Genomic DNA, 65,728 nt, shown 5'->3' on the forward strand with positions numbered 1-65,728 from the left:
CACAAGTGTGCTCAATGTATTGTCAAGAAACGGTTTAACTATTCCAGGCCACTGTAACCTTGACCTTTGACTTACTGACGTCAAAATCAATAGAGGTCATCTGCTGGTCATGACCAACCTGCCTATCAACTTTGATGATCCTAGGCCCAGTTGTTCTCAAGTTATCGTCCGGAAACGATTTAAATTTTCTGGGTCACTGTGACCTTGACCTTTGTCCTACTGACCTCAAAATCAATAGGGTTCATCTCCTGGTCGTGACCAAGCTCCCTATTAACTTTCATGACCCTAGGCCCAAGCGTTCTTGAGTTATCATCCGGAAACCGTTTAACTGTCATACTGACCACAAAATCAATAGGGTTCATCTGCTGGTCATGACCAAGCTCCCTATCACCTTTCATGACCCTATGCCCAAGCGTTCTTGAGTTATCATCTGGAAACCGTTTAACTGTTCCGGGTCACTGTGACCTTGACCTTTGACCTACTAACCTCAAAACAATACGGGTCATCTGCTGGTCATGACCAACCTCCCTATCAACTTTCATGATCCTAGGTCCAAGCGTTCTTGACTTGTCATCCAGAAACAGATTGGTCTACGGATCGACAGAAAGACAGACATATGCGAACAGTATACCCCACCTTCTTCGAAGGGGGCATAACTAGAAGATGCTTTTGTAAAAAAGCGCGTGTCTCCCCCAATGCATAGTCGTATATGCAAGAAGTCAATAGGGGACAAGGCGAAAGTCAAAGAGACACTGATGGTTGGCTGCAATAGGGATCACCTACTGGGCATGTCCAATCATCCCACTAAGTTTCAACATTCTGGGCCTAGTGGTTCTCAAGTTATGAATTGGATATGGTTCTCCATGTTCGGGCTCCCGTGACCTTGACTTTTGATCAAGTGACCCCAAAATCATTAGGGGTCATCTACTCTGCATGTTATCCTATTACGTTTCAACATTCTGGGTCAAGTGGTTCTCAAGTTATTGATTGGAAAGAGTTTTCTATGTTCACACCCCTGTGACCTTGACCTTTGACGGAGTGATCCCCCCACCACTTCCCTAAAAAAAAACAATAGAGGTCACCTACTTTGTAATTCCTATCTCCCTATGAAGTTCGAAGATTCTAGGTCAAATGGTTCTCAAGTTATAAACCGGAAATGGATTTCCATATTCTATCCGCTGCGACCTTGGTCTTTAATAAAGTGACCTCAAAATCAATAGGGGTCATCTACTCTGCATGTCCATTCGCCCTATGTAGTTTCAACATTCTGGGTCAAGGGGTTCTCAAGTTACTGACCAGAAACGGTTTTCGATGTTCAGGCCCCTGTGACCCTGACCTTTAATAGAGTGACCCCAAAATCGATAGGGGTCTTCTCCTCTGCATGACCAATCATCCTGTGAAGTTTCAACATTCTGGGTCAAGTGGTTCTCAAGTTACTGACTGGAAATTGTTCAGGCCCATGTGACCTTGAACTTTGATCAAGTGACCCCAAAATCAATAGGGGTCTTCTACTCTGCATGTCCAATCATCCTATGAAGTTTCAACATTTTGGGTCAAGTGGTTCTCAAGTTATTCATTGGAAATGGTTTTCCATGTTCAGGCCCCTGTGACCTTGACCGTTGATGAATTGACCCCAAAAGCAATAGGAGTCGTCTACTCCATAAGCCCTGCCACCCTATGAAGTTTGAAGATTCTAGGTCATATGGTTCTCCAGTTATTGATCGGGAATGAAACGTGACATACGGAAGGACGGACAGCTGGGGGGGGGGGGGGGGGGGGAGACATAATAACTGACCTAAAATGACATTCTTATCAGAAAAAAGTCAGGCACTCAGTCGAATTTGAATCACAGCCCATTAATTCCACAGAACAAAAGGTAGCTTTGGCCCAATGCTCTAGGTGGAATTTTCTAAGTATGCACATTAAATCAGTTATACTGACCTTGAACCTGACCCCACTCACTCCGATATGCAATCCCAGCCTTGGTTTTTCTATAAGTTATTTATATGCAAAGTTTAATTTCAATCCATCATTCGAAACTAAAGTTATTGAGCAGTAACTGTGGGTTTTTTCTCTCATTTTAGTAACTGTGACCTCGACTCCAGATTCAATCCCAATCTTTGTCTTACTATAAGATACCTATTGGCCAAGTTTCATTTCAATATATCTATCCGAACTGAAGTTATTGAACATAAACGGAATCTTGACCCACCCATCCATCTGCCAAACAACATCGCTAATTAGTTTTCAACTTTGAAAAACCTGGTTAATTACATACCAGCCTTACTGAATGGCTTGCCGGTCACTAGTTAAACTATTGCCAGAGGTTCTATTGACTATTGACTGACAAACAGGCAAGGCATTAAGTAAGTGTATCAGAAATAAATTTTCACCAGTTGTTAACTACAAAAGCTATTGACAGCTGTCAGGTAATTTATATGTGGAGTCATGTATCTTACAAATGTGACCTTGACCTTTAAGCGGGTGCTGCACATGACACATTATGGGGAACATTTGTGCCAAGCAATTTTAAAATCCTTTACTGGATGGCAGAGTTATCCAGAGACAAAAATGTGGATACTATTGAAATGATGTAAAGAAAAGTGCAGGCTTGTAGTCCAAAGAACCAGTCTTCAGAATGGTAGGGGACTAAAACAAACTAGGGCAAATACATTTTAGAAGGAAAACTTTTTACTTTCATAATCATTATATGTAACAAACATGATATATATATATCAAACATTCAATCAAAATAAATACACTACACATGTTGTTTAAAAGGTGGTCAGTCACTTTAAAGCAACATTTTGACATATTTATTTTTTTGCACATTCTTCTATTAGCGATTTAAAGGAATAAAAGAGCCATTCATATAGTTAAACCCCTATTAGAAATGTCCATTTTATTTTTTATAAAATTTTATAACCCCCTTTAATATATGAGTAATTAAAGGCATATCTGGCAGGGTTTTTTTTGTTCTTCTTCGTCAATTGTATTTGTTTTGTTTTCTGGGAAATGTTATTATTTTCACATGAAATGCTTGAAAATAGATTAAACATTAAAATTCTTATGAACAAGCGATTGTAAAGTGTATTTTGTCAAATTCTGAAGGTCAAAAACCCATTTTTGTTTTTGGCAATTTTAGCTTTTTAGTTCTCAGAAAATGTATTTTTTCTTCGAAATAAGAACTGTGACCTATGACTCTTTCAAATATTTTTAAAGAATGCAATGTTCTGGATCTATGAATTTATTTTGTAAAAATTGGAATTAAATCATTTTCAACTTATTGTTTTGACCTTTCACTGTGTCTTATCTTTAGTACCGAGAGATCATTTGTTTTTTGGTTTAACACCATTTTTCAACAGTATTTCACTCATTTCATTTATTTAACACTGGTCAAGTAGCATTACTAGTGTTCCTGGATTCTGTACAAGTACCAACTGTTCTCCGCAAGTAACTGCCCATTTCCCCATATGAATCAAAGGTGGAGGACAAATGATTTCAGACACAATGTCTTTATCAAATTGTCACAGAGAACATATGCCCTGCCAGGGGACTGAACTCACAACCCCGTGATCCGCAGACCAACGCTCTTACCTACTGAGCTAAGCGGGCGGGTGGAGGACGAATGATTTCAGACACAATGTCTTGATCAAATTGTAACAGAGAACATAATTATGCCCTGCCAGGGGAATGAACTCACAACCCCATGATCCACAGATCTGCACGCTCCCTACTGAGTTTAGTAGAACTGAGATGAATTCTGTTAGCATCTTATAGAAAATCAAGACTAAATTTCAAAATATGATAAAAAAAATCAGAGCATTTTTGCATATTTTGTTGTTTTGCATTTGTCAAATACTGAACATGCAATTGATTTAAAGGTCCATTACTAAGGGAAAGTGAGTTGGCAATTTTTTTCATAGCCAGTGCATAGACTTCTGCAAGACACTAAATAATGAAGATTGGCAGGTCAAAATTTACAGAAGGTCTTTGGCACTCAAAGAAATGTATGTGTATTATGTTGAAATTTCAATGAATCGACAGAATGACCCCCCAGGTCTTTTTAACTTTCTTCATACTTCATAGAAAAATAATTGTACATATACTGCGATTTATTTCGAATTTCTACATACCAACTTTCATTTTCCAATAAAATGAAATAGTTTCTGTGCTTTTTAAAAGAAATTAAAATGTTCACTTTCCTTAGTATTGGACCTTTAAATACAACACCCTGACTTTTAATGGCTAATTTTAATTTATTTGTTGAAGTCAACAAATGAGCAAAACTTTAGAAAACTCTGTCTCTTAGAAGGAAACTGTCAGATGTGTCTTCAAGAAACTGAGTATTTCTTTCGATTTCAATATAACTTCTAGTTTGATAAGATGAACAAAAGTGTTAAAACTGTAGCTTTAGAATTATTGTTTTTCCAATCTATCTTAGTTTAGTCAACCAAGGTAGGCAAATGGAGGTAGTAATAATTTTACAAACCAACATTTCTAATGAATTTCAACTAAATATAACAATTGTTTAAAAGTCTTTTTACGAAGTAAGAAGCACTGCTGTAATACTGCCTCACCAATTCTCAAACAGTGCCACAATACACATTTTTTAAATTCATAACTTTATCATGACATCACAGTACATTAGGGGTTCTAACTGACCAATCAGAGAGCTGCATTTTCAAGTACCTGCCAGTTTCCACTTGGGTATAACAAAGTATTTGCAATGAAAATATAGTGACTTTAGAAATAAACATCACATTACTTTAGAAATCAAATTAAGATTTTTCACTGCACATGCCCCAGATGATGTTACAAACAACAAACTTAGAAGTTTCATTGAAATATTATATCAATGTAATACCTTTATTTATTTTAGTTGTAAATTTGAGATTTTACACAGGGAGTCTATGATAAAGTCCGAGTAAAATGTAATCAATACCCAAGTGAAATAAGTATCATTCCGCAATGTTTTGGACATGTTAAAATTATGAATAGAGAAATGTTTTTACACTATCAAGATCCCCTGAGATCAAACACACATGACATACTGACAGAGCCAGTGCACACAATTTAGTAACTGCGAGCCTTTCTAATTAGACTCTGATTCACTGTGTGCCTACATGATCAATGCATACTTTCATTATCAATAAATCTAAAAACAAAATACAAATACACGTCAATCTGTTTTTATACCCATTGACTGATACATGTAGTACCCTGTATGAGCAAAAATATATAACGAACAGGAGATCTTTATTACAGCAACAAAAGGTTCTTGCCAAGTTAGTGTTGAAAATAATCTTAACCAGTGATCAAATTTGGTACCAAAACAATATTTCTTTATAAATGATAACAACAACAAATTAGAACAAACAAACAGAGCTATGACAGCAGACGCAACAAACATCACTTAGGTCTAAAACATCTGTAACAGCAGCTTTTTCTAACAAAATGTCATTCTTTATAAAAAACATATTTTTTTCACAAACACACACAAAATTTTCCTTCGATCAAGAAATAAATCAGGGTTTAGTAGTCCACATTTGGGTATGAAAAACACGAATGTCTTTAAAGCTAGTGGAGGTGTCAGTGGAAGAATAACGCAAGTTTACCATGAGTAACATTTGGAAAATTTAATCATCTCCCAAGAAAACTTCATATATGTAAACAACTTTAAATCATCAAGCTTTGCAATAAGAATTGTTTCCCCTTTAAGCAACGTAATTGCCTCTGGAGTTCATTATATGTTATAAACACACAGATCATGTAAGTATACTACTGTGTATGCAGAAGAGATGTAAACATTGGAGGGTAAGAGGATAAGTGACAATGATTTGGACCGATAAGTTAAAATTTGGAAGTACATGGAAGGAATGTTAATATATTTACCTATGATGAAAAATGGCCCCAGAATGTTTCAATAATTCAATGAACAGCGAAAAATGTTGAGATTCAACTTTGCCTGATAATGCATGATTAACACAACATGAAAATATAGGACGTAAAATAACTCGGCGATAGAAAATGATCACATTTAAAGGAGCTGTTTCAACACATTTATTCTTCAAAATTATGACTAATCTCACAACATATATATCAAGCACTTTAATGCAAACAAAAATTAATGAAAAAGAACACAATTACATACGTATGTATAAATCTAGCACTACAATGACAATTTGAAATACAACAACTGTCTTACAGAACGTACTCGAGTGGAAACAACTAAGATGTAATGCCCATTTCTACCAGTATTCTTCACTTTAAAATGAACACATCAACTAAACTCTTTGACTAAAGCCAGACAGAAGTAAAAAATGTTTTATAAATACAGCTCCTGAAATTAAAATGAATAGTGACAATAACTGATATCTCAACTCAGTACAGTCATATGGTCACTGTCAACATAATGACCAATACAACTAAAACAAATTAATCTTCTATATATCTGTATTTCTCATTCATCAAACGGTAATGTATACTGATCACCTAACTCATCCCGCCCCCCCCCCCCCCCCCCCCCCCCAACAAGGATGCTAAAGAATTCATATGAAAGTTACACGAAAAATTAATATGTTAGTTGCTAGGCAACATTTCAGAATACTAAATATACATAACATAAATCAAACTATTATTTGAAGAATTAAATTCTACATAAAACTTAGTTCTGACTAGCATAACTTAACTGACGTCATTTCTATTTTCTGATGGTCACTTCCGTTAAGCGATGGTATAGCCCTGAAGTGTTTACCTAACAATTCTAATATGCTTGTCTCTGTTAAAACACTTTTACGCTAGGATGACGTCAGGTTAACATGCAGTGACGTCAAAGTAATAAGTTTCTATATTTTATCTACTGTTTTAAATTAAGGGCATATTAGAATCGAAATAATTTATAGCAAAACCATGTTTTAACACTATTTATACACTTGGGACATTCAATTATAGATATCAGAACTTTCAACAAATTTTATATAATCATACCATACTAGTTTTAAAAGCATAGATTTCCACACAAAAAAATGCTAACTCGGGACATTCACAATATTTCACAAATTTTAAAGTGAATATTGCCTAGTACCTGGACCACTGGCCAGGCCCCATGTTCACAAAACAGTTTCAGTCTCAGCTGAGATTAATAATGAAACTTTATTTGTTATTTGTATCTAATTGGTATGTTTAAATTAAAATTTTAGGATAATCGCTATTTCTGTGTGACAATTTAGTATAGATGGTCAGTCTCATTTGGATTTTAACCTTGCAGTTTTAGTAAAATTGTTATCAAAAATTCAAACTCAGACTCAGCTGAGACCGAAAAATGTTTTGTGAACACGGGGCCAGGTGACAATTACAATGGCGGGAAAATAATACAAACAGCAGTGTTCATTTGAAATTTCTATATCAAACTCATTTCAAATTTGTGTTTTTTGTTTACTTTTATATCAGATGAAAAAAAAAAGAGAAAAAAATTATGTCAAAATGAATGAGGACAGTATGTAACATATAAAAGGATACAAGTTATAACAGGATAAATTTATGATTAGGTTTCAAAACAGGATCTATTTTCACTTCGAGATTCAAATCTCTGAAGCTTGAAGTTTTTCTGCTAGGTAATAGCTATGTATTACTATGTATTGCAAAAAAACCCCAATGTAAAATGTGTTTAACTATGCATGTTAATTTTATGCAAAAATACAAGCAGAAACAACAACATTTCACAAGAAATAGTCTGACAGCATGGAAAAGAGCTATATTGTCATTTCCAAAATGATTAATTCTGTCTTTATGAAGAAATATTAAATATCAATCAACAAAAGAAGCAGACTGCAGTAAAGAAATATAGGGACAACACCAAATAACATATAAGGGAATCTTTCATTTTCAATGCAATAAAATAACCTAAAATCTTTTGCACCAAGCAAGATCACGAGATCGTTCCTTGAACTATATACTGTAAAAGCACATATTTTCGCACGGTAAAAATTTCTCGATTTTGCAATTCTGAGTACGTTCGCCAAGATTAAAATTTGCGAAATCGTAAAAAAAGGTCTCCAACTTGAATTTAAATAATACTAATAGTGAATATTTATGTGGGGATTAATTTTCACAAGATACAGGGCCTCTTGAATATAGCAAAAATTAAACCCTTGCGAAAATTTCTGCTTTTACAGTAGTGTAAGTAAGGAAACCTTTTACAAAACAGACTTTTCTAACTATAGAAGAGAGGCACTATTTCATTACACTGATAAGAATAATTTCACTGTTTTCAGGCATTTTGATTTTGTGTAGTTTCTATATAACTATGGCACTGACATGAAATTGAAGTTTAGGAAATGATTTCCAAAACAACATATCAAGCCATAACAAAATGGAACAACATTCAACACTATGTCTTATTTTTCATCAATCATTTTTCCCTTTAATTTCATGGGTAGCGCCAACTGCCATTGACTTATCCTTATCTATTTTAACTTTCTCTACAAATTTTGTCAGTTCTTCATCAGAGCAGTCACTTTCACTGTAGGACATATGGGGAGATTTCCGGAATCCTCGATTCACAAAACCTTGTAATTTACCACAAGATGCAAGAAGGAAACCAAAGTAAGGAGGCGACGGCTTCATGGGACGAGAGATGTATTCTGGGTGATACTGTACACCAACAAAGAATGGATGACCTGCAATGTGAAATAAAAAGAAGCTTAACCCTTACCCTGCTAAATTTCTGTAATGAACTTGTCCATCTTTCAATTTGGACGGTACCATTAACTGTTAAAAGGGGTGCTTACCAAAAAGATACTGACTGAATGGCAAACAGTGCAGACCATGATCAGACTGCATGGATGTACAGGCTGATCTTGGTCTGCACTGGTTGCATAGGCAGAACCACTTGTCGACAGCAGGCTAAAGGTTAAAACTTTTGTCTGAATGTGAAAACAAGCAAACTTAAATTGTATAAAATAAACTTCATAAAGTTTTGTAATACTGTGGTTCATTCTTGAGATTTCAAGACTGATACAAACATGATTTTCCTGGCAGTTTTTGTCTTTAGATGTCAATATTCTAACATCCCCAATGCCATAATTTTGCATACAGATATGGTATGTATCATATGTGTAGGAGTTTCATAATTTATTCAAAGAAGCATCAAGCGTAAAAATTCACTATCTATCAATGAAATTCCATTGAAGTTTAGCCATACATGTTTATAGCAAGCTTTGTAGTTTTAAAGATTATCTTATAAATTTGTTTTCAAGGAGACACTTGATCCGTGCGACAATTTTCATTGGTAGAAATTGTAAACATGTTGACATATCAACAACTACTATCTCAAATATAACAGTAACTAGAGCTGCTTTTGAGAAAAGCGCATGTCTCCCACAACTGCCTTATCATCTGAATAGTAGTATATGAGTCAACCATGCACCAAGACCTCAACAGCCTTGTCAGACATTCAGTGCTTTGATTATCAAAGGCCATAATTCCAGTGCCTGGGCTGATTTGGCTAGTTATCGAACTTGGCCGAGGACTTATTGGCAAACACATTCTGTTGAAGATTGGTGAAGATCGGATGAGAAATGTTCGACTTAAGAGTGCGGACAAGACTTGTGACAGACACACACACACACAGACAGGAGTAAATCAGTATGTCTCTGTGGTGGGAGACATAATAATATATATACTAACCCTGTAGTTCCATGATTTCCATTCGTTCTCCGTCTTCACTGCGCCCCACAAACTTCATACCCTTATCTTCAAACTGTTCAACTAATGCTGGATTTACCTAAATATTGTATGAAAAGTTACATTTCTGCCACAGAATGTCTGATTTACCAAAAACACATTCTTCAAAATACAACTTATTGTACAGTTTACAATAACTACTCTTAAGCGGGACGCACATGTTTTGCCAACAACAGCTGTCCATCAGACAGCACGCTTGACTATTCCACAACTTCTCAAATAAACATTACAAAGGCAATGACAAGTTGCATGCAAAACTTCAACCCAAGTTTCTCAGTCAAATAAGGGCCATAATTTGTACTAAATTCAACCAAGAGTGCTCAAACTTGGGCATGTAATTATGTTTAATGAAAAGAATGTCTTGTATGAAGATTTGCCCGTTACCGAGATACAGCTCAATAGTTGAACGCAAAATTCAAAAAGTGCAATATCTTACAATAAATCAAACCAAAAGTTATCAAACTTGCTTTTTTTCAGTAGGTCTGATGACTAGGAAGCACTGTGTATAGTTTCAATCCAGTATACATTGTTGTTACTGAGATACAACTTGATAGCAAGTTTCCTGCCAAACTATAGACAAATTTTTTAAGTTGAAAAAGGGCCACAGTTAGTATTAAGATCAACCTAGCAATATCTGTCTTGCCTATTTCTGTATGACTGATGACCAGAAAGCATTGTTTCAAGTTTCAATCCTGTTACTAAGATACTCCTTAATAGTTAGTTGCATGAAAAACTTAAACCAAAAACAGTCAAAATTAGTACTATATTATATTAAGATTTATCTAAACTTATTTCAGTAAGTTCGATGACTTGGAAGCCTTTTGTGACGTTTCAATTCAATACATGAAATAGTTACTAGGACATGATTTTGCAAATAAAATTTTAACCATGTTGACGGCAATGCCCTGCTGAGTAGAATAAATCTCACTATTCTTTGAACAGTCAAACTAAAAATAACTGGAGTGGCAAACTGTCACGATGTAATTTTTAGTAATTCAAGGGCTATAACTCCAGAACCTTTGGGACAATCCAGCTTAATATCAAGCGTGTCCTAGATATTATACCCATATACGTTGTAACAAAGTTTTGTGAACATCGGATAAAAACTACCCAAGTAAGAGAGCAGACACCTTCAAAGGAACATGTAAATTACGTACGTCTTGTTTCACAGACATATAAAAAGAAGTGAGAAAATTTTCAACCGCAGAGTACTTGTAATTTGCCTTTAACTATTAAGCAAAATTGAAATGCTTAACTAAATATTAATATCTATATTTTCAAAGGCTTTAATCTATAGTTAAGACAACATGAAAAGAATTAATAATGCATGTTCAAGCTGTAATGGCATCTTACCTCGTATCTATGTCTATGTCTTTCTTCTACATGGTCAACATTGCCATATAACCTCTCTGAATGAGAACATATCATACAGGTTAATATACAAAACTATACAAAACAATTCCATATGCTGAAAAGCCTGTAAACACAACTATTTCATCTGGCTCTAGGTTCTGTCAAGCAAGTAGATAAAGATGGAGAGCCAATAATAAGCATGTATTTGCATGTATGATATATGTGGTCTTAACTAAAAGTTTAAACAAGAGTAACATAAAGTGTTGCTGCGGGACTATAATGAAGGATAGTAGGGATGTTCAGGTGATACCAAGTAATAAGGTGTGTGTGTTTGGGGGGGGGGGGGGGGGGGGGGGGGGGGGGGGGTTTAGGAGTGTGTATGGGCATACTAAGTAACAAGTTGGAGAAAATACAAAAGTGATCTGTCTGATAATTTTTTCCAACCTCCAACCTTAGACATGTAGAATAATGTTTAACTTTAACTTACGAAAATATAAGCTCTTTCAAAATAAAGAGAAGAAATTCATGAAAACCACTAATTCAACCCCAACAAATTGAAAGCTTTATTAGTCTGCATAAAAAAATGAAACCAAATTCAACTTTTATATTATATATATTGAAATATTATTTTAACAATTATTAAGCACAGCACTGGCAATGACTCACTCATCAGAGAAGCATCTGTCTTGAACAGTGTTTTCCGTAGACCTAATCTCATAGTTCCTCCCATCTGTCCTGTGTTGTGTTCAGGCATGTCTATCACCTTCAAATATAAACATACATTCAAAGAAAATGCATCAATCCCTGAAATTAAATCCCAAAGAACAAATAAAAAATCCTTTCTTTTATCTTTGAAAGTTGAAATCCACATATTGACAGATCCCCATGAAATAGGCGTTTCGGCCAAAACCAAGAAACTTTATGCCCATAAAATCAAATGATTTCCCAGTAACTAAATATACCTGTATATTTAAATCAAGTTATGTAATTGAGTTTTAAACCATTTTCATACTCAGTTTCACAACAAGAGCTGTCGGAGGAAAGCAACACTTGACTATTCAACAGCTTTGTCAATTGAATGAATAAAAGTCGAAAAGGGGGCATAATTTTGTAACAAGAGGACCATGATGGTCCTGAATCGCTCACCTATCCCCACATGACCCAGTGCTGAACTGAGTATGACGTCGTTATTTCTATCATTTGACATAGTGACCTAGTTTTTGAGCACATGTGACCTAGATATCATCAAGATAAAAAATTCTGACCAATTTTCATGAAGATCCATTCAAAAATATGGCCTCTAGAGAGGTCACAAGGTTTTTCTATTATTTGACCTAATGACCTCGTTTTTGAAGGCACGTGACCCACTTTTAAACTTGACCTAGATATCATCAAGGTGAACATTCTCACCAATTTTCATGAAGATCTCGTGAAAAATATGGCCTCTAGACAGGTCACAAGGTTTTTCTATTTTTCGACCTACTGACCTAGTTTTTGACCGCACATGACCCAGTTACGAACTTGACCTAGATATCATCAAGCTGAACATTCTCACTAATTTTTATGAAGATCCATTGAGAAATATGGCCTCTAGAGAGGTCACAAGGTTTTTCTATTTTTAGACCTACTGACCTAGTTTTTGACCCCACGTGACCAAGTTTCGAACTTGACCTAGATATCATCAAGGTGAACATTCTGACCAATTTTCATGAAGATCCATTGAAAAATATGGCCTCTAGAGAGGTCACAAGGTTTTTCTATTTTTAGACCTACTGACCTAGTTTTTGACCGCACGTGACCCAGTTTCGAACTTGACCTAGATATCATCAAGGTGAACATTCTGATCAATTTTCATGAAGATCCATTGAGAAATATGGCCTCTAGAGAGGTCACAAGGTTTTTCTATTTTTAGACCTACTGACCTAGTTTTTGACCCCACATGACCCAGTTTCGAACTTGACCTAGATATCATCAAGGTGAACATTCTGACCAATATTCATGAAGATCTCATGAAAAATATGGCCTCTAGAGAAGTCACAAGGTTTTTCTATTTTTAGATCTACTGACCTAGTTTTAAATCCCACATGACCCAGTTTCAAACCTGACCTAGATATCATCAAGATGAACATTCTGACCAATTTTCATGAAGATCCATTGAGAATATGGCTCTATAGAGGTCACAAGGTTTTTCTATTTTTAGACCTAATGACCTAGTTTTTGACCCCCACGGACCCAGTTTCGAACTTGACCTAGATATCATCAAGGTGAACATTCTGACCAATATTCATGAAGATCTCATGAAAAATATGGCCTCTAGAGAGGTCACAAGGTTTTTCTATTTTTAGACCTACTGACCTACTTTTTGACCCCATGTGACCCAGTTTCGAACTTGACCTAGATATCATCAAGGTGAACGTTCTGACCAATATTCATGAAGATCTCATGAAAAATATGGCCTCTAGAGAAGTCACAAGGTTTTTCTATTTTTAGATCTACTGACCTAGTTTTTAATCCCACGTGACCCAGTTTCAAACCTGACCTAGATATCATCAAGATGAACATTCTGACCAATTTTCATGAAGATCCATTGAGAAATATGGCCTCTATAGAGGTCACAAGGTTTTTCTATTTTTAGACCTAATGACCTAGTTTTTGACCCCACGTGACCCAGTTTCGAACTTGACCTAGATATCATCAAGGTGAACATTCTGACCAATATTCATGAAGATCTCATGAAAAATATGGCCTCTAGAGAGGTCACAAGGTTTTTCTATTTTTAGACCTACTGACCTACTTTTTGACCCCATGTGACCCAGTTTCGAACTTGACCTAGATATCATCAAGGTGAACGTTCTGACCAATTTTCATGAAGATCTTATGAAATATATGGCCTCTAGAGAGGTCACAAGGTTTTTCTATTTTTAGACCTACTGACCTAGTTTTTGACGGCACGTGACCCAGTTTCGAACTCGACCTAGATATCATCAAGATGACCATTCTGACCAACTTTCATAAAGATCCCACAAAAAATGTGACCTCTACAGTGGTCACAAGCAAAAGTTTACGGACGAACGCACGGACGGACGCACGGACAACGGACGCTGCGTGATCACAAAAGCTCACCTTGTCACTATGTGACAGGTGAGCTAAAAATGCAAAGCAGAGTTATGGAACCTGTACAGTGCATATCAGATCATCACAGTGGGCAAGTATGTAAAGTTTCTATCTATTTCCACAAGTGGGTACTGAAATACCAGCTTACACATAAAAACTTTAGGATGCCGATGCCAATGAACGGAGGAGTCCAACAGGAAGTTGTCACACAGAGAATTTTCCAAAAAAATTGTTTGTATGTTCTTTAATACATAATTAAATGAAAACAAACTTCAACAGTATCTGTCATCATGCAAACTTTTGTACTTCGACTATTTTTTAGAACGCAATTATTTGGCATCTAACTAAAATGGACTAAAATACAGAAGTTCCCAAAAACATAAAATTATGTATTAAACATGTACTTTATAACTGAAATGCCAAGCAATAATCTTCATTGTTTACTATATCTACAAATATTTATTGATGAAGTAATTCAGTGTTCTACGAATTATCTGCATTAACAGCTGTTTGCAATGAGAAAGTGAATTCGCAAAAAGATGCGCACAAGCAACACCTAGATACAGCTTTAATCTCTGGCCTGCTAGCGGCAAATGATTCTGCCTTTTCGACCAGTGCAGACCAAGATGAGATGTGCAGGCTCATCTCGGTCTGTAATGTTTGCTGACATTGTCAGTAAATTTTCACTGAGTACCCCTTTGAATAATAAATGGTACTGCCCAAACTGAGATAGAACAGTCCATTTTAGAAATTTAGCAGGCTAAAGGTTAAATATATGAATCTCCACTGAGATACTACATGTCCTAGTAGAATTATACCACTACATTTTAAGCTTTAGCAATGACTTGTGACAGGGCCGCTTACCACTGGGTTCTTTGTATCTGGGACATTTTCTGTGGAATTAGCATCTGCCATACCCAGCTCATTCCTTGCAAACTCTATAACTGCACACTGTAGACCTAAACATATACCTGAAACAAACACAAGAACTGAACATCATTCAACTCCCTCAGTATGCTAAATGTCGGTGAAAAGCTATGCATAACTCATGTTATATTATTAAAACCACTTTGACAATAAATAAAATTTTATTTGATTTAATTTGATTTTAAAACTAGAGTTGCTTTTGAGAAAAGCGCATGTCTCCCACAACTGCCTAATCATCTAAATAGCAAGTCAGTCTTTATATACTGTTTACTCACTACAAATATACCTTTGAATAGTAAAAAGGATGATTTTGGGTAATTCAAGGGCTATAATTCTGGACTGCCTCTGGCGATTTGGCTAGTTAATGAACCTGGTCGAGGAGTTATGGTAAAAAACATTTGGTTTAAGTTTGGTGAAGATCGGGTGAGAAATGTTGGACTTATAGCGTGGACGAGAATAAAAAGGCCAATTTTCGGTAATTCAAGGGCCATAATTCCAAAGTACCTGGGCCGATTTGGCTAGTTATCGGACTTGGCTGCAGACCTATGGTCAAACACATTTTGTTAAAGTTTGGTGATGCTCGGATGAGAAATGTGCGAGTTAGAGCGCAGACAAGAGTAAAATGGCCAATTTTCGGTAATTCAAGGGCCATAACTCCGAAGTGCCTGGACCAATTTGGCTCAATATCGAACTTGCCCTACTAGAACGCATGCACATTCATCAAGTCAAAAGGACTCCTATACTACTCAGACTGCATGCGGATTCCTGGAGCCAAAAGGACCCCTATACTACTCATGCCAAAAGGACCCCTATACTACTCATGACTACTCATGAGTAGTATAGGGGTCCTTTTGGCTCCAGGAATGCACCTAAAATCTGAGCATTTTTCGGTAATTCAAGGGCCATAATTCCAAAGTGCCTAGGCCGATTTGGCTAGTTATCGAACTTGGCCGAGCACTTATTGGCAGACACATTTTGTTGAAGTTTGGTGAAGATCGGATGAGAAATGTTCGACTTAGAGTGCGGACAAGCTTTGTGACAGGCATACACACACACACACAGACTGGAGTAAATCAATATGTCTCCCACACCACTGTGTGGTGGGAGACATAACTATAGTTAAACACATTACTCTTATAGACTATACATGTGAAAAGGGTCATACAACACAAAACATGCCCCCCTTGATGCATTCAGTAATTGCACAAGGAACTGAAATTATTTGGTCACTGTACAGAAAAGTTCTACTGTTCTGTTTGTTTGTTTTGGGTTTAACGCCGTTTTTCAACAGTATTTCAGTCATGTATAGCGGGCAGTTAACCTAACCAGTATTCTTGGATTCTATACCAGTACAAACCTGTTCTCCGCAAGTAACTGCCAACTTCCCCACATGAATCAGAGGTGGAGGACTAATGATTTCAGACACAATGTCGTTTATCAAATAGTCACGGAAAACATGCGCCCCGCCCGAGGATCGAACTCGCGACCCCGAGATCCGAAGACCAACGCTCTTACCTATTGAGCTAAGCGGGCGGGCATTCTACTGTTCTGGGTCAATGTGACCTTGACCTTTGACCTATTGACCTCAAAATCAATAGGGGTCACCTGCTGGTCATGATTAACCTCCCTATCAACTTTCACGACCCTAGGCCCAAGCATTCTCAACTTATCGTCCGGAAATGGATTAACTGTTCTGCGTCACTGTGACCTCGACCTCTTGTCTAAAAATCAATAGTGGTCATCTACTGGTCATGACCAACCTCCCTATAAATTTTCATGATCCTAGGCCCAAGTATTCTTGAGTTATCATCTGGAAACCGTTTAACTGTTCCGGGTCACTGTGACATTGACCTTTGACCTATGACCTCAAAATCAATAGGGGTCATCTGCTGATCACGGCCAAATTCCTATCAAGTTTTATGATCCTAGGCCCAAGCGTTCTCAAGTTAAGTCAAGAAACAGTTAAACTGTTACAGGTCACTGTGACCTTGACCTTTAACCTACTGATCTCAAAATCAATAGGGGTCATCTGCTGGTCATGATTAACCTCCCTATCAACTTTCATGATCCTATACCCAAGCCTTCTTGAGTTATCATCCGGAAACTCTTTTACTGTTCCGGGTCAATGTGACCTTGACCTTTGACCTCAAAATCAATAGATGTCACCTGCTGCTCATGACTAACCTCCCTATCAACTTTCATGATCCTAGGCCCAAGTGTTCTTGAGTTATCATCCTGAAACCGTTTATTGTTCCGGGTGACTGTGGCCTCGACCTTTTAACCTACTGATCTCAAAATCAATAGGGGTCATCTGCTGGTCATGACTAACCTCCCTATCAACTTTTATGATCCTAGGGCCAAGCGTTCTCGAGTTATCATCTGGAAACCATTTAATTGTTCAGGGTCACTGTGACCTTGACATTTGACCTAATGATCTCAAAATCAATAGGGGTCATCTGCTGGTTATGACCAACCTCCCAATCAAATTTCATGATCCTTGGCCCAAGCGTTCTCGAGTTATCATCCGGAAACGGATTGGTCTACATACCGACAGACCGACCAACAATCTGCGAAACAATATACCCCTCCTTTTTCGAAGGGGGGCATAATTACAGGGCCACTCAGGGTCCACGCTTCTAGGCGACGTGAGCGAAGTGGTCGCTTTTTTTCTGATGACTTCGCTCTGTTTGTACAGAAAAGCGAAAAACAAGTGGCCCTAAAATCTGGCACCCGAGGCAGTTATCATACATGTATATACCACATCTATCAGCTTCTAATCAGCTTGTAAAAACATTACATAATCAATTAGCGAAACTTATCCTGTTCCGGGTTGTGAACTTCACCTGTCAACAAAGATACTCCGCCTATCACTGAATATCGTTAGGATGATTTTAATTGGTTGAAAACTTTGGAAACACCAATCAAACGAGGCGAAACAAAATTGCCTTTAATTGATTTTGTACATCACTGATAAAAAGTGTGCATCACATGTGAAAACAAACAACTAAAAACTGTCAAAAGTAGGGTAAATAAAAACAAAAACACAAGTATGTCGGCGCAAGAGTCAGTAGCTGATTATAGGATGATAGCCCATCGCAAATTGACCGATAGGGCCTAAAGAAAAGCTCTGAATAATAACCAGAGTTGTTCGTAATGTACGGTTTTAATTGCGGCTGCCAGACGTAAATATCCGTGTTATACACAAATTAAATTGAAATTCAGACAACAGATATTTAATTTCAATCAATAAAAATCAATCACAATCAATCTTAGATAAGAACACATAGGCTTTTATCTTTTTGTAAAAGTTTTTGAAAACGAAAGTAGGCTGTCAGAATGTCTGCTCGCGGTGACAACTTGCCGATATTTCATGAACATTTTTCTTAATTTTCTTCAATAAAAGGCATTGTCATTGTAGACTTTAATATCAGATACTGTCCAGTGCTGTTAAATTGTCTTTGCATCATCACAATTTGTCAAAGATATTCTTTAGACGGAAGAATTGGGCAATGCTTATGGAAGTGTATCAGTATCCGGACATAAAATTTTGGATATCCGGATTTTGACCAGCGGGGGTTTAAGACAGGGGTGTGCAGGGGTAAGAATTGAAAAATTAATTTTCTATTGTTAGTTTTGACTGGTGGAAGGAAGATGAGCCTGGCAAATCGCACTGTGTTATATGTAGACTGGCAAAATTTGATAAATGCATATCCAAGGGGTCATGACACATGAGCCGAACAACAAATCACACTACACATGCCTGTTATAATACTGATGGTGATTTAGTATTATTTATGAATGTGTCAAACTACTGCATAAATACATGCTCACTGTGTGTGTTTGTATTTTATACTTGGCATTTTGTACTTATAAGTAAAATAGGTGTTGTTTTGAAATGTTAATTATTCCTTTAATTGTGTTGTACCATCGAAACTGTAATATACGGTTTAATTAATGACTGTTTTGACCCGCAGCCTCACTTCTCCTGTTCTGAGAAAACTTCTCCCTATTTTCACTGAAGGGAGAAGTCACTTCTCCCAATTTTTCTGGGCCAGCTTGAACCCTGCCACTGTTTCAAGCTTTTCATGTCAAAAATGAATTTTCAAACTTTAAAGTAAGTTAGGATACTATTCATGTGCTGTCCAAAGACAATAAAGAAGACCATCCAAGGAACATCCCTGTGAAGTTTCATCAAAATTGGCTTGTTGGTTTAGGAGATGTTGTTTAAAGGAAAGTGTGGACGGACGGCCGGATGACGGCCGGACGTCGGATGGTGAGCGATCACAATAGCTCACCCTGAGCACTTTGTGCTCTGGTGAGCTAAAAAACCACTGAAAATGCATCTCTTGCTTGTTGCTCTGTTGTATTAACTTAAGGTAATAAACAAAAAAAATTCAGGTACCTAGGAATGGAACTTTCTTACTGCGTGCCCAGTTTACAGCCAATACTTTCCCTTCCGTCCCTCGTACACCAAAACCACCTGGCACCAAAATACCACTGTAAAATATATATATCCTTCTTTATGCAATTCTTTTATCATAGATTTGTATGGATCTCTCATGCTTCCAGATCATACAGAATATACATGTATGAGTCAAAATACAAGAACTTTTCAAGCAACTTTCAAGTATTTTTTAAAAATTTTAAGGACTGCTTTTCTCTAAACAATGTCTTGTAATCTGAACTCGTTCAACTTTAAGTTACCTTCATTTTTTCCGCTTCTTTTTTATATTCATACTTTTGACAAAGTTATTCAAGTTTTTTTTTGGGTGAAATTAAAGCATTTTTTTCAGGTTTGTTAAGAGTTTGTTGTCATTTTCAAGGACTAATATCAAATCAAGGTTTCCATGAACCCTGACATAAATTACTTGCAGTTAATCATCTCGTGTTCACAAAGCAATATCTAGTCCTAATTGTAACCGGCTGGCACCCTGCTTCATGTATTTAGCAAACAATACTTACTCAGCACTAACCAGCTGGTGCCAGGCTTCATGGTATTTACAAGGGTCCTCTGACAATGTTTCCATCTCTAAATCTGCTGCCTCTATATACTAGAAAAGAAACATCAACATATCATTGATATAGTATAGAAATATTAGATTTTAGACAACACACTTGTGCACTACAAACACAAAGACATGTATGTGCTACATAATTGAAACACAAGCATATTACTGAACAGCTCTTAACATCGTGCTCACTAACTTTCTTAAAGATAGTGGCCGAGAGAAATCTTTCATTAAAAACTAATCAATAGTCAGCAGATAAAATCCAAAATTAATTTACATTAACTCTTCTACTGAAACTTTTCTAAATGAATTCTTACTTTACATTCTTATAGTTAAATGTTAATGGTCTTACCTTTAAATTAAGCCTGTGACTCACAGCCAGTGCTGAATGTTGTAAAGCTTTGATCACAGAGGCGTAGGCATCTTCAAGTTTTGTGTATTTACCAACCAGTACTATAGTCACTTCTCTCAGTAACCTGTCATATCTGAAACATAAAATCTAATCATTTAGACACATCTTGCCATAACCTGTCATACTACTCTTTTCTACACTTTTCATTCAAACTTTTTAGATAAAACATACCCTTGACTTTTCCCATGACAAAAAACAGTTTTCCTTGACAATGTTACTGCATATTTTACATAAATAACATTATTCTTGCATTACATAATATTAAAAGCAAAGACGTAATGTCTTATTTTCTTTAAAGGAAATGTGGTTAGATTTTGCCAATATCATTATTTTAAGCTAAAACCTTTTATATTTTACAATATAAATCATTAATTTCAGAACAGATTAGCAATGTTGACTTCTACACATCACTACCGCCTGCTGGTTAGACCAGAGCTGTCTGATGACAGCGCGCTCGACTATTCGAAGAATTGATTGAAGAATGGTGTCAAAATATTTCCACGGATATTCAGACAAAAGAAATAAATAGATTAGACAAACAATGTTCCTGTATTACTTTGATTTCGATAAGTCTTGCACTAAATGGCAACATATGAGGCAATTTCAAAGTCCAAAAAGGGCCATAATTCAGTCAAAATAGTTATGTACTCTTGCCTACAGATGGAAATCATAATGATAAACAAGTGTTCAAAGTTTAAATGCCATATGTCAAATAGTTTTGACAAAACATGGACTTGTATGAAAACAGAACCAATTTCAAAGTCCAAAAAGGGCCATAATTCAGCCAAAATAGATGACAGAGTTATTTTCTCTTTGCTACAGATAGAGACTATTATACTAAACAAGTGATAAAAGTTTCAAAGCCATATGTCAAACACTTAACAAAAAATATGAACTGGTACGAAAAACTTAACCATGATTTCTAAGTCAAAAGGGGCCATAATTCAGCCAAAATCCTTGATGGAGTTATGTACTCTTGCCTATAACTGGACATGGTGATGGTAAACAGGTGTTAAAAGTTTCAAACTTATCTCAAAAGACTTTGTCAAAATATGAACTGGTACAAAATATTAACCAAGATTTCTAAGTTGAAAGGGCCATAATTCAGCCAAATTCCCTGATGGAGTTATGTTCTCTTGCCTAAAACTGGCCATGGTGATGGTAAACAAATGCTGAAAGTTTCAAAGCTTTATCTCAAAAGACTTTGTCAAAATATGAACTGGTACGAAAAACTTAACCATGATTTCTAAGTCAAAAGGGGCCATAATTCAGCCAAAATCCTTGATGGAGTTATGTGCTCTTGCCTATAACTGGCCATGATGATGGTAAACAAGTGTTGAAAGTTTCAAAGCTTTATCTTAAAAGACTTTGTCAAAATATGAACTGGTACGAAAAACTTAACCATGATTTCTAAGTCAAAAGGGGCCATAATTCAGCCAAAATCCTTGATGGAGTTATGTACTCTTGCCTATAACTGGAAATGGTGATGGTAAACAGATGTTGAAAGTTTCAAAGCTTTATTTAAAAAGACTTTGTCAAAATATGAACTGGTACGAAAAACTTAACCGAGATTTTAAAGTCGAAAGGGGCCATAATTCAGCCAAAATCCTTGATGGAGTTATGTACTCTTGCCTATAACTGGACATGGTGATGGTAAACAAGTGTTGAAAGTTTCAAAGCTTTATCTCAAAAGACTTTGTCAAAATACGAACTGGTACGAAAAACTTAACCATGATTTCTTTGTCAAAAGGGGGCATAATTCAGCCAAAATCCTTGATGGAGTTATGTGCTCTTGCCTATAACTAGTCATGGTGATGGTAAACAAGTGTTGAAAGTTTCAAAGCTTTATCTCAAAAGACTTTGTCAAAATGTGGACTGGTACGAAAAACTTAATTAAGGTGTGATGCCGACGCCGTGGTGGGTAGGATAGCTCTACTTATTCTTTGAATAGTCGAGCTAAAAAGCGACAGTAAGATAAAATGAAAACCTTTGGCATTTTCACAAATTGCCCTAACAATTTTACTTATTTATTTATTTTGTTGGGTTTAACATTGCACCAACACAACTGTAGGTTATATGGTGACTTTCCAGCTTTGATGGTGGAGGACGATCACAGGTGCCCCTCCATGCATTATTTCATCACAAGCAGGTACCTGGGTAGAACCACCTACCTTAAGTCCAGAGTCCTAACAACTTTAGAAATCCTGACAATTCTTGAAAACATTTGAATTTCTTTCACACTTGCCTGTCTATGTGTATTAGTTTGTAAAGCTAACTGAAGGATTCTTATTGTTCCTTCAAATGAAAATACGACCCAACTGTGACTGTTACTTAAGGATCTCACTTCAAGTCACTGACCTACAGGTCCTGTAAATTCTTAGGTGCTGGATTATATATTAACTGATATATTGGGACCAAAACTATATAAATCAAAACTCTCTATCAGCAATGTAGGTTATGAAATTCCTATGGCATCAACGATTCTACTGAAGTACAAATTGTATAAATATCTGAACCCTGTCCATGTTTCAATAGTAGGATTTTTTACTTGTCCAAAAGATTTGAATTAGTTTCAAACAAGCAGGACAGAATGAAGACACAACTATTATCATAAAGTCAGTATTTCTGCAAGTTAAAAATCAAATCAGTTGACATATCATTCTATGAATAAACAAGGTTTACTGACCTATCTGCAAGTTCTTTCCAGCTTTGCATAAATCGTTTAGGTCTGGTCATATGTGGATGTAGTTTAAGGCGCTCCATCATGTATTTAGATACACCCTGTTCTTCCATCAGTATAGGGACTCGATATATAGATGACAAATCATGAATACTCAAAACCTGTAACACAACACGTTTCAGTCGGAAAATTTACCACCTACATACCTTTAATTGGAAATATATTATCACAAAACAAAATATGGTTGCTTTATAATTTTATCATCCATACTATAATTATCTTTATCTATAAATCTGCTCATATGAGTTTAACAGGTAAACATATTTCTATATATCCTTCATAGCTTTTATCTATCATAATGTTGACAATAGAAATGGCCTGTCTGACAGCTGTAATAAAGTCATGTCATTACTATGACCTAGCAAACTAGTCACCATTGTAGGCAGAGCTCTAGACAATCAACCAAAAGGTTGCAAGTAGGAGACACATAACGGACTAAGTTCACAGGAACAATTTAGCTGAACACATGTCTTCATTATTCATCTTCCACCTGACAATTGGTAATTGTCAATTATTTGTGAAGAACTAACACAGAATTGTACACTGATGGTTCAATGACGGCTATTAAATAACCAAGTGCTAAGCAATGGCGTAAAAACGTAACACACAAACATGATTGCAACCCGTTACTTTTAGATATTGTGCTCATCATCTTCACATGTATACAATTTCTACATGTAGATCCTACCGGTAAGTAATATCAAAGCCTTGAGATGTCTGGTGGTTGCGGGTTTTGCTAGGTTTATTTTCATTTTAAATGCCAATCTATAAATATACATGTATAAGAAACAAATACTAATATGCCTTGATCTAAGATAAACTCTGCCTGACCTTACATGAACAGCTGGAAGTCAGTGATGTAACTATGGGCTGGAATATCTAATCATTGACAAATCTTATATAACCTAAATGGCCAGTGTGAATGGATAGAGGATGAATAAGAAATGCTTGATCATTGATAATTCATCCGCATTGTTCATGAATGGGACTACTTTGTGTAGCACATGAACAAATTCCTTTAGTTGTGATTTGGAATCAAATAAAGATGCTACATGATTGTCAGAAATACACTTAACTTTGTTTGCGGGATAAACCCGCAACCAAAAATGAAAATTAGTGCCAGGATTTGGCAAGTCCTTGAGAGAAACTGGAGTACAGACCTAACAAGACATAAACCCATTTGATGCCTAAAGACTGCAACATGTCAGTTGAAGTGCAACTTGGTTACATTAAAGGTCCAATACTAAGGAAAGTGAACATTTTAATTTCTTTTAAAAAGCACAGAAACTATTTCATTTTATTGGAAAATGAAAGTTGGTATGTAGAAATTCGAAATAAATTGCAGTATATGTACATTGTACAATTATTTTTCTATGAAGTATGAAGAAAGTTAAAAAGACCTGGGGGGTGATTTTGTCGATTCATTGAAATTTCAACATAATACACATACATTTCTTTGAGTTCCAAAGACCTTCTGTAAAATTTGACCTGCCAATCTTCATTATTTAGTGTCTTGCAGAAGTCTATGCACTGGCTATGAAAAAAATTGCCAACTCACTTTCCTTTAGTAATGGTCCTTTAAATGTGTAAGTACTGTTTTATCTATTTACTTGTTGAACATACCTGCTGTGGCTCAACATGACAAAATAGGGACACTTTTTCTTTTATTGAGACATCTATTGGTTTAGAACTTCTACATACAATCTGTAAAAATACAAGTCAAAGTGTTTATTATTCACTATTCAGGGTAATAAATCACAGCACCTCTATACTTTTGTTTTGGTTTTTACTGTTATACACCACAGAGAAAAATCATAGTATTTTCATTTTCATGTACAATTATATTCTTATAACTAGTAAGCTAAGAGGAAATTCCATAAATTTCTAGGGAAAGTTTTAGAAATGTCTTGTGATATTACACTTCTATAGTGATAAAACCCAAATTCTACCAGTTCATGTTTATGTAATCAGAACATATTAATCTTAGATTTTGCAAGGAATATAAGTTACCAAATCTGGAGACAATCCTAACCCTCGTAATTCACGTATACTCGACTGTGTAGGCTTTGTCTTCTGTTCACCTGTGGCCTTTGGCTACAAAACATCCAAATAATTTTACAAAGTTAAAAATGGAAAAATGATGGCAGGCAACAAGGTTAAAGTGAAATGGTACCAAATAGCATGTTGAGTATATACAATGCTTTATAGCATTTAAAAATTCAAAATGTCAATATTTGGTTTTCACTTCATATTATCTATCTTTTCTCCCACTCGCATAATGGTTGTCTTTTCTCTATATTCATTACAGCTATCTTTACTCTAATCTCACACCGCTTCTCTTTTCTCAAATTTTACATTAGCTGTCAATATTTTTGCACACTGCCTATTTTTTCTCTCAAATTTTACATCAATAGTCTCCTCTCTTAATTTAAGATTGCCATTTCACACTAAGCAAGTTTTCTCAAATGATACATTACCTGTGGTACAAGACTGACATGTACACAGCAGAAATTATCTCTCTTGACCCTAAACTGGAACTGACGGAACGCTTCAACAAACGGCATGCCTTCTATATCTCCTATAGTTCCACCAAGCTGAAGAGAAATACAACTGTTATATTATTCCATCATAAAACTTCCAAATCAAACAAACAGGACGCTTTTTTATTCCCTTTCTCTATTTCAATGTAACTAAAGGACAGCAGCTGAAATTTCAATGTAACTAAAGGACAGCAGCGGAAATTTCAATATAACTGAAGGACAGCAGCTGAAATTTCAATGTAACTAAAGGACAGCAGCTGAAATTTCAATGTAACTAAAGGACAAAGTGGAAAGTTATCTCAACAGATTCAATAAAGATTTATCAAGTGAAAATTTCAGTCAGGACTTTTAAAGATTTTTTAAAGACTTTTTTTCTAACTTTGTTAAGGACAGTTTTTTTTCTCTCAATACATATATGTTTTTACTTTTTTTTCTGCGTAAAACAAATTCCACTCTTCAGTAACTTTTTGCTGACAAGATTTACAGGTGCATTGTTTTATTTTGAACACTACTACTTGTTGTTTGATTCAGCACTTTTGCTGGTGGTGATGGTGAAATTTATAAAGAATTTAGCACTTATATAATTTACTCAGCTGTCAATAGTTGATACATTCCTTACAAACCTGTCACTTTTGAATGTGATTTAAACCATGTTTAGCCCATGTTTGACTTACCGAAATGTTTCTCACGTAGTTTATAATTTGTTCTAAATTTTCCATATCAATCAACCATTAGTAATTTATTAAGTACCTTTTAATTGAAAATACACTTATTTACAAGTATACTTTCGCAAGTCTGTTACTTCCATCCCAGTACAAATTATGTACGTGTATTTCTCAACTTAAGTTATTGTTACAAGCTGAATGGACATGTAACTCTTTCATGCTGGCATAACTAAACCACCGAAAGAACTAGAACATTAAATCCATATGACTTAAGTATTTAGTTTGTTTGTTTCATCTGGTTTAAAGTCATATCGACATATGATGACTTGGCAGTTTCTAACTGTCCAGTTGGACCCTAAGTGCAACTCCTGGCATTATTTTAGGCACAGGTGAGAACCTGTGTAGTATCCCCAACCTTCTGCAAGCCAGCTGCATGTAAAAAGCAGGGCTTGAACCCATACAGGTTGTGGGGTTGGTGGGAGTGATTCAAGGTCAAGTTAAGGTCATGGAGGCCCTTTCAGTAATTAAGAGAATTACCTCTATAATGCAGACATCTGGTGTTTTGTTGTCACCATCTACAGGAACCCTAGCTACACGCTCCACCCACTCCTGTATAGCATCTGTGATATGTGGTACAACTGTAGATATAAAATACAGGAACTATACTAGTAACAAAACTGTAACACTTTTTTCTCTTTTCTCTTCTGCGACAAATAACCTGGTAAAAAAAAATGCAGATGCATGCAATGACAATCTCCTCCCCACACTTCCCTTTATTCAAACTTCAGGATACTTAATCAGATATGCAAAGGAAATACTGTGTGTAACTGTTCATATTAATTATAATGTGAAAGGCATTTTATCGTGGCCTTAACAACCAGTGGTGTTTCCTGTACTAAGATAGAGCTGTCAATAAAACAGTAAAAATTACAAAAAATTTACCTATCCTATGCACACCTGTATCATATTTTAACGTAAAATAATTTTGGCACTTCCATGCTTCTGCAGGAACAACATTTACTTTCTAGTCAACATTTCACATCATTTTGTGACCAGATCTTGAGCAAGGTTTTATTCTAGGACATATCACTTTCATGACTATAAATTTCGCCAATCTGGATTTGACAGAGTCCTAGTTTGAAATGAGGTACTGTATAAACAGTTTTGAAATTCTACTTTTTTACAAAATCTTAATATTGTTATACAATGTTGGATTTAATTTAACCATATTTTTCAAAAAGTAATTGTATACAAAGGAAATCCACCTCAATGTCAGATTTTTGTTCAACCATTTTGAAAACGTTGGTTCTCCAGCAAATTTTCACTATGTGCTTCTACTGGAAAATTACATTATGACCACATTTTCACAAGAGTAGATTTCAACATCACTTTTCGAAGTTGTTAAAGAGAATTCCTATAGTTTTTTTCCTTTCATAGAATTTTTTTAAATTCACATATATGATAGGAAAATTCGTGCTGAAAACAATGAACAAATAAAAACAATAGGTCACCAGGCTTGTTTTTGTGAAAAATTGTTTTGAACACACCCACTGTTGCTGAAACTGCCAGCGATTTTTCAACATTTTCATAATTTTCTGCTTTTTTATAAATACCAACCAAAATATACATCCAGGCAGCACAATACGGTTTTTTCTTTTTACAGATTTTATTATATACTTATTTTATATCATAGTCATATTTGTAATATTCTATCCTTACAATAATGGGTACAAATGAAAAAAAATATTGTTTCATATTTACTTTTGTGAACTTTTTTCAATGAAAAATACCCATAGTAAAGAATATTTTTTTTTACATTTTGAAAAAACTCTTTCATAGAATTTTTTCTTTTTCTTTTTGTGTATAGATAATTGTATTGTGAGCATAAAAATGGCTAAAAATGTATGGGTCACCAGGCTAAATTTTTTGTTAAGACCGATAGAATACAACACCTGTTCGGACGGAAATGGCGCGAACCTGGCCAAATTGATTACATGTATGTCTGCTAAATGTTAAAAAAAAGTTTTAAAAATTCTTAATTCTTTTTATAATTGAATACTAAATAATCTGAAAGGTGATATTGTCTTATCAGTACTAAGTCAATTATCTGACATTATATGAACAACACTGTCTTTGTACTAAAATGCGATGTGAAAACACAACCACAAAAATAGCAAGACACCTGTCAGGCATGATACTTGTCAATACAACATAAATCAGTATCAACATTTGATTACTGATATAACTTATCAAAAATGTTATTACATTCAAAATTCCTCATATTTAAGATTGTCTGTAACATGTTTCAACAAATGTTGACTTCAGTTCAGTTTTCCATAGAAAGTGTCGGCTGCGCAGAAAGATGCGCATAAAAAACTATAGGAATTCCCTTTAACAAATCCAGGGAGGTAATTATGTAACAGGCTAGATACACCCCATTCTCATTTCAAATATTCTGAAAATCTATGACTGCTAACAGAAAATTGTTTGATATCATATCAGGGTTTTTTCTACCTATTTTGGGAACATAGCCTATACCCCCAAAATTGGGAATTTTGATGCGTAAATGTTCCAAATTGGGAAATATTTAGTCCCATATGGTATAGTAAGGATGTGTTTAAGCACTTTCTCATACACTTGTTTTACATTGTACAACCTCTTTAACATACTTCCATTACAAAATTGTCCATAATTTGGTCAATGTTTGTGCAATTTTGATGAAATTTTTTTCAGAATGAAGATTGGGAATTTTTGCACTCATTTTGGGAAAAAAACATACTTTTTGGCATTGGGAATATAGCTGAATAACGGCTATAAAAACGGCCGAAAAAAAACCCTGCATATCAACCTACCTTGCACTGTTTTACCAAGGTAATCTCCCCTTCTCTCTTTGTTGATCACATGTTGGTATATCTTTCCTGTTGTTATGTTGTTGTCACGGTGAAGTGTGATGTCAAGGAAACGTTCATAGTTACCAAGGTCAAGGTCAACCTCACCACCATCATTTAGAACAAATACTTCACCTACAAAGATGCAACTTATAATCTCAGGCATATGTGTAAACTCAGGGTCTGACATTGTATACAGAACATGATAAAGCCTAGCCTTTACCACACTGAGTATTCTAAAGTACAACAACTGCAAACTGTATAACACAACTCTCAAAGCATGTACATGTACAATAGTGAATAAGAAAAAACAAGCAAACTAAAAACCCATGCCACGCTGATATCTGCTATTCTGGCTGGTGATGAAAGGGCACTTGTCAAGTTAAATATATTTATTTATTTCTTGGCTGATAAAAGGGCACATGGCACACACAGGCAGTTTGAGGGACAGAATGGCGGCACTTCAAAAAGTGGCATGGCGCTGCGCCAAGTAAAAACAGCCTGCAGGAAAGGCTTTAATTCCATCTAAATAACTCTGCAATTTTGGATATAATGCATATATGTTTGTTTACATTGACAGATCCATTAGATGTTCCATAAATTTATGTTTCAAGCATGCTGACTGGACGAAATATATATTGGTTATTTTAACTAGTCAAGCAGGCCATGCAAAAAAGATGAAATTCAATTTTTTTTATAGGAAATGTCAATTTATTGCAGCCTGCCAGCTGGGTGACCGTCTCGAAAGATTGCCTCCTCCTGCTGAAAACATGATCGTCACAGGCAATAGGGCGAGTGTAAACTTACCTCCCCATTTACCTATAAACAGCACTTACAGTGATGTCAGATCTTTATTGTATACGCTTTACTAACCATGTTCATAAGGCGAGAAGGTTCCAGCATCTATGTTGATATATGGATCAATCTTGATGGAGGTAACTCTTACACCTGACGATTTGAGAATTGTTCCGAGGCTGCTGGCAATCACCCCCTTGCCGATCCCACTGATTACACCACCAGTAACCAGGATGTACTTCATCGCCGCTCTTCTCAGTAAACCAGCCAGAATTAGTTTTTAATCTGAAGCAAAAGAATCTCAGTTATAACTATACACACTACATACAAACAACTACCCTCAGTAAACCAGAGACTAAACAAGCAAATTCGATGAACTGGTATCCCCCGCCGAATGGGTTTGTGGTGAGGACTGGCAAAGAAATATATCCAGCGAAAAGTTAAGGAGGTTACTAAGAAGCAAATAATTTCTTCATTAGTCAGGATCAATTTAACAGAAAATGAATGGTTTAAGTGTACATAATAAATGTATGTTATGTTGATCCTGACTAATGAAATTATTTTGAATGGAATATGTTTACTGTAACAAGGCAGTCTGAAAGACAGCTAAATCCCCCGCCACTGGTATGGATAGTGAAAAGGGTAAACCTTTGACCTTGAGCTGTGACCTTGACCTTAAACTGACATGGCTGACCCATGAATTCTGCACATCGTCTAGATGAGGTGATCATTTGACCCAAGTTTCATGAAAATCCTAAGAGGTTTAGGAGATACAGAGCTCAAACCTTTGGCCTTGAGTTGTGACCTTGACTTTGAGTTGACATGGCTGACTCATAAGTTCTTGATGAAGTGATCATTTGACCCAAGTTTAATGTAAATCCTTCAAGGGGTTTAGGAGAAACAGAATGAACACAAAATGGAGGGCTCAAACCTTTGACTCTAAGTTGTGACCTTGACCTTGAGCCCTCAGTTTGATGAAAATCCTTCAAGGGGTTTAGGAGATACAGAGCGGACACAAAATGGAAGGCTCAAACCTTTGACCTTGAGTTGTGACCTTGACCTTGAGCCGACATGGCTGACTCAACAATTCTGCACATCATCTTGATGAGGTGATCATTTGACCCAAGTATAGTGAAAATCCTTCAAGGGGTTTAGGAGATACAGAGCAGACACGAAATGGAAGGCTCAAACCTTTGACCTTGAGTTGTGACCTTGACCTTGAACCGACATGGCTGACTCATGGGTTCTGCACATCGTCTTGATGAGGTGATCATTTGACCCAAGTATAGTGAAAATCCTTCAAGGGGTTTAACAAAATGTTACGGAAGGATGGAAGGACAGAAGGAGACCATTCATATAACCCCCCCTCATTTGTGGCAGGGGATTAATAAGCTTAGCTTTTAGAATTATAATTATGGAGTTATTTGAAATGTGAGCATGAAGTGTAACTAGAACGACATATTGTACTCGGAACTTTTTTACGGCAGACAAGTGCGTTTTAGCATTCCGTTTGTCCGCAGACAAGCACAGATTTTCTGGTTTGAAACGAGAAAAGGAAAGAATAATTTAGAAACGCTAAACACTGCTTCAAGTTTATGGAGTCTATAAACGAATTTGACGTACAAAACGTATGATTCACCCGCCGATGGGCCTCTTGATTTCTACAGTTTTGGGAAAACCATTCTGCGACTAAATTCAGCATCTCTTTTTCTGCGTTCTGATTGGTTCCTTGTCATGGTCTCGCGTGATTTTGCACACGGTATCTTGGCGAATAGAAACCGGAAACGTAAACAGATATCAGTGATTCACAAGGTTTTGGACAAATTTGTCGTTGCAACTTCGTCTGCTGACAAAAAATGGAATGCAACAGGCAAAGCACAAAGAGCTTGCTAGTACGAGTCAGAAAGTTTTACGTGTCCTTATATGTCTTCACATGGTATGATAGCAGTCTCCTAGGCATTTCTGTTAAATGTTCGACTGCCTCGCGGATGAACACAAGCAAAGGTTTTGGAAACCTATATTTTTAAACAGTTACAGTATTACACTTTACTATGATTGCAGTTGTTACTACCTGTAGAAATCTAGATTACTGTTCAACATAAAGAATTATTATTGATTTCATTGAAAATCCGGGCAAGTAAGTTTTGACTGCGGACAAGTAGATTTTTAAGTCTCATTTGTCCGTGGACAAGTGAAAAATATTGGGATTTCCACACCCCTGTGTTGATAATAAATACTGATGTAAAATAAACAAGAGTGCCTGACTGTCACAAAATATGCCCGTCATTGAACTTGGCCTAATTCACGCGCCATAATCCAAGACTGCCTGGGGCAATTTGGCTGGTTATTAAACTTGGCCAAGATATTATGCCCACAAACATTGTCAGCAAGTTTGGTGAAGATCAGATGAAAACTGTGCGACTTTGAGAGCGGACAAGGCTAAATTCGCAGTTTTTCGCAGTCCAAAATGGATTTACTGTTTAATTTTCTATTTGATGATTGGATAATACGTACCATACTTAGTATAAACGTTTTGGACTTACAGTACATGGACTGTTTAAAAGTGTGTTTACTTCTTAATACATTGGATACTTACCTGTGTATTACTTATTATGTGGACTTATAAAAATGAGGTAGGTGATTTTGTTTCATTCTTGACTTTTTTTCCTCCAAAAAGGGTGGGGGGCGTTAATTAGAGGGGGGAGGGCCTTAATTCGGGAAAATACGGTAGTTGTAATATTTCAAAGTCAAAAGTGTCAATAACATGTGCATGTCCATTCTATGTTGAAGACATATACCAAGTTTCATTTCAGTTGGATGGAAACTGAAGGAGGAGTTGTATACACAATATACAGAAGTAACTGAATATTTCGAAGACTGAAAAAGGCTAAGATCTCAGAAAAAAATAATCGGACATGAATTTGACAATTTGTGCATGCATATTATGGAATGTTTTCTTTAAAAGCCCAGGGGAAAATATGACCTTCTGCAGGGGAAGATACGAGGATTTTAGGGGAAAATATAGCTATTTTTGGCTTGGGGAAACAGCCTATATTCGTCTGTTAAAAATAGCAAAAATATTCACTGGCTGGATTCAAGTAAATTTGTATCTCTTGCGGATGCGCAAGTAACTGCGTACTGTGATTTATCATCCATTCTTTTGGTCCTTCGAAGTTTTGACGGTTAGACTGCCCATCACAAATATAAAACAATCTGACCGTCGAATTATTTTGACTAGCGGCAGTACACCTTTCCTAAAAAGTACAGTATCCCGGCACAACCAGTTTTCAACCCAGGGGCGTCGGAAGGTGTTTGATATTGGGGCCGCGAGGGGGGGGGGGGGGGTGGGTACGGGATGAAGCATCCCGTATGGGGGGTAAGTGGGACCTCCCCCTGAAATTTTTTTAAAACAGGATCATAAATGGCGAGTTCTGGTGCATTTTAAGGGTACTGAATCGCAACTCAAGTCTCCAGTATTTTCTTACTATTTACATGACTATAAACAAAATAAAGTTTAATAAACTCTTATCAGAATTAATAATGTATAACGCAATACAAAGAATGCATGTATGTTTTTTTTTGTATTTAATGTATTGAATAATAATCATTCATGTTACATTCATTTCTTATTTTTGTTTGAAATATCATTTTTTGAGTAAAAACAATTTATGTAATTAATTCTTTACATCTTAGCGGTGTGATAAATCTTAACACTTACCTCTTTCATTAAATAAAAACATGATAATTATTTTTCTGAATTTTATAAGTTAATACCTTAGATCTTTGCGGCTGGGTATAGCTTAAACATTCCAGTGACTAAAGACATGCCAATTAAAAACATGCTGATTTGTTCATGCGTAATTAAGTCCAATCACGGACACGTGTGTATGACTCCCAATCGTGTCACCGTCACCACGGTAACACACTAATCTGGACAGCGTGTTTTGTTTAACGCAAAGCAAAATTTAATAAACTATACAAAATATTGGGTCCGCGGACCTGCGACTCCAACATAGGAATTTACAAAAAATTGTTCTTGGGCAAATTATTGGGGCCGCAGACGCGGCCCCTGCGGCCCCACTTCCGACGCCCCTGCAACCGCTTAACAAGTTTTCTGTGCAGTTTTGTACAAATGCAAGTCCAAATCTTTGGTTTATTGTCTAACACTTTCTATCAGCATAAGTGCTATAAAAGCATATACCATTTAAGTTTCAAGTTTCTAACTGATCAAATCCCTGGCAGGATGATTTTGAAAGCCATCAGTAGGAAGTCATGCTGAAAATTTACAACCTAAATTCGACCACAGGTGGTATTTTCCTTCCAGCAAAATGAAACAGCACTAAACTTTTACTGTAGTTTCATTACAACATGGCAAACATAATACACCCAAAATTCAAGTTTGGCAACAAACACTAAAACCAACATGGCAGATCAATATACTATAGATGCACTTGCCTAAAGAACTGTATCATGTGCTCAATAACTCAAGAGAACCAGGGTGTCACATCTTCTACATTGACAGCTGTCACATATGACAATATATTATATAATTGCTAAGCTTTTGACACTCCAAATATTTCAAATTGCTTAGAAAATGAAAAACAATGTTGCAAGGACAGGCATCATGATTGCATTGTCAAAATAATTTAATAATAATACGCTTCACAATTCTGGCAGTAAGCATGTGTTAAGCAATAAACATTTAGTGCAAAAGATATATAAATACTAATATAGGCTTAAGCAAGAATAGGTAGTAGACAAGGAAAGATGCAGGTTTTTTAGTAATAAGAAAAACCTCATGAAAACATAGTACTGCTACATAAATGGAATTTATATAATTTTCTAAGTACCAAAACTGAAGGCGAATAGGTTCCTAACATGTTCTGTCTCTGCTGTAAACAGTGAAACAATCACAACTGATAAATTTTGCTTGTAAAGATTTTTATCATACGAAGTCCTAGGCAGTTGAAAATAGGTTGTGTTTGAAAATAGGTTGTGTGGGGATATAAATTTCCTAAAACATGTAAAAAGCGTGCAGATAAAATCTCCTGGATTTAAATCAAATCTCTTGGAAAATTGTCCAAGAAACTTAGCATGTATAAAAATTTTATATTTCGTATTACTGGTATCGGAACAGTACCCGAACAGTAACAGTATCCAACTTCTCGTAATTTCTCCTTTCATGTTACCCTTCATAAAGGGAGTACTATATGTTTTGGAAGGCTGTTTCACAAGCAAACATCAAGTGAAATTTCGTTCATCAATGACAAGTGTTTACAGAGAAATTCTACCTTCTTTATTAAGCAATCAACTTTCTGTTTTGTTTACATCTGAGGGATTCCACATGACACGCATGCGCGGAAGACAAACCCATGTTTGTCCTATTCCAGGGAGGTAAATCCTGAGCTTATGATTTGCACTCCGTTGTAGAATTACTCTCCCTTTATAATTTAGATAAAATATTTAGGAAATTATACTGCGATTGCATCACATGGGTATTTAGTAACAAGATAGACATTCTCGCATACCAGAAGTCTACCGTGGTTCCCCGGATTTTGACGAACATCTGATGGATGAGAATGCAAGATAGAGTACTGGCTTCAAGTGTAAGAGGACGTGGGTTCGAATCCCAGCCTCGGCTTAAACTTTTATCTTTTTTTTATTACATTTTTAAAATCTATATAACACAGCTTAAGGACTTAAAATCAATATAAAACTCCCATATACCGGGGTAACAATGTATACAGTAATCAAATAAACTACTGTTTACAAGCTAGACAAATACACGATGTGAAAGGTGCTTGTCTGAAGTGTTGCATAATGATTGTACAGGTGATGTATGGTACCATACGTAACGGAACGGAAGGTAGCCATACCCTGTACGATTTATGGGAAAAAGTAGTAAAGGTTAATTACATAATTTAAAATCAAAATTATAAAAGATTTTCAGTCAAAACTATTCTAAAGCTGCTTAAAAAACCATTTATCGGAAACTGGTACTGTAGATAAACCAATTAACGTTAATTAGACTGCCCTTTCGGAGCCCCTGTTTTTGGACGCATGCGCAGATAAGGCCGGTATTGTTTACATCCTTGCAAAGAGTAAAGACTAGGGTTTAACGATTTGTAGATTTCTTTTGTAAACAATTTGTATTTAAAAATAAATATAATGAAAAACCTCATTTTTTATCGGAAACTGGTCTGAAACCAGTATAGCTTTCCAGTACGTCATGTGCCTTATTAATTAAGGGGACGCATACTTTGAAATTAGAAAAAAGTGGGTGGGGTATTATAAAATTTACCTGCAAAAAAGTACAAGGTTTTGGTAAATGAAATGAATACTGTTTCAACTGTTATAAGTACACAAAGGATTGCTCACTAAAATAACAAGATAAAAAATTCTGACTAATTTTCATGAAGATCCATTGAAAAATATGGCCTCTAGAGAGGTCACAAGGTTTTTCTATTATTTGACCTAATGACCTAGTTTTTGAAGGCACATGACCCACTTTTAAATTTGACCTAGATATCATCAAGGTGAACATTCTCACCAATTTTCATGAAGATCTCGTGAAAAATATGGCCTCTAGAGAGGTCACAAGGTTTTTCTATTTTTCGACCTACTGACCTAGTTTTTGACCGCACATGACCCAGTTACGAACCTGACCTAGATATCATCAAGCTGAACATTCTCACCAATTTTCATGAAGATCCATTGAGAAATATGGCCTCTAGAGAGGTCACAAGGTTTTTCTATTTTTAGACCTACTGACCTAGTTTTTGACCCGTGACCCAGTTTCGAACCTGACCTAGATATCATCAAGGTGAACATTCTGACCAATATTCATGAAGATCTCATGAAAAATATGGCCTCTAGAGAGGTCACAAGGTTTTTCTATTTTTAGATCTACTGACCTAGTTTTTAAACCCACGTGACCCAGTTTTGAATTTGACCTAGATATCATCAAGGTAAACATTCTGACCAATTTTCATGAAGATCCATTCAAAAATATGGCCTCTAGAGAGGTCACAAGGTTTTTCTATTTTTAGACCTACTGACCTAGTTTTTGACCGCATGTGACCCAGTTTCAAACTTGACCTAGATATCATCAAGGTGAACATTCTGACCAATTTTCATGAAGATCCATTGAGAAATATGGCCTCTAGAGAGGTCACAAGGTTTTTCTATTTTTAGACCTACTGACCTAGTTTTTGATCCCACATGACCCAGTATCGAATTTGACCTAGATATCATCAAGGTGAACATTCTGACCAACATTCATGAAGATCTCATGAAAAATATGGCCTCTAGAGAGGTCACAAGGTTTTTCTATTTTTAGACCTACTGACCTAGTTTTTACCCCCACGTGACCCAGTTTCGAACTTGACCTAGATATCATCAAGCTGAACATTCTGACCAATTTTCATGAAGATCCATTGAGAAATATGGCCTCTAGAGAGGTCACAAGGTTTTTCTGTTTTAAGATCTAATGACCTAGTTTTTGACCCCACGTGACCCAGTTTAGAACTTGACCTAGATATCATCAAGGTGAACATTCTGACCAATATTCATGAAGATCTCATGAAAAATATGGCCTCTAGAGAGGTCACAAGGTTTTTCTATTTTTAGACCTACTGACCTAGTTTTTGACCCCACGTGACCCAGTTTCGAACTTGACCTAGATATCATCAAGGTGAACATTCTGACCAATTTTCATGAAGATCTTGTGAAATATATGGCCTCTAGAGAGGTCACAAGGTTTTTCTATTTTTAGACCTACTGACCTAGTTTTTGATGGCACGTGACCCAGTTTCGAACTTGACCTAGATATCATCAAGGTGAACATTCTGACCAACTTTCATAAAGATCCCATGAAAAATGTGACCTCTAGAGTGGTCACAAGCAAAAGTTTATGGACGCACGCACGCACGGGACGGACGGACGACGGACGCCGCGCGATCACAAAAGCTCACCTTGTCACTTTGTGACAGGTGAGCTAAAAATGAGAAAAACTGAAACAAGAAAGTTATTGTTGAATTACATAAGACTTCTTGTGTACATTCAAAATCAACAATTAAGACTTTTTGGTGCGAAAATAATAGTGCTTCACCTTGTCCAAACATTTATCAATGTCCTACAGATTCTAATTTAAAGAAAGATTGTGAAATAAGTTCACTGTCTTGCTTTTCATTTCGCATATGTGAGCTAAAACACATTATTTAGTTTGTTTACAAAGTAGTGCATAAGAAAAGATACGGTGGTCAAGGAATGCCACATTCCAAAACTAAAAGAGTATATTCCCCTTAATACATTAAACATTTATCGTTACAGAAGTCTAGTGGCTTACAATAAAGGCCTAGAAATGTTGCCATTATTAATTTTTAACTTGGTATTCATGAACTACAATGCACTTAAATATCAAAACACATTCAACAAACTTTTGAAAATGTATTGTCTTAAAAATCCCTAAAATAAGGTATGAAATTTGGTTGAGAGGTCCAATCAATGTGTATATGTGCAAAAGTAACATTCTAATCTTGTTCACAAAAGTTACTAATACACAGCAGGAATGTCAATGATCAAAACTGGACGAATATATACAGTTATCCTCACTTTAATGTCATTTTTAATTTGTCCTTGAATTCTCCACCATACTTTTCATAACTCTGTTTGCACGAAGTGCACGAGAATGCTGTCATTCACGTAAAAAAACGGGGTCAAATAAGTTGTAAATGCAATATCATCTAAACGTAATTAATGGATTATGCTGTCCAAGATAAACTTTATCTCATAACGTAACGAACGTGTATAATGTTGTAACAACAACTTTACTTACACTGATTTAAGTAGCAGTCGGTTTATAAGTGACTTTATTGATTCATTTTGTGTTTTGTTATTGTTGTCAAAAAGTATAACGGAAGTGCCTCACAACTGAAGCGGAAACCAGTTTGATGCGCAAAGTAGTCCACTGTAAGTAATGTTTTTTGACAAATGTCTACAGAAATTAATAATTTTCTAATATTAAAGACGAATATCTGAATAGGATTCATTATTTGATGAGAAATTATAATCATCGACATGTTTTTTTTAAAAATCGTACACGTGCTGACACCTAAGTTGTCTCTCGTTGTTTATTAGAGTTACCTTTCGTCCGGCGCAGTAATACATTTGCAGTGAATCGCCGAGAAGTCGTGGGAAAATTAAAAACCATGTAAATAAACTAAAGGCAGTGGCTACGATTACGGTACCGTAATCCTAGCCTCCGCTTCTAGGATTACGGAAGTTCCGTATTCCTAGACAACCCTATGAGGATAGGCTAGGGTTACGGAAGTATTTAAGAGACATTAAAAATATGTTAGGACATGCATAAATGATGTTGTAAACTTCTTATTTCACTTTATTAAAATAGCGATTTTTGATGCCTGCCTTATCATTCCGTGTTATCTATCCGCCATTTTGGGTTAGTATAATCTTAAACGCTATATTAATGGCGGCCCGCGGAAATATAGAAATATGAGGGTAAAAGTTAGGTTTAAAAAAATATTCTATACTTCGATTTTTTTTATTTATAACCATATTGTATGTTATTAAAGACCATTTGTGTTGATTTGATGACAAAAATTGCAGGTATATATTTCCGCGTGCCACCATTAAGATTATACTAACCCAAAACAGCGGATCGATAGCATGAAATAACAGTGAAATAAGTAATTTTACAACGTCATTTATGCATGTCCTAACATATATTTGATGCCTCTTAAATACTTCCGTAATCCTAGCCTATCCTCATAGGGTTGTCTAGGAATACGGAACTTCCGTAATACTAGAACCAGAGGCTAGGATTACGGTACCGTAATCGTAGCCACTGCCTAAACTAAAACTAACCACCTTTTCAAGATGAATTTCAAGTGATCGACATTATGCATTTAACCCGCCTGACCTGTGTAGCATCTTAGATATCTGTTCTAAGGTATTCATTGTGTAGAATGTCATGTTATGCCCTTGCAATGCTAATCCCACTCTGATTTGTTTGTTTACATTTTTTATCAATGAGAAATATGGCGTCCATCCCGAAATGAACTGACGTGGCGTTAAATTTTTACATGTTTAAGCAAACCTGGTATGTTAGAAAGAAAATCTCATCCCTTCAACATTATTTGGAACACTGTTATTGTAAAAAACCTGTTTTTTCCTTATACAAAAGCTTTATATTTTGTGTTGAATGTACTTTCACAAAGACCTCCAATCTGACTGAAGTACATCTCCTATTACGCTACGCATAGGATCTGAGAACGACCTATTCATTGCCTCGTTCTGACGACCCTTTCGCTAGCCAATCAGAGCCTAACTTACAACATCTTGCAAATCTACCGGTAGCCTTGACTTTTGATATTTACAATTCTTATGTCGTAATGTATCAGATAGCCGGCTAGCTCAGTCGGTAGGCCACTTGCTGTGTACGCGAGGGGTCCCAGGTTCGAGCCCTAGAATGACAGCACAATTTTCTTACTCTTTGACATTCGAACAAGTCGTCTGATTGGATAAAATAAAAATAGCAATACTGGAAATCCAAAATATACAGAAGACGAATGTGAATGGGTCGTTCTCAGATCTTCGTTTAGAAGATCAAGTACTTTAGTCAGATTGCAAAGACCTCTGTTTTCCTATTACATTCATAGTACCACATCCTTATCCACAAAATACTGAATATTACAGGTGTCCATCAGTATTATATCAGTTTAGGAATATGTTTTTTATTTTCCCACCATCGATTTCTTGAATATGCACCCCTTCCGCATTTCTGTATGAACTGTGAATGTAGCAATATGCGTCCCCTTAAAATCGGGAAACACTACTTTCTATAGTTTTGTCGGCCATAGTCCAGGCTTTGCACCACTAAAATTATGACTCTAATATACTGACTAAAGGTTAGGGTTAGGTCGACTATGGCCACAGTGGTTCGTTTGCCCTATGGAAAATAGCTTTAAAATCACGTGCTTTTTTATAAATAATATAGCGCGAAAACATATGACAATGTAATCTGTAAAGCTGCCCCATAAAACCACTGGCACTTTAATGATTTCAAAATTTTGACAGTACATCTTTCACTACAGCAGCATAATAATATGTACTCTGTAGTACTCTGTAGCCTAAAAAACAACTAATTTACACATTTCTTACCGTTCCCGCAGATTTTATGGCTGTATTTTATATGTAGCTAAATGACGGTTCCCGTTATCCGGTATCTAAAGCTGTTCGGAACGTGAAGAGAAAGACAAAAGGAATAAGATAAGATAAGATGGGATGAGATGAGATGAGATGAGGTGCGGTGAGGTAGGGTAGGGTAGGGTAAGATTTAGATAAGGGCAGTTCCAGAATTAATTGTATGGGGGGGGGGGGGGGGTCGGAAGGCACTTTTTGAAAAAAAGACATCACCCATAATTTTTTATTTTTCTCCAACCCCACTACCCATAATTATGAATTTTCCACTAACCCCCACCACCTATAATTATTAAATTACAAAAAAATGAAACATGGAGAGGTCTGTTACCGTTTTCCCTTTCCATATCTCAACGTCAAAGAGTCACCAAATTGCTTCATTCCGCTTCGAAAATTTGCCGTTAGAATAGAAAAATGTCTATACCCCACCCACCTGATTTATTATAACCGCACCCGTAAAACATGTTCGTTTACCGCTTCCGACCCAGCACTTCAAGGAGTGAGTCGCCGGAACAAGTGAAACAATCGTCATTACATGCCTGTCTTTTCTTTTTGGAAGTTGAACACATAAATATAATATTAAGAACTCGATAAGAGCCTGTGACGGACGAACAAACACGATATAAATTCAAGCTCTTAAGCATGCATTTTCATTTGGTTGTAGAGCATTTTGTTTACAATTACATGAAAGTTTCAGCACAGTAACGTTTCTGGTGACACGAAAATATAATGCCAATACCTAATTTTCTATAAGCACGCGGTCATTACCGAAGGCACGTGCAGTTTTCCCGCCAAAATACAAAGAAGAAACGTCTGCTTCCGTATCTATCAAGATCATGAAGATGGCCCGATATCTACGGATATTTAAAAGCCGGATTTTCATTCGTTTTATTATTCACGTTTCCATCTTGACGTTCACATCTAGTGTGTTCAACCAAACATTAGGAAAATCTTCCGAACAGTGTACGAAAATGTATATATCGATCTACTACAGTTTCTACTGAAATATGGTTTCGGAAGAACCATGCTGTGTCATTAAAACATACATGTATCATGCCCTGACGCCGACAAGACTTGTAATTTCTTTGGACATGATTTATGGAAATTTAGTCATCCGTTTTTAGAATAATGATTTCACGCAGTACATGTTTTAGTAAACTTGTTTTAAGGCACTGTCCTCCAGATCGTACGACAACAACAAAAAAAAAAAAATAATACTTATTTAACGACTGTTAGGCGCATATTCCTCCGTGGTGTATATTGGTCAAGACCGCAGATTTTTTTTATTGCGGCCCGGGTTTGATTCCTAACTCGAGCATGTTTTTTTTTCTCTCTCTTGATTTTGGCATTTTAAGACAGATTAGAAACAAAAACTCGTGTTCTAATGTTCAAAACATGACCAAACTTCAAGCGAAAATCTGGAAGTCAGTGCCTTTAAAATAGCTAAACGCAAAAGTAACAACATGTGATCTTTTTGTCCACATACTGTTTAACGTATAATGGAAATAATTAAGACAGGTAATGTTTAGGAAAAGATATGAAATATTTCGCAAGTCACATTTTTTTTTTACTTCAGCGTAAAATAAGTTTTAAAAAAGTTTTCTTTTAACGATGCTGGCTTTGTCATTAATACTTTAAACTGCAAAAATGCACTTATTTATGATAGGTCTGTCTATCATTTGCATTAATCGGGGGCAAAATACTAGTATGAAATCAAACGAACACATGACTTCTGTTTTTTATCATGCTAAACGTAAATCATGCAAGTATTTTAAAGAAATTGATGTTCGCGATTTTTTACAGTTTAACTTTGCATTGATGCATAAGCGATTTAACTGAACAATTCGACAGAAAAATAGATAAACCGCGTGTGCAAGTTTGAATAGTTCAAATACACGTATTAGCAAAGAAAACATTTGCGTAATACTGCAGTAAATATGATTGTGTGCGACATTAGCGACTTCCCATAATTATAAACGAGAATGACTGCCAGGAATATTACAATGTATGATGTTGGTTTTCTTAGCGGCTTACACATTTTCTTGTAAAAAAAGGTTTCCGAATCGGCTAGTTAGTGCTTCACAAATATGTTGAAACACCTGAGGCAGATATGTCCTTAATATGGATGATGACGATTTGTCATTTACGTCGGCATCCGACGAATAATGAACTCGGTACTATTGATTTATTAACATACGATTTTGTGTGGAACTGCACGAGGATTCTGTACGCCTGTTTTAAGTATTTGTGCAGCATGGAAAAATTCGGCTAATATTAGGGAAAAGTGATCTACATGCAAATAATTTTTACTCAATTCACGCATGTTTTCGTTTCGGCCTGTCTCGATTTCATTTAGCTTTTTTCCCCGGCGTATGCGAAACAGCCATAACTGGTACAAGACAGTACGTGGCATAAAATTTATTTGTACGCGTCACGTGCCATTCAGAATACACGAGTGCGAATGAAAGGCGGGAAAAATGAAGTATCAGTCGGTCTTCACGGACTTTATTGACTTTCGTACACAAGTGCGAGATATCGTACTTAATCAATGATACTATTCTATTACGTCAGGAAATGTTGATTGACATACTTTCCGCGATCAAGGACGCTGACTGCAAATTCAGCGGGAACGAGACAGAAAAATTAAATATTTAATGAACAGAAAAAAATCCTATTTCTTAGATCGGTAGTCACGGTCAAAATTACGTCCCGTTTATCGCGGTCAGTTTAGAAGATCAAGTACTTAAGTCAGATTGAAAGAAAGGAAAATGTCCATGAATAATTAAGAGAGGTGATTAAACCCACCCATATTTTTTTATATTTTTACAATCAACCCACCACCCATAATTATGATTTTCTGATGGACCCACCACCCATAATTATGATTTTCCGATGGACCCCACCACCCGTCAATAAAAAATTCGGTTGCCGTCCGACACCCCCCCCCCCCCCCCCCCCCATAAAGTTAATTCTGGATTCGCCCTAAGATACAGTTAATTCTGGAATCGCCCTAAGATAAGATAAGATAAGATTTATCTAAAGTCGGCAAGATAGCAAACAAGTACAACCTAAGCTCATGTGAACTTTTAAACCGACTAAGGATATCTATCCAGTTATTCAAACTGTACCCCTAAGATTTTTTTTTCAAGAATCTAATGTTTTTTGTGCGTTTATACATTGCGTAAGTGTAAGAGCTCGGAACTTTATCAATCATTAGTTAATATTCATGCATATATGTATTCTATATACTAGTATACATGACGAAAAAATGCGGAAAACAAAACAAAACTAGCAATGCAAGACTCTTAGAGCCACTGCAACGATGAAAAATCCGCTAAGTTTTATCAATCCTGAACAGAAGTGAAATGTACGGAATCCTGTTGGGGCCATTTCCAAAAGCACGATATATCGCGATGTCACTTCGCGTTGTCGAGCGTCGTATCGCATTGTCGCTATGTCACTTCGTAACGTCGCGATGTCACTTCACGTTGTCGTGTTTCGACCCTGCAAACGCGACGGCGACATTGTAGGGATAATACACGTTTTTTTTTGTGTATTAACGTCTGCAGAAGCCCGCGGGGTTGTTTGTCATAAACATATCCCAAGGGCTTCTGCAGGCGTTAATACACAAAACAAACGTGTATGGTCGCTATTCTTGCATAAAAAACATTACACGACGACTAAATGCATTGTTTTCATATGTGATGACTTGACGATTCCGGTACATTTTTTATTTACCATTCCTGTTGTTCTTGGAAACGGTAAACATGTTTTAAATATTCATAACCGGGGCACACATAACAACAACATTACTAAAAGCGTGATTTGAAGGTTTTTGAGCATCTTATTTTTATTTTTAGTTATTACAAACGTTACATTACACATAATTTAGCATATAACTAAAAAATTTGATAAACAGGAACACAATTATTTTAAGAATAACAACTTTACATTCGAATTATTTTGAGTACGAACAAACAGAGTACGGATGAGTACGAAGCTAGTGACTAGCTTTCGAGGTTTATTATATGAATTCTGCGAACAATCAGGTAAAAACAAACCGACTGATACTAACAAAAATCATTAATATAATACCTAAAAACGGGCAATAGCACAAGTTACACGCGATACTTATTTATTCACAGTTATTTACAATAACTGAACAGACGCTTTTTAAAGGGAGTAAACTCTAAGAGAAGCTAGTGCGTACTTGATGGGGGCAGTACGTTTAGGGTTGGAAACTGATACAGCTAAACATACTATGGATTACATTGTATCTATAATGCTAAAAGAAGATGTTATTATGGAAGAAACAAGATGCAGATGCCAAATATCAGTCTGGGCAGAAATTCATACATCCGTCCCTGGCAAAGCATTTCAAAAATAAAAATCATGTATTAACAGCACGTGAATTGCCTTGTTTGCACACGATTTTTCTCCCGTTTATAAATGGGCGGATCCAGTGAAAAAAGTAGTTTTTATGCAAGAATATCAAACGACATGCGATAATCTCAAACGACGCTCGACAACACGAAGCGGCATTTTCCTAATGTCGTATCGTATGTCGCGTATCGCGGGTTTGGGTGAGGGTCGAAGCGCGACAATTCCAAACAATACACGACACGCGAAGTGACACTCGACAATACGAAGCGACATTTTCATAATGTCGTATCGCATTGTCGTGCGTCGACCGGTGTTCACTTGAATAAATACCGGCTAATCTTGGTCGCATTTTTTAGAAAAATTCACCAGTTTCATTTTATTATTAAAAGCGTTAAAAGTAAGGTATCAAAGTGAAATTTCTTTTAATAAGCAGTATTGCCTAATCGAATGTTAAAAACAATGTTCTTCCCCGACGGGCACGCCGTCGGGAACATTTGCTGAACTTTGTCATTTTTGTCTTAAAATATTAGCAGTAAAATAAGGAAAACGTGCTTATAAAATATTTATTTTGGGTAAATAACTGCAAATAAAAACTTGTTTTGATAGAAAATGACAAAATCTGAATGTTTGTGACAAAAAAGACATCTGTTCGTCCTTGTCTGAGAAGCCATATCTTCATAACCTGATGTCCGATTTTAACAAATGATACCTTGTTGCAAAGGACTAGTCAGTACCTAGAGAAAATAGGCCACGTCAAGTTCGAACCTGGTCGGCTAGGGGTCAAGGTCATAGGTCAAATTCCGGTAATATTCTCAAAATATGAACTTGTCAGAGCAGTCAAGACGGTCCTGAAAACCCAAGCACTACCTTCTGTGAGTCCAATGACACCATTAAAGCAATTCTCACGACTCTCTAGGTACTGACTTGTCCTTTGCAACAAGGTATCATTTATTAAAATCGGACATCAGGTTATGAAGATATGGCTTCTCAGACAAGGACCACCCCTCTATTTAATATATGAAGAAGTAAGCATATTTTCACGAAAACTGATACATTTTGAGACGGTCCTCCGATGAAACCGTCGGCGGTAAAATTATACAAGTTACGTATCCGTTTAGACAATGTTTGAATTTAATATATAAAAGTTATTACATTAAAATATCTTGTGTTTGGAACATTCTACAATTATTTGAAGTTAATTAAAAACACGGACATTTTCCGTACGGAAAAGTACGGAAATATTTTACCTTTTCACCAGTAGACGGGCGACATGCGATATGACATTATGAAAATGTCACTTCGTATTGTCGAGTGTCACTTCGCGTGTCGTGTATCGTTTGGAATTGTCGCGCGTCGACCCTCACCTAAACCCGCGACACGCGACATACGATACGACATTAGGAAAATGTCGCTTCGTGTTGTCGAGCGTCGTTTGAGATTATCGCATGTAGTTTTATAATGTCGCCGTCGCGTTTGCAGAGTCGACACACGACAACGCGAAGTGACTTCGCGACATTACGAAGTGACCTAGCGACAATGCGATACGACGCTCGACAACGCGAAGTGACATCGCGTTATATCATGCTTTTGAAAGGCGACATTTCAAAGTGGATATCGCGACATTGTCGTTTGGGATTGTCGCCGTCGTTTGCGATTGTCGGGTGTCACTTCGTAATGTCGCTATGTCACTTCGCGTTGTCGTGTGTCGATCCCACAAACGCGACGGCGACATTATAAATGGCCCCAACGGGTTCCGTAGAAATGCGATCTGCATGCAAAGTAAAAATGCAGGGAAGAATAGGTGCAAGAACCATAACTCCGCTTAGAACAAAAGAAAACACACATTCCATACGAGCTCACAAAAACCAACTTATTTTCCGGATGCATGGTGAAAACAGTGCAAAAGGACAGTTGCAATAACATTATATAATCGTCCCAGAGTGAATACAAAAAATCAGCTACTAATACAGTAAAGGGCTTCTTAGGCACATGACTAATTTATTTTCCAATATTTAGCCTGCTTTGCGATGTGTGGCTCTGACTTTCTTTGCTACAGGCTCAGTGCTGGGGTTCCACTCTTACACTATTTAAAACAATGACAACATACAATATATGACATAGACCACTTACCTTACTGCGGCACACAAACCTGATAAGCTTTAGCCTTATCACGACACTCACTTATAATTAACGTATTTATGCTCGTCTGTATTAATTTAACTGTAACTGAGCAGATTAAAACTTAAATTCAAATATAGTTTTATACATAGCCTACGTAGTCACGTTGACCTATATTGTTGAATAAAACTATTGTTTTAAACTTGATCAGTACGTATACATATAACTATTACAGATACACATCATTTTAAATCATAATGGTTTTGATTAATGTTTGATTCTCCCTTGCAATGAAAATTAGACCTGTTTTCGATAAAAGGAAAGGCAAATTTGATATTTTATTGTAATTATTTCTCAAAAGAGAGGACAAAAAAATAATACAGAAACAAATAAATAGTATACAGGGTCAGTTCGATGATTGATATTTAGAGATTATTAGATTTTTGTCGAGAAATATGCATGGGTTCTGCAATATTATTCCGCGAAAGAACGAGTGCACATTTCTCAATCTTTTTATTACATACGCACACACCCGATATGAAATTTGAACGTCAATATGGAAAAATATTGACGTTTCAGGTTCCATTGAAACTTTTTTGGGTATGTAATAATACTTCTTATTATATACTCATTAAGTTTCAATGGAACTGAAACGTCAATATTTTTCCGTATTGACGTTCAGATTTTATATAGGGTGTGTGACGTCATTTGTGACGTCAGGTTCATGTATGCCGGCGCGTTTAAAAGTTCTTTATTTGTGCCAAGTAATATTAAAATCCCTTCATGGATTGTAGAGTTATGGACCGGACAGGAAAAAAGCCCTGTTGACTTTTGACCTCCAATTGTGACCTTGACCTTTAAGCTAGGGGTCCAGATTTTGCGGATGACACGTTGTCTCATCAAGGGGAACATTTGTGCCAAGTAATATTAAAATCCCTTCATGGATGGGAGAGTTAAGGACCGGACACGAAATTGCGGATGGACGGACGGACAGACGGACGGACGGAATGATGGAAAAGCGCATTCCTATAGTCCCTGAAACTGGTTTTCAACCAGTAGGGGATTAATAAAAAGATTATTAGAGTTGCATCTTGTATAAATAGTGTTAAAACACGGTTTTGCAATAAATTATTTCTTAATTCATTTTAGTCATTTTACACAAAAAATATGACCCTCAAAAATATCTATTTGAGAAAGGAGTTGTGGAGCTGTGTTACTGTAGCAAACTCGTGAAAGATGTTACATGGCATTCAAGTAACCTTGATTTTTACAGATTTTATTGAAAATCACCACTGAGGTCAATGCCTACACACTTGCCACAAATTACTAGTATTGGAAACACAACTAAAACCGCATATCACCACAAGTAGGCTATAAATGGCAAATATACGCCTATATTCCGTGGAATAAGTACTGTGGCAAACTTACAAATTTTTGTTTCGTAGAACAGTCCTTCCCTTGATAATAAGTGGTCCGGATAGGTTATCCACCGTGGTTTTACACTTTCTTTGTATTATGTAATATTTTCCGTATCTAGCCACATACAAAAATATTTACAGGAAGGAAAATTCGAAAAGCGCATGTAACAAAAACAGATAATTTCCTTAAATCCTTTATTGATGGAGTAGTTTTCTATATTTTTTTACAAATAAAACAAGGACATTTACTGATAAGAAAAAAGAATTGAAGTTAACTTGAAACAATAATGACTCCGTTTCACTTTCAAGAGCTAACAGAAAACGGCAACTTTCGATCATTTAAAGGCTTGTCACTAAACATTGAAATAATGAAAACGTAGATCTAAACAAGACGGCAACAGTTTTGAATCAAAGACCTTTCCAATCCCATTATTCTTAATGAGACAATAGATTACAGCAAAAAAATTCTTAGTCGAGGAAGAGGGATAATGTCGAGAAATAGCAAAACAGTGTTATCCGGTTACTTGTGTGTTGCATATTTTAACATCGCAGCGAACAAATGTGCTAAATTCAAAAAAGGCATACTTTGTCAAAAAGCAAAATAGAGTTATGGAAAATGAGCTATGCATGTCACATCATCACAGCGGACAAGTATGTGAAGTTTTAGACTATTTCCAAAGTGTTTACTTAGATAACAGCTTATCTACAAAACATAACCAAAAATCCTAAGTCGGAAAAGGTGCATAACTTAAACTAAACAGAGTTATGGAACCCATGCCCTGCATGTCAGATCATCGTAGTGTATATGCGAAGACTCACTAACAGGATTGTTCAATAACTCTACATATTTTCGAATAGGCAAGCTTAAAGTATATAGTCACTGGTCGATCAACATGTTATGTAACCTGAAAGTTATACGAATTTTAGTTGCCGGTTAACCAGTACACTGCAGTAAAAAAAATGCTTTTAGCTATATAAGCTATTCTCCTTAGACACATTTTGGACGTACATGTACTTGGTTCTTCCTATTATTAAGTAAACTTGTCTGTTATACCTTGTAAAAAAGGAAGTTGTTGTTCAAATGATGCGTATTTTTTTTCCTTTTTTTTTATAAATCAGGGAGTTATAACAAGTCTTCTTGTGTTCAATGGATAAATCTCAGTAAAACTGATTTTAGATGATATCAATTCTGGACATTTTAATGTAAAAAAAACATCTGTATGTAGACATTGTATTACAGGTCAAAATTAATTCACCTTTACCATTCAAGACGCACGCACGCACGCACGCACGCACGCACGCACGCACGCACGCATGTACGCATGATTAAGGCAGATTTGTTTAATTCACAGCAAAGACTGTTCACATGATAACATTAGGCGGACATTGGCCGCGTAGTCATATATCACGTGTTTAATTTGAGTTATCATTTCATGATTAAACCTTTTCCAAAGGTAAAGTTTGAGAGACACTAAACTATGTAGATAGACAGATTCTTTTATTTCCTCCAATCATGAAGAGCACTATATACACATACACAGATGATGAAACATATAAATCAATTTAAATATCAAATGCTAACTAACAAACATTCTAACACGACCAGCAAATAACCTATATACATGTAGAGCAAAATCTGTCTCGGGTTATTCTGCAATAAACCACTCGCGTGCAATGACGTCATCCGATCCAGGTACGTAGTACGGTCGTAAAAAGTAGTTACCGTTTTTTCTAACACTGTTGATACTAGTATGTCGTGTTAGAACCGAAATAACAAGTTCCCAAGTGTGATTTATCGAAGAATAACCCGAGTTTTTCGTTCTTATGCGAAACAATATATCACTCAGTCCTACGGCTTTCGTGATATATTCTTACGCATACGAACTCAAAACACGGGTTATTCTACGATAAACCACGACTGGGAACTTATTATTTCTTAATTTAGCAAATTTTACATTTTTTACATATTACTATATTGTAATAAAATTGAATTTGTTGTTTCCTGTCATAAGTTAAAATTACAATTTCTATTTAAATGTTATCAAAGAAATACGTTATTGTATAAAGTAGTGTTTGTAATTTAAACAACAATAATATTAATGAAAATTAAAAGAAATTAATCTTTAACCTGCTGGACTCGGTGATTTTGCCTTTGCGACTAGTGCAGACCAAGACCAGCCTGCACAGCCATGCAGGCTCATTTTTGTCCGTACTGTCCGCTATTCAGTTAGTAAATTTTCAGTGAACACCCCTTTGAATAAGAAGTGGTACTTCCCAAATTGAATGATGGACCAGTCCATTTAAGAAATTTAGCAGGGTATAGGTTAAACAATGAACTAGATCAGTGTATACTATGAGCTGCACTGTAATATGCACTCTATTTGGAATAAAGATCAAAGAGAAAATCTGAAGTGCATCCCACAGAAAATAAAACACTGTTCCTGTATAGATTTTAGATTATTAGATATTTAGCTTTTTATTTTTTTCTTCACTTTCAAACTGCGCCTATTTACAATCTGTATATTAAAAACAATAATGAAAATTAACCAAGTAAATTAACGTCAGTATGAGAAAGAACACAGTGTTTATTTATGATAAAGTCATTCAAGTTTAAGCCAGAACGAAACTATCCTGACAGGACATTTTCATAAAGCAGTGCCCGTATATGAAAGCCTAAGTAGTGCCCGTATATGAAAGCCTAAGCAGTGCCCTATATGAAAGCCTAAGCAGTGCCCTTATATGAAAGCCTAAGCTTGAAATTTAAATATATAGACTTGCACAAGCCCACTTCATTATATGTTCATCCAGTGATGTTGCGATCATACATTTTCTTCTAAAGATTTAATCATATGAGAACATTTTATACAAAACTGATACAATTGGCAAGTACATAATGCTTGTATTATTATCATTGACAGTGGTACATAAATGAATTATCATTTTACATTCCTCACTAGCAGTTCTACCGATAATGTCTAGATAGATGGCAAAACTAAAGGTGTCTACAATGAGCGTGCAGAATTTAAGCCTCATTGCTTCATTACACGTACAAAAGCAGAGGAGGTGTACCGTCTGATCATGATCACAACCTTTAATCCATGGTATCTATAAGTGTAAAGCATCCAAGTAAGTTTCATTTATGACAGGAAAATCTGGCATTATTTTAAACATAAATGTATTCATTTTTTTCTGCATCACACTTACATTAAAGAGTAATAACGCCTTTATTAAAAATGTGGCTGCCACGTTTATTGGTGACATAAGATATACCGTTTTACATTCACAATCCTATTTTCGGTAATTTTTGTCTAACATATTTTTCATAAGTTTGAATATTTGATCAACATAATAGAAAGTATTATTGAATCCATTGTTTTGATTATCTCCCTTTACGACACTGGCTGTATAAGACAATGCGTGTATTAAAAGTACCGTTTTTTTCTAACTAATGAAATGATTGACAGTTGCTCTGTCTATTTTTATCCAAAAATAAAAACTTGATTGAATTTTGAATATTCTGAAGTATGTTCTAAGTATACTGACCATTATTTGACTTAGAGGAAAGAATAATAAATACACATTGCCAGTAAGTTCCTTCAATTTTTTCCCTCAAGAGCTCCACATTGTATGTACCTTAAATTAAATCACCCGTGGCTTATTGAATTAATACGCCTGAAATTATGATACCTGGTGTCTTATTGTAGAACCAAAGAACATCACAGCCGCTGCCAGTCAAATATTAAGTAGTTTCAAGACATTCGTACACAAAGTAGTTCCCATAAAACATGCTAACTTCAGCAGCAGAAATGGCAACGAAATCAACCATTATACTTGAGATTTTATCAATTGTAATTTGATAAGAACAAGTATGTGCAAATTTCATGCAAAGTGAGTAACTTGTAAGTTCCTGTATATACATGTAGTTTGTACTGCAATGAAATGTATGATCTATTGCCATTAAAAGAATGTGTTCTTTTTTTAAATCGAAATCTTGGAGTGGAACAGACACAATCATAAAAGTGTATTCATTTTTTTAAAAGGTAAGTATATATTAAATCAATTTTGCTTCTACATGTAATAGAGATGGTACACAAACCTACATTTGAACACCATCACCTCCACCAACAACAACAAATCAGTGCAAAACTGAATCTCATATAGCTAATCTCACAATAGCAAAACTTTAACATTTCGCCGTATGGTAAATGCGGGGGCTTGCGACAGGCAATGATTTGAGACTACTCAATGCTGCAACAAGTTCTATGTAAGTCCGCGAGAATAAAATCTGCGTCATTTGGATATGATCCCGATTGTTTCATTTGCGTAAAGCAGGAGAAAAGCTATTTGATCATTTGTCAATGTCTTAATCAGGTTGAAGTATCCAAATGGATTGGTGGCTCTTATAAGAGGGAAAACAAATAATAAATATACAGCGAAAATTTGTTCTGTACTTTGAGCATTACATACAAGTAGCTCCGAAACGTCGGCATGATCTAAACTCAGCGAAAAAAATGATAAAATGATTTGATTTATCAGTTCTGTCAATAAAAGTTTCAAACTGCTCTGTGTTGTCTGACAAGCAAGTTCAATTACTGACGGACACCTCAGTAATGTGAAAATACCCTCTGCAATTAATGTATCCATGTGTCGTAGCAGCAGTACCGTCTGCTGTTCTGTGCATTTATTTTCCAACAAATTCCTAGATGGCATAGTGTAACATTGAAGATGTTTACGGCTAATACATTGCCGCAGTAACTTCAAAATCTTAACAAACAAGAGGTCAAGATTTTCCTTAGTAACTTCGCATAATTTTGTATCCTCAAACACCCAAAACGTAATGTTTTTGACTAAGTATGATTTGATTTCACTGCAGATGGGTTTCAGCTCTTCCTTTACTATGATTTTAACAGCCGCGTATATCTTAATCTGTGTGTCATTGAAAGACCTTACTAACGCTCGCTCTGCAAGTGTCATAGAGACTCTCCACTGCAAAGCTTCATCAATACTTCCCTTCTTTCCTGCAGGTACTACGAAAACATCTGAGCGTTTCACTTCTTCTATCAGTGCTTTGCTTGGCCAGTCAAACTTTCTTTTCCTAGTGCACCATTCTTCAACCAAAGACGGAAAATGACACGGAAATGCCTGAACGCAGTCGACATCTAAATACCGATCCAGAAACGGTACTTTGAATCTAAATGGTCTTGATGGTCCTGAAATTTCATCAAACTGTAAATGTCTTTTAATCCAACCTCCAGGTTTATCGAATCGGCGGTATTCTATTGCAGTTATTAGTTCCCGATTATTTGTAAGGTAGTAAGAACCATTATGCTCTTCCAATGCATCCTTCACGTTTGTACGAAAAACAGCGTTCCTTGGGTCATCTGGGGTCTGTTTCATCGGCTCAAAACGTAATTTTGTGTAGCCATTCGGCACATTCTCGAAGTCGAGCGTAAATAAGGAATTATTTTTATCTTCGTATGCATTTTTATGGAAATTATTTCCAAAACATTTTACCGAACGTTGAATAAATAATACATCTAAATCACTATCAAGTGAACACGCAATTCCTTCTCCTCGGCTTCCACAGATCTCGATATCTAAGTCTTCTTTCCAGTTACGCCTGCAAATTTGTCTTATCGCTTTTGCAGCATGTTCGTATATTTTCAACCGTTTCTCAGCTTTTGTATAACCAAGTTTTTCTAATATATCATAAAAGTCTGGCATTGCAACAAATGTTTCAGCATTGTCTGAGCAATAACGAAACGGTACATCACTTTCCAATTAAATGAAGTAATGTTGCTGCATCACATCAAACTATGATAAAGTGGGTTCGGAGAATACTATCTTTAATTTCCTAATTAATTAGATATAAATTATTGTATAAGTTATAGTCTGTCCCACCTTATTTTGGACCTCCGATAATTTATTTATACTGCAAGAAAAATTGTCAAAAATGACATCGTTAATACCAGAAGGTTAATAATTCTAGGCACCTTTTTCATTTTTTTTGAAAAAATGTAAAATGAAGTTAAAAATCAAGATTTTATGTTTTTCCCATAGACTTGCGTTGTAAAGTGACGTGACGTCCATTCCAAGATGGCGACGTCCATACACACGTCATTTGGGGGTTTGCTCACAGTTCGCGACGTCTGTTATATTTATTGTTGAGAGACATGGAAAATTAAAACCAACTTTGTCCAAAAATTGTACGGAAGGCCTTGAATTAACATTTTACTTCAAATTAAGTAGTTATTTCCGTTTCAGGTTTTAGCTTTTTTTTTCTGAAAATGTGTTTGTATATACTTACTCGTTAGCATTGACGTAAAATAAACACATGTCGCAAGTCAAGTGCGTATTATTGTTTCAGCCATTTATATCATAATAGAGGTGGGGACAGCAGAGATGCGCGCAACCCATTTAACTCATTTTCATTATGGGTTACAGATATTTACAATCGTATCAAATGTTCAGATGATAACAGTCTGTTAAAAAGTTGTTTTTAGATAGCGTGAATACATCGACGCCCCAGAATAAGAAGGGCGTAAGAGTTAGTTATGCCCTTTTATGAATTATACATTTTTTGAAACTACATATCAAGGGGCATAATCCTATTAAAAAAATGTTTCAAACTTCTGTTTTGAATTCCATCCTCATGTCTTTATTTCTCATGCTTGGTCGTGAATCCAAAATATAACATCCTACGCCTATAGAATATCACTATGCACATATGCCGTGATATTTTTGATGACGGAATAAGACCGGGCATTATTTCATCACGGACGAGAATCTATTTAAGTGGATCTACAGACATTCCGGAAGCCAGCTGGATGGCTTTCTAACATGAAAGAATTCTACACACTAAAAGCCACCGGCGTTTAGGGGCAAGTCATTCGAAGTAAGCAGCCTCAACCACATAACTGAGAAGCCACCTTAACGGCGGCCAATTGAAATACACTCCAAAAACTGTTCACATTCTAATTTAAAGGCATATAAGTCACGCTGTCGCTTTATTTATATGGCATCCTTAATGCGACTACAAGTGCCATTTAAAATATTTGATAAAATTTCAATAATCTTCGAAACTAAAGTTTGAATTGGTCTGTACATGTATGTGATAAATGTTTATATTTTTCAAATAGATCTATTTAAATTTTTGTGGGATAGATCTACAGCTTTTTATACATTTGAAACATTTTGTAGACCTATTATTCTTGAGTTTTCTGTGTAACATTTATTTGTCCAATTGTATGACGTGAGCCAGTGTAAACATGAACTGAATGTGAGCCAACTTATATCCTTTAATGATCTTCGACAGTCCTCAATAATGTCATGTTCTAACTAACAATCATCTGCACTTTATAGATATTTCAAATTTATAAATATAACGCACCTTCCGTAACCGGTAAGGTTGTTTGTTTTTGTCGGTGATAGAAAAATCCCCTTTTTACACGTTTTCTTTTAAAAGTATCGATATATTATAAAGGAAACTTCTAACTTTTTTTTCTCAGATTTAGGTCTGGGCTCAAACTTAAAGCAAACAACCATTCTCGCCTTTAACTTAAATTTCATCCACGTAGTCAAACTGGCACGGTCGACAGCTAATTTACTTTACCCTGTTTACATTCGGGAATCAGTTCACTTCAATATTTACTAAATTAATTGTTTATTTATTTATTTGGGTTTTACGGCGCACCAACACAGTATAGGTTATGTGGCGCCAAACAGGACTACAAATTTTGCTTCCACATCTCATTTACATCGAAATAAAAAAAAATTGTCTTTGGGGTAGCTATGCGCAAGAGAGCCAACAAATCATACCGCCTATGCACTTGATCGCTCGAGATTATGGTGACGTCATATATTGTATGACATAATTACACTTTAGCGTTTGAAAAGTTATTGTGTCATGGCGAGCTTGTTAAATGTGTAGAAGGCTATATTCTAAGAAGGATGGAGCATTTGACGACTTTGTATCGTACAGGTTCTTCCTGGATTACTGTATGCATTTGAATAATACTGTAATTAAAGATATTGTTTCAAATGCATAGTTCAGCTATTTGCTTGAAATTATTCGAAACACTGCCGCAGATTGACTGGATCAATTTTCGGATGATGGATTTTCTGTGTAAAACTTCTGACTTTGAAAATTTTGCATTGAACTGGACATCGATTGGAAGGAGATTGAGGATAAATGGAATTATGATTAAAGGAATTGCTCTACAGTAGTGAATACTTAATGACAGGATTCTTTATTGCAAAGTATATCGTTGTCTAGCCTAAGTTCGTGGATAGTGCAAGTTCGTGGATTCCCCATTACATATGACGTCACACTCCATCTTTGGAGCACGCGCGCACTAACCAACCGAAAACCGGAAGTAAACAAACCTTTGTCAACAACCAAAAAAAAAAGTCAAAATATGCGGTTTAAACAGGTAAGAACACTAATAAAAGCCCAAGCATACAGAAATACCTTATATTTACTAATCCCAAATGGCCCCTTACTCGTAACTCCCTTAAATACCTTAGAATGACATTTTTATTTCCCAGATATCAACTCGTCTGCTTTGTTTACATTTTAACATGACAGCCTCGTTTTGGTTTTTCATTACATTTAGGCCAAGGTTATTTTATTATGTGTTGATTAGTCCAGAAACCTTACCCATTTTTACCAAAAAGATAACAATCTTTTTTTTTATTTTTAGATAAATCCTCGTCCTTTGAAGCAGAAATACCGCCTCTACTCACCTACTGCCATGCACAATGCCTACAAATGTATAAAAGATGAAAATGTCTCAGTGTGTAGAGCTGCTAAGATTTTTGGAGTGCCTGAGCAGACCCTTAGGGACAGAATACATGGTAAAATTGATCCGGATTGTGTGACTACTGGAAGGGCCCCTGTTCTTTCTCTGTATGAGGAGTCTAAAATAGTTGACCATCTGAAAACGATGGCTGGGTACGGGTATGGATATACCAAACAAGAAACAGTTGACATTGCCACTGACTATGCTATCAGATTAAGTAAACGAACCAAATCCAACCCGCTTACTCTGGCTTGGTTTGAAGGTTTCAGAAACAGATGGCCAGATGTGAAAGTACACAAACCAAGAAGTTTGGAACAGCTGAGAGCAAAGATGGCAAATGAGAAAAATGTGAACACTTACTTTGACAATCTCAGGGGAACACTAGACCAGTATGATTTACATGACAAACCCCACCTCATTTTTAATATTGACGAAAAGGGTATCTCGTTGGACCATAAACCACCACATATTGTTCATGTACATGCTAATCCACCTGCAGTCACAACTGGAAAGAGCAAAACAGTCACTGTCTTGGGCTGTGGTAGTGCCAGTGGTGTGGCCATTCCGCCCTATTTTGTATTTGCAGGAAAGCGCATGAATCCTGACTTACTGGCGGGCAAATGTGCTGGTGCAGATGGAACAGTAAGCGAGACCGGCTGGTCCAATGGTGCTATCTTCAGACACTGGATTGAACATCATTTTATCAAGTACATTCCAGGTCGCACCAATGAACCTGTTCTACTTATGTTGGATGGTCACAAGTCGCATGTTTCTGTAGGGCTTGCAGAGTGGGCTCTGGAACAGAATATTGTCATTTTTGTCTTGCCTGCTCATTGCTCCCATATTCTCCAACCCTTTTATGTTGCCTGCTTTGGACCCTTCCAAAAAATCTATAACATCCAGTGCCACAAGTTAATAAGGGACACATCTGCCACTATTTGTCGGTACAATGTGTGTGAGCTGGCGTGCAAAGCCTACACTAAGGCAGTATCCCCTGAAAACCTACAGTCTGGGTTCAGGAAGACTGGTATATATCCCCTGGATAAAGCTGCCATACCTCAGGACAAGCTTCTACCAGCTGATGTCTACCAGGAGTCTGCAGAATGTAGTCAAGCTAGTGAAGCTTCTACAGTGGAAGGGGGCATTGAAGTTAACAAAGATGAAGGATGTAGTGTCTTCATGAAAGAAAAAGAGAAAGAAATCAGAAACTGAAAAGCAGAGAAAAACAAGAAAAACTATGAGCAAAATAGTGTCAGGAAAAGAGATGTCTACAGAAAGTGTAATAGAGCAAATGAAAGAACATGAACTAAGTCAGAACAAAAGGAAGCCAGAACAAATGCAAACAAAGGAGAAGTCAGTTAAAAAATCAATGAAAATCAAACTCTTGAACAAACAGTCCAGTCCAAAGCCAGGCCCTTCCACTGAGAAGTCTGCTGAAAGCCCATATAGATGTGAAATGTCTGACTCTGAGTCAGACAACATGGACACTGAGCCATGCTGTGTATGCAATGCACGCCAGCCTATTGAAATTTCTAGAAACAGGTCTGTTAAGTTTGTTGAGTGGGCTCAGTGTGATGGTAAACATGGCTGGAGGCCCTGTTTACACTGGGTACACCTGAAATATTGTTGCCCCATAACTGAAGTTACTGAGGGTCAGAAATTCTACTGCCCTCACTGTGTTGACTATGAGGAATAGGCACTGACTTGTGAAAAAAAATCTTATTTGTAAATAATTAACTGTAAATAAATCATTAATGACTATATTTTGTGTTGATGTTAAATGCTATGTAAAACAAACTTTTTTTCCTTAGCCTAATTAACAATTCTCATGAGCACATAAACTGATGACGTCATCCACGAACTTTAACGAAAATGAAAGTAAGTAAACTAACTGACATGCCTGTTTTGTTCTGCACATTTCTGCAAGGTTTATGGTATTTTTCACGCATTTTGCATGCTTTTGAAAAGGAAATTGATTAAGTATTTGATTGTAAGTATAAATTTATTGCTGTTTGCAAATTTTATTCGAGTATGAAATGGTTGTTTCTTGTATCCACGAACTTTGACCAGACAAGGATAAGTTCTTTTTCTAATTTTCATTTTTACATTTTTCAAAATTTCGTTTGTAGATCTGTACTAAATTGTAAATTCTATTTCAAACCCAATCTGTTTTACGGGAGGAAAAATAGCTTTTTCAAGTGTAAAAAATAAGTGTGAAACGTCCCCGAAGAATAACACGTGAAATTCCCCGAAAATCTCCAAAATAGAGACTATTTGGCAATGTCGACCAGAAATAAACAACAGTGATTTTCCATAGAGAAAATGAAATTCAGTCGCATGGGAAAACCAGATGATTGTTGCAAAATCCTTGAAATTCCCGAGGGTGACTTTTTTTTTAATTCACAAAAACATGTTTTATGTTCTTTCATCCCGTTCCATTTCTTCATATCAGTCCCAAATTAGGCGGGACAGACTATAGTACTAGTTATAACGATTATCTTCATTGTATGTCTTGAAGTAGATACTTTTACAAAGTATAAATATTTTGAGAGTTAACTTGTTGACGAGGACATAAAACAAAATCAAAAACATGCAGTAATTAACCTTTAGCCTGCTGGCGGCAAGTGAATCTGCCTTTGCAACCACTGAACCAGTTCAGACCAAGATCAGCCTGTACATCACATGGTCTGCACTGTTCGCTATTCAATTAATTAATTTTCAGTGAACACCCCTTCAAATGATAAATGGTGTTGCCCAAATTGAATGATGGACCAGTCCATTTTAGAAATTTAACAGGGTAAAGGTTAAAAAGCACTAACACCAATGATGATGACTTCATTATGGTCAATCGTTTGTGCATGTCCTGGACTTGCTTTAAGCGAACTGCCTTTTATTAATGTCAAATACCAGCTGGCAGTATTTTTTTTTATCAATTCTGACTTTCATTGCATGTGTTCTACAAAGACAAAATTTAAAAAGAAAAGGTAGTTGGCTTTCAAGAGTGAATATTTTATCAATAATCCCAACCGTCACAACTGCGATGATACGAAAATAGATACCAATGCCTGATGAAATGTACATGTATGTAACGCTATTGAAATAAGATCGGTGCTTTAACCCTTATAGTCCACCGGCTACTAGGTGAAATGATCCTCACCCCCACCCCCGGGATTTTGGTAGACTATCATATAATTGTTATATGATTAGTTTGTTATGTAAATTTGCTTGTTTGCCATTTTTTAAAATTAAGATTAAAGAAGTCATGCTCAATTTTAGACAACTACCCCTAATTTACTTAAATTGAAAAGAAACTGGGGTACACTTAAATTTTCAGACAATGCGTTTTTCATAATGTATTTAATTTTTGTTTAAATACACCAATTGATAGCATATGCATTTAGTTACAAATTGGTAACAAAATAACGTCAGGCACGTGAAAAATCGCAGAATTATCAGAAATTCAAAATGGATTTTATTGAGATTTTACGAAAATGGGAGGACAAAATATGTATTTGTAACTGTTAAGATTGTTTGATTTCATGTTTCTTCATTTTGCTTAAATATTTAAGAGCTGAATCTAATTGTCTATCTTTTTTGAAGCTAAAATTAGCTAAATATCAAACATGTAAAAACTTAACACCAGTAGCCGAGTACTTTCCACCTGTCTTACAACTAAGGTATTATTTTATGACATTGGTATACTTATCGAGAATAGCATGGCAGAAAATGATGCTATACATGTTTAATATACGCTTTTAAGTCATGAAAATGTTGAGTATATTATTGCAATTCTTTTAAAACAATATTAACTTAGGGAGATTTTTCTAAAGTTTAATAAACAACAAAGTTATTCATCTTACATATTAGAGGTACATTTTTTCGTAATTGTTTTATGTACGTTAGATAATATACATTAATTATTCATAATTGAGATGACACGTGATGCTGGACACGATTGATTCTGCCTTTGCGACCAGTGTAGATCATGATCAGTCTGTACATCCAATGATGTCATTTGCTGATTAACGAGAGTTTTCTGTCACGAGAAACAACCACCACTTAACTCAAAGACATTGTAAAATGCCAGTGCGGACATTACGCCCAATGTCAGTTAAAAGAGCATTTTCATATTTTTGCTGTCCCAAGCCTTTATTTTTAAAAGTATGGTACACATGGTGTCAGCTTGAGCATTTAATTGCAGAACAAGACCAAGTTTATCAGTATATATCGTTTTTACCAAATTAAAAACTGATTTTAATGAAATATTTACCAAAAGTATTCCAAAAAATGTGACATTTTCAGTGTCCTGGCTGTGGGGCTATTGTAAGTACGAGGTCAGCTGAGTATAAATTGGTTATTTATGACACCGTTTTATCCTAAGATTAAAGAAATAATGTTTGGAAAACATACTAATATTCTTGTATAGACTGTAATTGTGATCATTTGATTTTCATATGTAATACTTGGGTGTCCCTGAATCTCACGTAAGATACGTTAACATATTTTGTGCCCATGAGTCTCGTATAAAGTAATGTCATTTAAACATGGATTATACCTATATGACATTTGCTTTGGTGATTTTGAATGTCCACAATAGTTAAAGGAGTAATTCTTTTTCAATCAGGACAGTGAGAAGTCAACAATTTCAAAAGTTCAATTGTTGCGTTCATTTTACGTAAGATACGTTAACATTGAAGCAGCTGGATACAAAAGAATAACATATATAGCATAATTCAGAACAGTTTTTCTTCATAGTCTGTGTTATTTTAAAAAGATATAAACTTGTACGATTAAATAACAATGCATGGACGTTATATTTTCATTGAAAACCGAATTGTTAGTAAGATACGTTAAAGTAAGATACGTTAATATATTTGTTGAGAATTCGTTTTCATTTGCGGTAAAATCCAATATTTGGCTTCCATCACTGCTTATACCCTTAAAGAGTGTTATTACATCCAACAGAAGTATGCGCTGACGTATGATCTTCAAAGTTTTACAAGCGGGAGCATTTAAATTTCGGTATTATATGGAGGCAATAAACACACAGGTACGAAGGTAAGTTATCATGTTAGACTTATTCTTTTTGCATTTCATGGCAGTATGTACCTTATATCTTATTCACAATTGCATTTTTAAAATCAGGCATGAGTTCTGGTGAAGAAAATGTGAAGAAACAAGTTTAACGTATCTTGCTTAAATTTAACGTATATTACACATGGTATCCAATATGTATTACATAATTTTTAGAATATTTAGCTAGGCTGATAAGTAAATGCATGTTTATTAAATCTCTTAAGGATTAAATTCATACATTAAATTAAATGAAGATAGTTTCATTGGTTATAAAACAGGGAATTATTGCTGGTATACCTTAACGTATCTTACAATTGTGTTAACGTATCTTACTTTTATCAGAACTTTGCAGAAGGGACAGCCTTAGAAATAACCTGAAATGCTGAGATTGGCAGCTTATGAAAAAAAGAAATCTGAAGTTAGAAAAAAAGAAAACTGTCCATGAAGAGAACCTATAGTTTTTCAAAGAAGAGCAAGTACATATATTGTCACACTGAGGAAGTATAATGTTTGAGAAAAGCACAACGGAGTACATCGCGACTAAAAATCAAGTTACAGTTACACAGTTACAAAGCTGGTCTTGAACACGACCAAAGTGCCAACAGAATAAGAGGAATTAGCTTGATGAACACGGAGACCACATTGGGAAAGGAAGGCAGATGAAATGAACGATGTCCCAATTAATATAGTTAGTTAGAAGAAGAACAATAAACAGACCGATGATACTTTAATGGAAAATAATTATGTCCCTAAGCGGAATTCCAACTTTGAACAGTTCCATTTTAGGAGAACAGGATGAGAATAAAAGAACCAGAAAATGAAGAGTGTGCGAAGGTATCTTTATAGAGGGATGTAAGCATAAATATAAATTTAAACTATTTAAATGGCCGCCTAAACCAGAAGTCGATTTTGCATAAATTGTTTGCAGTATATAAAATACCATGCACCGCAAGACAAGACGAAGAGACAGTTCAAGTTTCATGATAAAATACTACTCATACTATCAATATATGGTAATAAATTGGTCATTTACTTTTAAATAGACTTGTATTCATTTAACAACAAAATATTCTTTAAAAATTTAAGATGGTGGTCATTGCGTAAGATACGTTAACATAAGTTGAGCTCGGAACATTGTAATATATTGTTCTATACGAAGTTCAATGCCGGACTTTTAACAATGCCTGAGCCATAACTTGGTGTAGAAATAATGTACTTAAGGATTAATATGGTTCTATGAGATATATCAATGTTTTGTTAATTCTGAAATGATGTGTAAGATACGTTAACAAGTTCCTTTCATGGCTTATTATGTATCATTTATTAGACTTCTAGAATTTTGATTTGCCGTGGCAAAGTCACGTTGTGATGAATCACTCATTTCATGTGTTCTTTTGGCATAGAATATTTCCTTACCCTATGTCATAGTCCTTGGTAAGATACGTTAAAGAACGTATATTTTATCTTAAGGAAAAATATAAACTAACTGGCACATAAAGCAACAGTCGATTTTCACTTTGTGAATGGAAAAATAGTTAATTGATGTAAAGTCGTTGTTAACTTTGAATAAACTTAATTTTTTGTGAGTAGATCATAAACGACAGACAAAAAAGAATTATATTCTTATTTCTTTTATTTATTCATCAATTTTAAGAGTCTGAAAAAAATTTAAATCAAAAGTCATATGGAATCACATACCATGGAAATGTTACCATGTATGATATGAACTAAATTTAATAATGTGTTTAAAAATGAAAATCTTTGTTATACCTTTAAGATGATTTATAGAATATTTAACGTATCTTACAATGGGAACTATATATGTTTGTTCCAGTAACAGTCATGAGTTAGTGATTGCACAGACAGGGCCCCCACATGTGTTTTATTAACGTTCAAGGGTTATTTCTTCAGTTTGTTTCAATAAAATTCGAGAAAACACAAGTTGATTTTCATTCAATTCTTAAAATGAAAATGTCCCTTTAACTGACATTTGGCGATTAATGTCACACAATAAACACAAATATTATTCTTAATTTTTTAGGAAAATTTTCACCATATTCCAGTTCATTTTCTTCCGCCGAAAGTTTCTTACTCCTAACTTGTGTGTTTTCCTTTGATTAAATTAAATCTTCACGTGCACCTTTCTGTGGGGGCATGATTATTATAACAAACGAGGAAATATGTTTAACGATTAGAAAATTACCCCAACACCGGCTTCAAAGTCCGCCAAATAACAATTTTCGGTTGACTACAGCCTGCACCAGTGTAACACTGTCTTAACTCAATTCCGTACAATAACGTTCATAAATTCATGGACTTTTCTTCAAATTCAACCAAAAATTATACTGCCGCAAGTCTTTGCATATGACCAATAGGAACACGTAAGATTAAATAAGATGAAATAATATTAAAATAATTATTATTTTCTTAGAAAATATACACACATTTCCTTATGAACTGATACGTTTGATAAGAATAGACACACATGGAAAACATAAAACAGATGAAGTTTTGTCAGGTAG

At 35.7% G+C, this 65,728-nt stretch overlaps 2 protein-coding genes across 2 annotated transcripts; one reads left to right on the forward strand and one right to left on the reverse strand.

Annotated features, from left to right (window-relative positions):
• Window positions 1-6,523: 6,523 nt before the first annotated feature.
• Window positions 6,524-41,410, reverse strand: LOC123551009 (CTP synthase 2-like). The gene is made up of 16 exons (XM_053540445.1): window positions 41,372-41,410; window positions 30,269-30,475; window positions 29,360-29,530; window positions 27,045-27,145; window positions 25,780-25,896; window positions 25,313-25,396; window positions 24,926-25,006; window positions 23,249-23,403; window positions 20,503-20,635; window positions 20,104-20,192; window positions 19,544-19,638; window positions 15,079-15,185; window positions 11,767-11,863; window positions 11,101-11,156; window positions 9,691-9,787; window positions 6,524-8,681 (listed from the first exon to the last, which is right to left on the reverse strand). Exons 2-16 carry the CDS (start codon window positions 30,432-30,434, stop codon window positions 8,410-8,412), a joined length of 1,821 nt encoding a protein of 606 aa, XP_053396420.1. The 5' UTR covers window positions 30,435-30,475; window positions 41,372-41,410; the 3' UTR covers window positions 6,524-8,409.
• Window positions 41,411-57,746: 16,336 nt separating this feature from the next.
• On the forward strand, window positions 57,747-59,342 carry LOC128556124 (uncharacterized). The gene is made up of 2 exons (XM_053540048.1): window positions 57,747-57,761; window positions 58,032-59,342. Exons 1-2 carry the CDS (start codon window positions 57,747-57,749, stop codon window positions 59,340-59,342), a joined length of 1,326 nt encoding a protein of 441 aa, XP_053396023.1.
• Window positions 59,343-65,728: the final 6,386 nt, after the last annotated feature.

The sequence above is a fragment of the Mercenaria mercenaria genome, chromosome 4, assembly GCF_021730395.1.
Source record: "Mercenaria mercenaria strain notata chromosome 4, MADL_Memer_1, whole genome shotgun sequence".
NCBI classification, from domain to species: domain Eukaryota; kingdom Metazoa; phylum Mollusca; class Bivalvia; order Venerida; family Veneridae; genus Mercenaria; species Mercenaria mercenaria.

Excerpts from the sequence above, each read along its gene's own strand:
- LOC123551009 (XM_053540445.1), bottom strand. The coding sequence starts at position 30,434 with ATGAAGTACATCCTGGTTACTGGTGGTGTAATCAGTGGGATCGGCAAG. Across the intron at positions 29,531-30,268 it reads CTTCTCGCCTTATGAACATG|GTGAAGTATTTGTTCTAAAT; the intron begins GTTAGTAAAGCG and ends GCATCTTTGTAG. Across the intron at positions 25,897-27,044 it reads CAGATGTCTGCATTATAGAG|CTTGGTGGAACTATAGGAGA; the intron begins GTAATTCTCTTA and ends ATTTCTCTTCAG.